Raw genomic sequence first — 72089 nt, 5'->3', positions numbered from 1 at the left:
TATCTCGAATGCCTGCAGACAAGTAGAATCAAAATTAAACTCAACATCTTTCATCAATAGAGAGGACAAGGGCTTAGCGATTTTAGAAAAATCTTTAATGAAACGCCTATAAAAACCAGCATGCCCCAAGAAACTGCGGACTCCCTTGATTGATGACGGAGGTGGTAGATTTTTGATTACTTCCACCTTGGCTTTGTCGACCTCCATTCCATTTTCTGACACCTTGTGCCCTAACACAATCCCCTCTTGCACCATGAAATGACACTTCTCCCAATTTAACACCAAATTGCTCTCTTCACATCTAATAAGCACCAAGTTCAAATTTTCTAGACATTCATTAAACGAAGAGCCAAAAATGGAGAAGTCATCCATAAAAACTTCAAGAAAATTCTCAATCATGTCATGAAAAATAGCGGTCATGCATCTTTGAAATGTAGCAGGTGCATTGCATAGACCAAAGGGCATACGTCTAAACGCAAAAGTACCATAAGGGCAAGTGAAAGTAGTTTTCTCTTGGTCCTCAGGTGCAATTGTGATTTGATTGTATCCCGAATATCCATCCAAAAAACAGTAAAATTCATGACCGGCTAATCGTTCAATCATTTGATCAATAAATGGCAGGGGGAAGTGATCTTTACGGGTTGCATCATTTAATTTCCTATAATCCATGCACACACGCCAACCCGTAACAGTTCTAGTGGGAATCAACTCATTTTTTTCATTGGTAATAACAGTAATCCCACCCTTTTTAGGCACACATTGCACAGGACTTACCCACGCACTATCAGAGATAGGATAGATAATACCTGCATCCAGAAGTTTGATCGTTTCAGCTTTTACTACCTCCTGCATCTTTGGATTGAGTCTCCTTTGAGGTTGTGCTAGAGGTGAGTATTTATCCTCCATCAGAATTTTGTGCATGCAGATCGAAGGACTTATCCCCTTGATGTCCGCAACTTTCCAAGCGAATGCTCCTCTATGCTCCTTAAGGACTTCTAAGAGCTTACTCTCCATATCATCTGTCAAAGAAGAAGAAATAATAACAGGCAGTTTATTATTTTCTCCTAGATATACGTACTTGAGATGTGGAGGTAGTGGTTTGAGCTCCAAAGTAGGTGGCTCCTCTAGGCTCGACTTTTGAGGCATTAAATCTTTTCTGTCTCCCAATTCCTCTAGTCGAAGCCTCACTTGCTTTCTCCAAGGTGGAATGGCATTCAAGTGAGCTACCATCTCCATCTTTTCCTCGTCTAACTCGTCCTCCTGCTTTTCCGTAGTGAGAGTGGCCTCCAATGGTTCTTGCAATCCATCCTGCACAAAATCACAAACGAGAGAATCTAAGACATCAACACGAAAACAACTATCATTGTGCATTGTGTGCTTGAGAGTATTAAAGACATCAAAAATAATTTCTTCTTCTCCAACTCTCAGTCTCAATTTTCCCTCGTCAACATCAATCAGTGCTTTCCCTGTAGCCAGAAATGGTCTCCCTAGGATTAAAGGCATCTCTAAATCTTCCTCCATGTCAAGTACTACAAAATCTGCAGGAAAAATAAACTTATCCACTTTCACCAAAACATCTTCGATAATCCCACGTGGATACTTGACAGATCTGTCAGCCAGCTGCAATGACATCCTAGTTGGCTTGGGTTCACCCAATCCCAGTCTCCTAAACACAGAATAGGGCATCAAATTAATACTCGCACCAAGATCACATAGAGCTTTATGAAAATTAATATCACCAATAATGCAAGGTATAGAGAAACTCCCTGGATCTTTTTGCTTTGGAGGCATCTTGTTTTGAACTAAAACGGAGCAATTTTCAGTCAAGTTCACAGTCATATGATCTTCTAGCTTCCGCTTATTCGCCAAGATATCTTTCAAGAATTTTGCATAACTTGGCATATTCAATAAGGCATCAGCAAAAGGAATGTTAATATGCAGTTTTTTGAATACCTCAAGAAATTTACCAAATTGTGCATCTAACTTAGCTTTCTTCATTGCTGCGGGGAAAGGTGGAGGGATAACAATTTTATTCGGTGCAGTAGGTGTAAATGTAGAGTTAGAAGACTTACCTCCATGATGTTCCACCTCATCCTCACCATGCTTGGTCCTTTCCTCATTAGACTCGAGTGCTCTTCCACTACGCAATTCCACAGCTTTCACCTGCTCTCTCGGGTTAGTCTCCGTGTTGCTTGGCAAAGTTCCTTGCTCCCTATTAGCAATTAACTTAGCCAACTGCCCAATTTGATTCTCTAACCCCTTTATGGATGCATCCTGATTCTGAAATCTCGTCTCGGTTGCTGAAATAAATTTAGTCATCATTTGCTCTAAATTTGACTTCTCCTCCCTAGGCGGTTCTGGCTTGAATCCTTGGTGCATCCCATGTGGTGGACCTCTTTGTTGGCGGTTTTGGTTGTTTTGACCTCCCCACGAAAAGTTTGGGTGATTCCTCCATCCCGGATTGTAAGAGTTTGAATAAGGGTCATTTCTAGGACGGTTCTGGAATCCCACGTGTTTTGCTCCCTCAGGCACATAGAATGGATTGCCATCTTGGCAATCCTGCACGTCATGCTCACCTCCACACTTATCACAGAAAATCTCTTGCAGACGCATAGCCGATCCACTCGCACTCATCCCATCAATCTTTCTGTTCAAAGCCTCTAACTGTGCTGACACCGCAGACAAATCAGTAACTTGATTAACTCCAGCACCTCGTTTCTGCCTATCAGAATGAGGATGATAGCTACTAGCAGCCATCTCCTCCAATAATTCATATCCTTCCTCAGCCGTTTTTCTCAGCAAGTTACCACAGGCAGCAGCATCTATCATGGTACGGTTAGGAGTAAGCAGACCGTAGTAAAAAGTTTGAACAACTAACCCAAGAGGTAGCTCATGGTGTGGACATCTCCTCAATAAATCCTTGTATCGCTCCCACGCCTCGTAAAGTGACTCAAGCTCATATTGAGCAAAAGTAGTAATGTCGGCTCTCAGCTTCATAGTCTTCGACGGAGGAAAGTACTTGATCAGGAATGCCTTCGCCATATCCTCCCGTGTAGTGATAGACCCTACAGGCAAACAGTTTAACCACGCCTTAGCTTTATCTCTTAGTGAAAATGGAAATAAACGCAAACGAACAGCATCATCAGACACATCATTAAACTTAAATGTATCGCAAATTTCAAGAAAATCAGCTATATGAGAATTAGGGTCGTCAAGTGCATTTCCCCCAAATTGAACAGTGTTTTGAATCATCTGAATGATAGCTGGCTTGATCTCAAACTGGTTAGCTCGGATGACTGGTCTCACGATGCTTGGACGTGCTCCATCAAGAGACGGTTGTGCATAATCCATCATCGGTATACGGCGTGGCATCTCAATCCGTCTCTCATTTTGGCGGTCCGCCTCCTGCTCTTGTTCGTGCCTCTCCATTTGTTCCTTGAGTCTTTGCTGTTGTCTTCGGCGTCTAGCAGTGCGTTCGATCTCAGGGTCAAAGGGCTCAAGCTTAACTTCGAGTGATCTTCGCATGCACCACAAGAAAAATCTGCAACAGAATAGGAGTATCAACTAACAATAAAATAAATAATACTAAAGAATTTAAATGAAAAATAGAAAAATTGTGAATCAACAGTCCCCGGCAACGGCGCCAAAAACTTGATCGAGCAAAACTTGCACAGTGAATAGTCCCAAAATTTGTTTTATAAATGAAAGCTCGATTTAAAATATCGCAAGTGCACGATAGTCAAGTTATAATAAACGTAAGTGAATACGAGTATCGATCCACAAGGACTGCGTTACAATATTCTTATTTTCACTTCAATTTCTTTAGCAACGATAGATTGAGTTGGTGATTAAACTAAAGTGAATTTAATAACTAAAATGATTAAAATGCAAGAACAAATAATCAAGAAGTCAATGATTAAATTGGATGTAAATCAAATGAGAAGCGAATTTGTTGGGAATTATCAGTTCACCTACCGCTCGTGTTCAAATAATTATACTCGACTTTTACTCGTGCATTCGACGGAATTCCCTAAACTAATTAATATACTCTGTCGAGCTATATTAATACTAATCATAAACATGCAGTAATCAAGTATCCTCAATTATTTAACAGTTCACGATTGCATTACGCTCTATGGAATCTGCTAGCTTTCATCCGGGTGAATTATCACTATCGACACGTACCCAATTCCGTATATCTACTAAAATTGTAAATCCGTGGTCTATGCTATTCGATCCTATTGTCAATTATTCTATCGAAATCATTAACAACATGAAATAATCAAAGGAAGTTAGCTAGACTTCAATTGAAATAAGAAAACACAAAAGCATAAACAAATCACTCATAAAAATGTCGATAAATAATGTTAAACAACGAGTACGGGGTAGGATCCCCTCAAATCCCAACAAATATAGAGTTTAGCCAACAAAATTCATAATAAAAATCACCAATCTATGCAAGAAATAAAAACTGAATAATTAAAATACTAAGGTTGACGATGGATGACGGCTGCGACGCTTGGAATTCTCGAGTTCTTCGAAAGTCTCTCTTGCTACTAGCCTTCCTCCCAAGAAAAATGATGGAAAATATCAGAATAGTCTCCAAATCGGCGCCTCTCTCGTGTATTAGGTTATGGTGTAAGATAGAGTCCACAAAACTTGGAAACAAATCTTCCCGGATTGCGTCGCTCGCTAGGGCGGTCAAGATTGTCCGCTGGGGCGAGTGATTCTCGAATTAAAATTCCTGGCCGTGTCTTTGGTCTCGCTGGCCGCCCAACTAGCGAGAGCTTCGCGCAAAATATTCTCGTTCACTTCGATGGATTCGCTGGGGCGGTCATTTTTGACCGCCCTAGCGAAGGACTCGCGCAGAAACTCCTCGGCTGGGCCAATATGCTCGCTGGGGCGGTCACTTTTGACCGCCCTAGCGAGACCTCTTCGATGCTATGCAAATAAAATCCCACTTTTTGGTCCACTTCCTACAAAACCACCACAAAATACACGAGATCAGCCAAATGCTAAATAATGCTAAGTGAATGCTAAATTAAACTAAACAAACTAATATGATGCATGAATCCGACTCAAAACCAACACTAAAAACACGTAAAAACGAGTCCTATCAGAGGCCGATCCAAATTTCCGTGTTGGTGGCTCGGTTTTGGAGAGTTTGGGTGGTTCGCGTAAATTGAGTGTGTGGGGTTGAGGGTCATGGCTAGGGCAGTTCAGTAAGGGTCAGTGCTGTCTAGGAGGGGCTGGTTCGAACCTGGTCTGGGCCGATTGGACACGGGGTAGAGTTTGGCTTCAAAGTTGATTTGGGGTATTTGGTCGCAGGGGTGGTGCTGTGGCACTGCTCACTTGGCGCCACAGAGCTCGAGCTTCAGCCCTTGTAGCGCCGCAACGCTGATGCAAGAACCTAGGCGCTACACAGCTAGTGCCTAGGCGCTAGTCCCGCACTTAAGGGTTAACGATTTTGATGAGCATGGTTTGTTTTGGGTGTTGAAATGTCAATGTGTCCAAGGTTATTGAGGGTTTAATTGGGTCATATGGGGTTTGGATAGGAGTCTCTGAACTATGGTTAAGATTCGGGTTAAATCCGAGACTCCAGTCTAAGTTTTAATTGGATTTTAGAAGTTAAAGTATGGGCTCGGGTTTATGTCTAAGAAATTATTACATTTATGTTTTTAAGGTGTTCGATAAGTTTGATTGAGGATTGGTCAGTTTTGCAACTGAGTTATGTTAGCAGCCCTGGTAGTGCCCTGACAACTGTTAATGCATTTTTAAAATGTAAATGTTGATTATGAACAAGGATTTGTACATTAATGTTGGAAAACATGTTGCGTGCTTAATTTTAAGAAGAAAAAAAAATATGTATATGCATGAGTTTTACAAGTGATGAATATGTTGACATATTTTGAAGGAGGTGAGTTGGTTGTGACTAATACGAACATGAACACGAACAGGAACATATAAGGCCAAGGCTCAGTGTACGGGTAAAACTGTTGTTGATGTACCCGTCGTCAGGTACCGCGGTTATACGTAGATGGGTGCATCGACTTAGAGCTGATACGAAAGGCACAACTAAAGATTTGAATTCAATAAAGGAAAATGAATACATATATTATAATATGATGGGACATGGTTTGAATATTTTTATGCTATGTTTAAGTTCATGTTTTCAATGATCATGAAACTTATTTTAATTACAGTACTTTTCATTGTTGCATGATATATATGTATATGTACTTGTTATCACGGTTCAGGTGTGTTGAGTCTTTAGAATCAAAAGTGTTATTGATGCATGTGATTCTGAGGATGTGGAGACTGGAGACGCTGAGGACTGAGTAGGCAAAGCTGGAGGTGCACTTGATAACGCGAGGACCTTGCATTTCTTCCGCATAATATGATTAGGAGTCAGGGGTTTTAAACAGTAGTTTCAAATGTTTATGATTTTTATGCTTTGGTGATTGTCAGAATTCTAGATATTCGATGGTGTTCATTTTTAAACAGTAACTCCTTGATGATGTCCCATTAAGATTTTATTTGATTGAAATTATCTTTATCCAGCGATTGGATGACTTTTAAAGCGCATGATTAACTTATTTATATGTTTAGGAGTGTTTATATTTCAGCCATAGATTTTAAAAAAATTCAGTAGTATTTTAAGTAGCAGACTTTCAAGAATTACCTCAGATTGTTGGATGATATTTCTCTAAACGAATCTTAATCTTATATAAAGGGATTAAGATGATAGAAATATTAATTAGAGGTGTCATATAAACACCTTGGTACGAGGTAAAAGCACCACCGATTTACTTTCGTGATACAGGAGCTGAAATCCTATTAGAAAACAATTTTCTACAAATGTTTAAATCCTATACACAAGAAAATGAGATTAGAAGATTAGTGTTCACAACACCATGTGATCATAGAGTCTTAGTCCAGAGACTAAGAGATGAATTTTACATAAAGTTTTCAATCTAGATTCGCAACAAGGGTGGTAATGTAGGACAACTTTTGAACCCAAAAATGAAGGATTATACGGTTTGGAGAAACAATGCTCCAATTAAGAACAAATAAATACCTCTTATCTGAATAAATAGAATTCCTTAAGATAACTATACACCCAAATAATGTACAATTTGAATTGAAGTATTCCTAGCAGATGTCAAGAAAAAGATTGAAGAAAATTACAATGAAGATCTTCTGGCATGGTGGGATAAAAATCAACTCAAAGCTAACCTTAAAATCAAGGAAAGCAAAGAGTGTGAATTTTTCAGATGCAAGCATATCCCGATGAACATATTTATCAAAAGGATATGCAGATTATTATCAAGAAACATCTGGACCTTGGACTAACAAGCAGTATTATCACCATAAATCACTCTAGGTTTTCTCGTAAGAAATCATGGTGAGGTCAAAAGAAACAAACTCAGGTTGGTAATTAATTATCATAAAGTTTGTAAAATCTTTCAGTTTGATGGATATTTTATACATATCAAAGAACATTTGATTATTTGTATACGCAACGCTAAAATATTCTCAAAATTTTATTGTAAGTCCAAATTTGGAAGAAAGCAAGAAATTCACAGCTTTCTCCACACCACAAGGACATTATATTTGGGAAGTCTTATCAACAGGAATGGTTAATTCACTCCATATATTTCAAAAAAAGATGGGTAATTTATTCAATAATTATTTCAAATTTATATTCGTCTATATTGATGATATTTTAATAGCATTTAAGAATATGAAATAATATATCAAACAGTTATAGATTTTCTCTAAAGTTTGTAACAAAGAAAGGCTGGTCTTATCTGAAAAGAAAATCAGTCATTGCTACAAGAAAGATTGAATTCCTCTTAATAGAAATCGATGAGTCCAGAATAAATCTACAAGAATACATATTGAAAAAAGTATAAAATTTTCAAGATAAACTGAAAGAAAAAAACAAATATAAAGTTAATTAGGAGTTGTTAATTTTATTGAAATGTTTATTAAGAACCTAGCAAAACACAGAAAAATATTTAGTCCATTATTTAAAAAAGATTTAAAATTTATATGGACAAGAGAACACACAAAAGGGTTTAGCCAACTAAAGGAAATTTGTAAAAGTCTTCCAAAAATTGTTATTCCTCAAGATGAAGATGATCTAATATTATACACAAATTTCAATGATCATTGTTGGGCAGCGGTTTTAACAAAGCTCACCCTAGAAAGAGAACAACCGTGCAGGTACCGTAGTGATATATTCTCAAACGTAGAAGCCATACGATTGCATATCAATGAAAATGAATTTTATGCATTAAAAATGACTTTTTAAAATGATCATTATTTTTATTTTCAAAGAAATTTACTTTAAAAATTGATAACACACATGTAAAAGCTTTCTTGGAAAATAGAATACAATATAAACCCGAGAAGGGTACATTATTAAGGTTATAAGCTTTATAACAAAATTATATTTTTGATATTGTGTTTATTAAATATCATGAAAATATTCTTGCAGATTTCTTAACAAGATATGGACATCGATAATATCGATGTCATCATAAAAATGCAGATGCATTTGAGAGAACACCTTGAAATGCTTCAAAAAGAGTTTAACAAGCTTTTCCTAAATGCAAAAATTGCAGATAAGCTATAAAAAGCCGATAAGAAAATTGTCTCTGATCGAATAACAGGTTGTATACATGCTTGTACTGAGTTATGGTCTATAATACAAAGGTCTATCCTCTAAAGTATTGAGAAGTCATTGGTTTGTAAAATGGAAAATTTTCTAGTACATGACTCTATACATGTAGTAGGGGATTTGAGTACCCCTAGCACAAATGTTAAATCAGGATCATCTCTAGATGAGTCAGCCAAAACAAAAATTGAAACTTTGGATCTTTATCTCGAGTCTTCAAGTCAAACCTTCACTTCGGGAATTGAAGAGCGAGAGATCAACCTTAGACCTCCTACATATAATGGTAAATCTAGGTTTGATACTAATGAACCTACAGTTTCTCAATTTCTTATATATCAACAAAACTATGATAAATTGAAAACGAGAATAGGACTAACCCAGCCACAATCTGGGTTGATGTAGCAGGAAAATATATTAGGGTATGGATGAAATTGAATTCATATCCTAATGAGGTAAAGGCATGATATGAATTTGGGCCTCTTACTCCGGTTTATACTACATCACTCATCTTCCCAAAAATTTCAGGATTACAATAGTGGATACAGAAAGCAGTGCATGATACATGGACAAACAATTATTATTTGTCCAAATGAGATATTCTAGAACTATATTTTTTTAGTACAGCGACGTTGGGAAAGATTCACACAAAGTCTTTTATTTCATCAAGCGTAGGAGACCGGATAAGAATATCCAGAAGTTCATAAAGGATTCATCGAAAAATGAACACACCATGTCTCTTCATTTACTGAAGACGACATTTCCACTAGAATAGCATGAATGTTATGGGTCTGTCTAACCGAGATGGACAAATTCAAGCTTCTATTTAAGTTTTATCATAATTTTGTAAATGGATCTTTTCTGTTAAACACTATGACAGGAAAGCCAACAAGATTTGTAGAATACCTATTTGAAAAAAAAAATCTTATGTGTAATAGCAAGCTGCCGAAGAGCAAAGAAATTTAACAAAACTTTTTGTGACATGGCTCATGTAGGAAGATAGTCAGAAAGCATCTGCAAAATGCATGAACCAATATAATCCAGAATTTGGTAAAGGCTTTCGACCCAGAATGGATGGAAAGCATCTTGCAGAGAGACATGAGCAAGTGGCGAAGAACCACATAAGAAACAATTTCCTCGGGGATTATACAAAATCAGATATTACCCAAAATATATAAAACAAGTGTGTGATCCAACCACTCCATTATGGAGGATTGACCACCAATAAAAGACGGTTGCACTGACTAATGGAATATGGACTACTCAACCACTCATAAAGACAAGCCACTAACTAGTGGTGGAAACACTCATAAGATGTTTTTGACCACAACTGGCAAAATAATTTATCAGATTTGAAATCCAAATTTCGAATCCACCAAGGCTTCTGTAAATACCAAGCAGAAGGAAGATGAATGAATCATTCAACTTTTTCATTTTTCTCTCAAAATAAACTTGTAAATATTTTATTTATTGTATGTGTGTTGTAATTCCGGCTACTATAAGTAGCTAAGCAAGTTCGTCCTCCTCTACAAGAGGTTAGTATATAATAATCGTTTGTATATTTGAGTCAAAAGACCAAGGCTTACTGCGCCTCTCATGTATTATTTTCAAATTTAACTATTTTACTATGTAGTCTGAGCTAAGAAACGAAACAAGGTTGTGTCAGGTGTTGTTGAAGGATCTATGTCGTGAACCACCTATTGGGACTGCGTGGTTAGGCTGTGAGTAACAGTTTGTAAAACTTGGTGGATACAACCCGACATCACTCAAGTCCAAAAAGGTAAAATGTTCAATTTATTTTACGAAAACATGATGGACCTATATTTATATATTTATAAATATAGGAAACATTGCGTAGCTATATGTCTTTAGGCTATATACTTTTAAGAACATGTTCGATAGGTATAACAACATCACGTGCCAAGATTGAAAAACTTAATGATGATTTTGCAACATTTTAAATAAAGTAGAAAACTTAAATTAACTTTTAAATAATAATAGAATTAATCAAATAAAATTAAGATTGAGATATTTATTTACAATTTGCTCTTATTTTACAAATGATGAGACTGTTCAGTCCGACCCTAGCCTAATTGAACAAGCTAAAGTCATGCTTTGTTCGTAGGTAATAGAGTAGCACAAAATATCAAATAATCATACTCTTAAATTATTTAGTTATCATAATCATAATATTTAAAGTCGTAGCTTTAATTTTTCTCTGTCCCGATTTCGGCGGTGGGACGGCACATTGACTTACGGGGCCCAACCGGCAACCGGGTACTTATTCAGCTCAGTTTCATTACTTTTGCGCTCTGCAGCAACTTGCATTTCAACAATGGAACTTTTTCTTTTTCTATTGAACCCTTTCTTCAAACAATATTATGGAACAACCCTAAATTATTTATTTTTATTTAGCAAGGATAAATTAGCAACACTGTTTGATACGAAAGATGATGCATGGATTGATTAATGTCTTTGTTTTATTTAATATTTGACTTAAGTTCTAAAAATAACAAAAATTACGAATCGTTATATTATTCAAATATAATTATATATTTATCATACATATATCATTTATCATCTTCACGTCTAACAACTTTATCAAAATTTAAATTAGACCTGCGTCCAAATAAAATATATTAGACAATCATAAACTTTTCACAACCAAAGAGTCATCTGGTCTTCTCGGTTATCCAAGAATCATCAATCAAGACGATTAATAAATTTATAGAAGTCATCTCCCTTTTGTCTTCAATTTTCTGCTTGTAGCACAATGATATATTAAACAATTGGTTAAGACCTTTATTTCTAACTCGACCAACTTTAATTCGTTACATGAAGTTAGAGGTGGTATACTATCGTATCATATTATATCGAAAATTATATAATGTATATCGAAAATTATGGTATAAGAAAATTTAGACCGATAATGTATCGAAATTTTCGGTATACCGAAATAACTAGCATCCCGATTATACCGAAATTGTACAGAATACCGATATTTCGGTACGTTATCGGTATATATCGTTTTTACAAAAAAAAAAAAAAAACCATGTATATTTAAAGTTTTATAATTATAAATTTTATTGTTTAAAAATATTATATATTTTTAAATTTTTATATATTATTTCGATGTTTCGATATTCCGGTATATGCCGAAATTTTCGAATTCCATATTTATCGTACCGAAAAATTTGTTATCATTATCATACCATACCAAAAATTTGGTGTATTCGGTTTTTTCGATACACTAAACTCGTTATACCAAAATCTCCATTTTTTTCTGACTCCTACGTGAGGTTTAGGCTAGGATTGCTGCGAAAATGTTGAGATGATATAATATAGCGTGTTGATTAAGGTACTCATTAAGTTTTGTGGGAAATAGATAGAACAATAATTGTGAAATTAAAAAGAAATATAGGAGTTTAAGGAATTTATGTAAAACAGTCCGATTAATTTGTCCCTACATATTAATTATTGCATGAACAAATAGTTATGACCCATTAATAATTTTACTAGTGTAACTTTTGGTTTTGCCGATTTAAAAATCAGTTTTTTATATACAATTGAGTGTGATTTTTTATCTAGTTTAATTAAACTATTCTTACAAGTAAGATCTAAACTCAAGATCACATTATTTTTGTTGGATCAATTGAATTTCGATGATTTAACAAAATACTATTGATCATAAATGATCATTTATTAAAAGTCTTGTTCAACTGTGTTAACAAGAGAAACTGATTATTCGTGAATTAATATCTCGTAAGCCGAACAGGTCACCAAGCAAAACTGATATTCTAAACCTAAGCAATCTCAAAGTGCAATTGAGCGCAATTGGTGAAAGATAATTGATCAAGGGCCATTGAATCGAGTATCTAATCAATCCATCTTACTGAATGAGGCAGACCTTTCGGCGGACATCTCCGAAGATTTCCATAACATTTTTTTTTAGGATCAGAACTCAGCTGACATATTGGATAAAATCTTATGTATCTTAACATACTGCAAAAAACATCAATTTTGAACAAGTTCATCGCTCTGGAAACAACCGTTCCAGAGACTGTTAAAGCTGTCATAATAGCTCAAGCGCTGGAGAGGAGGACTTATTTCTTTGATCTGATGCATGTCAAGAAGCTAGCTGAAGTCACAGCTCAGCTACGCACGAACTATGATCCTACCAGTCCAACTGCTTACAATGACAGATCAATTTTTCAACAGCTGGACTCAGATTTCTTATCATTGCAAATGAAGATCAAAAATTGGGAAATGGATCAACAGTTGTACATTCCAGTAGACTCCCAAAGATCAACGTCAGAGGAGTAGGCTGAACCTTCGACAAACAGTTAGAGCCATCCAAGGAAGCAGTTGCTGAACAAACTGAGCAAATAACTGTATCTTCTTCTAAGGATGCTCAACCATCCTCTTCTGCTACTCCTCCACCAGGTATTCAACTATACACCGATGCTGAGTTGTCACTGGCAAATGTCGATGAAATAATACAATTAGTTGCCATTGACATCCAGCTGAACGTTTTAACTGATGAACCGGTTGAAGACCAGAACATAATTGATCAATCAACCTCAGAGGCTGTTTTACAAGAACATGAAGAGCTAGTTCAGTCTGCTGTCACGACTGAACAAGTAATGAAAGCGGACCGGTTACGGTGGCCGGAAGCGCAACGGAAGTCAAAAATTAATTTATCTAGCTCAAAAGTTCGGCCACCTTGTTTTCTTGTGCAATATTTACATTTTAACACCAAAACATACATAGGGTGTTAGAAAGTTTATTACCTATCAACCTCACAAGGTTGATGATGGCACCAACTTAGTTGACTAGCAACTAAGCTCTTGAAATGGATGACAATCTACAAGCTCTCCTCCACCTTCAAAATTAGGCCCACCACTAGCAAGGTAAAACCCCTCTTGATTTGCACTAGGAAAAATCAAGAGGATTTTCAATGAGAAGATTTTATTCTCCAAGAAAATGAAGAACAAAAATGGAAGAAAAATGAGAGAGAATCTCCTTCAAATTTTCGGCCAAGTAGAGTGTGAGAGTGAGAGGAGTGAAGTCTAGTCTTGGGTGTGTGAAAAGTTGGGAGACAAAGTTGCATGCCTTTTGAATTTTTTTAATAAAAAGTAATCCACACCTCTTCACCTCCCAAGCATGCAAACCCTAGCATGTCATGTATATAATATGGTTTTTAACACATTAAAAACCATGGACTAAATTTTAATTATCTCAAACATATTTGAGATTAATTAAATACTACTTGAATTTATTCAAGTCCCACTAGTTAAATAATTATTTTAATTGAGCTCTACAAGACTCAATATTATTTAATTAATTCAACACTTGAATTATTTTTAATTATTTGGACTCTACTAGGTCCACTAGTGTTTAATTAATTCAACACTTGAATTAATTTAATTTAGTCCACAATAATGTTTATGAAAATCACAATTTTCAACTACATTATTTACTTGGCCAAATTTTAATCTTAGGAACACTTCCATAAATTAAAATTTATATTTCTCTCTTAGAAGTCATACTTCTATTTTTCTTTACGCTTATAAACACATTTATAAGCCGTTCAACACATTGAACTATTTTACTTCTCATCGGGTTTTACAAAGCCAATACTTGTGTGGCCCTCAATGGTTCAATGATACAACTAGCCGTGGGTTCACATCTCCATGTGATTCGGACTAAACATGTCCTTATACGAGCATACCCCAATTGCCCCATTCTTACTTATCAACACCTTGATAATAAGAACGTCAGAACTCAAGTCTGATAGTACCCAACCAATCACGTTAAACTCCTAGCAGCATCGCTTACGTGATTCCCTAGGTATCACATGATAGTGCCTGCAAGAACCATTCAATTATGGTTAGCGTACAGTACGGTCCCTTCAACTCATATATCCCGACCGATTCGACAACTATTGGTTTATCGAGAGTTGTCAATGAATCGATACTATGTGTCATGTTGTGGTTGCATCGATGGTGTAATCTATGAAACCCCTTTCATAATTACCACCATACTCTGATCAGATATTTCAACCCACACATACATGAAAAACACATAGGATATCCATACCCGTAGGTAAGCGGTGAATCCCCGGCTACAATGCATCGACTCCTATATGTTTCGCCGTAACACCCAACCTTGCCACCTGACGACCCCACAAGAGTCGGTAAACAAGTCAAAGTGAAACGCTAGCACATAGAGTCTCAATGTTGTCCCGGGTCATAAGGACTAATGGTGTACAACCATAAACTAGGACGTTTCCACTCGATAAGTGAGAACCACTTGGAAAGTACTTTATAGAGGGTTGTTTAGTGCACTCTACCAGGAGCACCTATCTGTATGCTCGGACATCACAATGTCCCCTACCAATGAAACATGGTACTCACAACGCAGATACTACTCTCTAACTCGAGCGGCCTATATCCTTCTTAGAGGCGGCTGAATCGACTAGGAACCGTTTAGAATATACAGTATTACAAATATGAGTTTCATGATACTCATCATATGAGCATCTCATATTCTTTCTACTATATGTATATTTAAGAACTTTATCTATGCAACTCGCATGGGTATAAAGATAAAGATGAGCCAAATTAATAAATTCAAATATTATTAAAATAAAAATCGTTTATACAAAGAGTTTCATCGTGAACAGTCGGCCAACACTTGGCTCGACGTGCACCTACTCTAACAATCTCCCACTTGCACTAGAGCCAACTACCCATATATTTTAGACCCATTGATTCGCGATGCTTCTCGAATGATGGTCCTGGTAAAGGCTTAGTTAGTGGATCAGCAACATTATCTGCGGAGCCGAATTTGTCAATCGTGACATCTCCTCTTTCCACGATCTCTCTGAGGATGTGGTACTTTCTCAATACGTGTTTGGACTTCTGATGAGACCTTGGCTCCTTCGCCTGAGCTATGGCTCCCGTGTTGTCGCACATCACCGGGATAGGAGCAACTCCATTTGGAATGACGCCCAACTCTTGGACGAAATTCCTAATCCAAACAGCCTCCTTTGCTGCAGCCGATGCAGCAATGTATTCTGCCTCAGTGGTGGAATCCGCAGTACTGTCTTGCTTGGAACTCTTCCAAGAGACAGCACCACCATTGAGCATGAATATGAATCCGGAGGTTGACTTCGAGTCATCAACATCGCTTTGGAAGCTAGAGTCGGTATAGCCTTCCAATTTCAGTTCTCCACCCCCATAGACCAAGAACAATTTATTGGTCCTTCTCAAATACTTGAGGATGTCCTTCACAGCTTTCCAGTGTGGAAGACCAGGGTTGGATTGATATCTACTCACTACACTTAGTGCATATGCCACGTCAGGACGTGTAGATATCATCCCATACATGATGATACCAATAGCCGAAGCATACGTAATTCGTGTCATCGCTGCTATCTCTGCATCAGTCTTGGGAGACATAGACTTGGATAGGGACACGCCATGACACATTGGTAGATGTCTTCTCTTGGACTCATCCATCGAGAACCGCTTCACGATGGTATCAATGTATGTGGACTGGGTGAGACCAAGCAATCTTTTTGATCTATCTCTATAGATCTGTATTCCCAATACAAAAGATGCTTCACCCAAGTCCTGCATCGAGAACTTACTTGCTAACCATATCTTAGTTGATTGCCTACATCATTCCCAATGAGTAGAATGTCATCAACATAAAGAACAAGGAATGTCACAGCACTCCCACTGACCTTCTTATACACACAGGGTTCCTCAGGATTCTTAGTAAAACCAAACTCTTTGATTGTACTATCGAATCTGAGGTTCCAACTCCTAGATGCCTGCTTAAGACCATAAATAGATATTTGAATTTTGCATACCATATGCTCACTTCCGATAGATGTAAACCCTTCAGGTTGAGACATGTAAATCTCTTCCTTAATATCCCCATTAAGGAAGGCAGTCTTGACATCCATCTGCCATATCTCATAGTCATACCATGCAGCTATGGCTAGCAAAATCCTAATGGACTTGAACATCGCAACTGGAGAAAAGGTTTCCTCATAGTCAACGCCTTGCCTTTGAGTATACCCTTTCGCTACCAATCGCGCCTTGAAGGTCAATACCTTCCCATCCGCCCCAAGTTTCCTCTTGTAAATCCATTTACACCCTATGGGAACAATTCCCTCAGGTGGATCCACGAGATTCCACACTTGGTTCGAATGCATGGAATTCATCTCAGATTCCATTGCTTCAAGCCATTTGGATGAATCGGCATCAGATAACGCTTCCTTGAAGGTCCTTGGATCACATCCAAGGTTAGGCTCATCATGGCCCTCTTCAAGAAGCAGACCATACCTCATAGGTGGTCTCGAGACTCTCTCGGTTCTTCTACGAGCTTATATCTCCTCTCTTGGCTTCTCGGGTGTGGGTTCTACAACTGTGAGTGTCTCTCGAACCTCTTCGAGTTCTATCATCTCGCCTTTTCTATCCAATAGAAATTCCTTTTCCAAAAAGGTTGCGTTCCTAGAAACAAAAACCTTTGTTTCTTGGCGATGATAGAAGTAATATCCAACTGAATTCCTTGGATATCCCACAAAGTAGCATAAAATGGATCGACTATCCAATTTATCTCCCACTGTCTGCTTCACATAAGCAGGACACCCCCATATTCTAAGATAAGAATACTTGGGAGGCTTACCCATCCATATCTTATATGGAGTCTTGTCAACTGCCTTTGTATGGACATTGTTCAACAACAGTGCCGCTGTTTCAAGTGCATATCCCCAAAAGGATGGCGGCAACTCCGTGAACCCCATCATAGACCGAACCATGTCCATCAAAGTTCGGTTACGACGCTCCGAAACACCATTCAACTGCGGTGTAGCGGGCGGAGTCCACTGCGAGAGAATCCCATTCTCCCTAAGATACTCTTGGAACTCGGCACTCAAGTACTCACCACCTCGATCCGATCGAAGTGTCTTGATGCTTCGTCCCAATTGCTTCTCTACTTCACTTCTGAATTCTTTGAACCTTTCAAAGGCTTCAGACTTGTATTTCATCAAATACACATACCCATGCCTCGAAAAGTCATCGGTAAAGGTGATGAAGTAGGCATGTCCATGCTTAGTAGTGATGCTAAGCGGACCGCACACATCGGTATGGATCAGATCCAATAACCCTTTGGCTCGCTTCGCATGGACCTTAAAGGGAATTTTGGTCATCTTTCCTTTTAGACAGGATTCACAAGTCGTGAGAGCATTAATATCGGACATATCAAACATGCCAACTCCCACTAGCTTGTTCATCCTTCTTGAGGAAATATGTCCTAATCGAGCATGCCATAATTGTGCCGAATTAAGAGTATCTTGTTTGCGCTTATTTGTTGTTGTTATTGCTTGGACATTGTTAAGTGGAATATCTTTCAATTTTAAGGTGTAGAGATTGTTTTCTAGTTCTCCGGTACCAACTAAACATTCATTCTTGTAAATATTGCAAACACCTTTGCCAAATAAACAAGAAAATCCATCAATATCAAGCATAGGAATGGAAATAATGTTTTTGATCAAGTCTGGTACGAACAAAACTGTTACGCCTTAAACGCATACAAATCTCGAGGATGAGATTAATGTTTTTAATGCTGTAACATATCCCAAAGTTTTTGTTTTGATGATACCAAAACTTGGCTTAAAAATGTACTAATGTTTTATATTGAGGCATGCAGGAAACTAAGAACAAAGTTAAGTTCGGAAGATCCGAAGTTGGTTCGGACGTTCCGAAAAGGTGCCGATCAGAAGCAAAGTGGAAGCTGTTCGGAAGCTGCGAGGAGCCAGTTCGGACGGTCCGAAGACGTGATCGGACGTTCCGAACACAAGCAATCAAATCACTTGAATGCGGAGACAAATTGATCTGACTGTTGATTGAGTAAGATTTCGGACGCTACGAAGGACATGATCGGACGCTACGAAGTGTTGAAGATTTCAAATCTCTGGAAACGCGGGAATGTTCGGACGGTACGAACTTGAGTTCGGACCTTCCGAAGCTGGTCATACACTGTCTGAAAGAACCGTTCGGAAGAAACGAAGCTGGATCGGTCCCTCCGAAGCATATGTTCGGACCCTACGAAGTCAAGAACGGACGATCCGAAGTCATCCCAGAATTACGCAAATTGATTTCAATCACATCGGACGTTCCGAATCATAAACAGAAGATCCGAACCTTGGCGTCCAAGACTAGTATAAATAGGCCTTTGAGGATGCATTTTCAATTATCCCACTCCACTCTCTCTTGTCTCTTACAAAGCTTTCTACTATCTCTTGTGTGCGTTGATTAAAAGAGTTGTAATATCAAAAGAGTTGTAGAAAAAGAGTGAAAGTAATACTCTCGAGTGGGTTGTAAAGTTCGTGGCTATCCTTGGAGCCCTCAAGGCCAAGTAGACGCATCGAGGCGTGGTTGTAAAAGCTAGCTTGGAGCTCCTAAAGCCAAGTCGATATAGTGATACCTCGATCCTCATCGAGAAGGGGAGACGTAGACGATTCTTCGTCGAACTTCCATAAACATCTCTATCCCTCTTTACTTTACGCATTTACTTTACTACGCATTTATTTTACGTACTTACTTTACGCATTCATTTGTGATTGTCCCTCAAGTCTTCCGCTTGCAATTTCTGCAAACTCGTTTTAAAAACGCTAAAGGGCCTAAAAGAACCTATTCACCCCCCCTTTAGGTTCTTCAAGTGGTATCAGAGCAAGGTTTTTCAAAATCTTTTAAATGGCCAATCTAGCAAGCGAGTATGCCCAAGGACAATCCACAAATCGTCCCCCTCTTTTCAATGGTACTAATTACGGATATTGGAAAAATAGAATATCTCTATACATCCAATCCGTCGATTACGACCTTTGGAAAATAACGGTGAAAGGTCCCTATATCCCCATGAAAACGGTGGATAATAAGGAAATTCCTAAGGGAATGGATGACTTCACCAAGGACGATATGAAACTTATCTCTCAAAATGCTAAAGCTATGAATATTCTTCATTGTTCTCTAGATATGAATGAATACAACCGAATCTCGGCTTGTACCTCCGCCAAAGAGATTTGGGACAAATTGGAGATTTGCCACGAGGGAACCAATCAAGTCAAAGAAACGAAGATAGACCTTCTCCAACTCAAGTACGAGACCTTTGAGATGGAACCCAAGGAGGATATCGACACCATGTTCCGGCGGCTCACCCAAATCATCAATGAGCTTGCCCAACTTGGTGAGAACTACCCAACTAAACAAGTGTGGAGGAGAGCCCTTCGAGCATTACCGGCGGAATGGGATGCAAAGCGCACGGCTATCATTGAATCCAACAAGGGAGATGCGGCATCCTACGACCTTGATCAACTTCATGGGACCCTAAAGACCCATGAACTTGAAGTATCTACCCGGAAGGAGACAAAGAAAGATGACGATAAAATAAAGGCGAAAGGGATCGCCTTGACCAGTCAACTTGAAGATAGCGACGATGAAGAAATGGCACTCCTCACTAGAAAGTTCAAAAGATTCATGCGGAGTTCCAACTTCAACAAGAAAGACAAAAAGTTTGAGAAGGAAGTGACCTGCTACAACTGTCAACAAAAGGGTCACTATGCAAACGAGTGTCCCTCCAAGAAGAAGGCCGGCAAAGACAAGAAAAAGGCCCTTCTAGCCACGTGGAGCGACAGCGACAACGAAGAGGAGTCTACCCTATGCTTCATGGCGAAGGAAGATCATCTGACCGACTCGGATGACGACGAGGTACCCTCTTACGATGAATTACTCTCCGCTTACACTAGTATGTACAATAAGGCTAAGTCACTTAGAAATGAGAATAAGCAACTTAAAACTGAACTAGAAGCTAGGATGCATGACAACACTAAGCTCAAGACAAACCTAAGAGACTTAGAGAAAGCCTTCAACAAGTTCAATGTGAGTAGCGGTAAACTAGAAAACCTCTTGAGCATGCAAAGGTGTAACTTCGACAAAGGAGGTCTAGGATATGAAAAGAAATCAGTCAACTTCGCTAGTCTTATCGCAAAGGCAAAACCAAGAACACCACCAACATGCACTTACTGTTGTAAGATAGGCCACATAAGACCTAAATGCAAGAAACTTAGACACCAACACAACAAGAATAGTTATTGGAAATGGATCCCCAAATCCCCAACTACTACTAACCCCAAAGGACCCAAAGAAACGGGTACCAACTATCAAACTGTATCTCAACCTTGTAGGGACAAAGGGGAGACAAGTCATCGAGCACTTGGTATCTTGACAGTGGATGCTCTCGACACATGACGGGAGAAAAGAAGCTGCTACAATCCATTCGACCAAAAGAAAAGGGATCGGTGACCTTCGGAGACAACAGCAAAGGGATCATAGAAGGCATCGGCTCAATAGGTATATCTAACTCCACTATCATTGATGATGTACTTCTTGTGAAAGGACTTAAACATAACCTCCTAAGCATTAGTCAATTGTGCGATAGGGGTTATGAAGTCAAATTCACACCACACGATTGCACTGTATCACTCACAACTGACAAAACCATTAGTTTCAAAGGTTATAGAAGTGAAAATGTTTACAAGGTCGATTTAAAGATTTCATCTTTTTCAAAAATAAAAAGCCTTGTAACATTAAATGTTGATGACAACATTCTTTGGCATAGACGACTTGGTCATGTTGGGATGAGCACCATAGAAAAACTTTTAAAACTTGACCTAGTTTCCGGAATGCCAAAGCTGAATTTAAAATTAGATTCTTTTTGTGATGCTTGTCAACTTGGTAAACACACAAAGGAATCTTTCAAAAATAAAAATTTTGTATCCACTTCTATGCCCCTTGAATTACTTCACCTAGATTTATGTGGTCCCTCGAGGACAACTAGTCTAGGAGGAAAATCTTATGCTTTTGTCATTGTAGATGATTTTTCACGTTTTACTTGGACATTGTTTTTAGCCCACAAAAATGATGCCTTTGATCATTTCAAAATTTTTGTCAAAAAGGTTGAAAATGAGAAAAATCTTTTGATCAAACAAATCCGTAGTGACCACGGAACGGAATTTCAAAATGAAAATTTTTCAATTTTTTGTCAAAGCAAAGGCATTGGTCACAACTTTTCTTGTCCTAGAACTCCTCAACAAAACGGTGTCGTTGAGAGGAAGAATAGGACCCTAGTAGAGATTGCAAGGACCATGCTATGTGAGCATTCTCTACCAAAATATTTTTGGGCTGAAGCAATGAGTTCTGCTTGTTACATCATCAATCGCGTATCAATAAGGCCAATTCTCAAGAAAACTCCATACGAACTATGGAGAGGGAGAAAGCCTAACATTTCTTACTTCCGCGCTTTTGGATCAAAATGCTTCATCCACAACAATGGTAAGGACAACCTGGGTAAGTTCGATGCTAGATCGGACAAAGGTATCTTTCTTGGTTACTCTACTTCTAGCAAAGCATATAGAGTCTTTAATAAACGCACTTTACTAGTTGAAGAATCTATTCATGTCATATTTGATGAAACTAACCCTTGCTTGCCTAGACCTGTTGTTTCTGATGATGATGATATAGATATCCTTGGCGAAAAGTTGGAGTCCACAAGCCTAGATGATGTTCCTAAAGATCAAGAGGACGCACCTCTTCCAAAGGAGTGGACTACACACAAGGATCATCCCATGGACCTCATCATTGGTAGCCCATCGAAGGGAGTATCTACTCGCTCTTCTAATATGTGCAATTATCTTGCTTTTCTTTCTCACATAGAGCCTAAGAACATAGAAGAAGCTTTACTTGATGATTCTTGGATTATTGCTATGCAAGATGAACTAAATGAATTTAGAAGGAATAAAGTTTGGAATCTTGTACCTAGACCCACTGATAGACCTGTCATAGGAACTAAATGGGTATTTAGGAACAAGTTAGATGAGCATGGTACAATCACTAGAAATAAAGCTAGGCTAGTAGCTAAAGGATATAGTCAAGAAGAGGGAATTGATTATGATGAGACTTATGCCCCTGTTGCTAGACTAGAATCCATTCGCATGCTACTTGCTTTTGCTTGCTCTAGAGACTTTAAATTGTTTCAAATGGATGTTAAAAGTGCTTTTCTTAATGGTGATTTGAAAGAAGAAGTGTATGTTGAGCAACCTGTTGGTTTTGAAGATGTGCACTTATCTGATTATGTGTATAAACTTGATAAGGCTTTGTATGGTTTGAAACAAGCTCCTAGAGCTTGGTATGAGAAATTATCTACTTTTTTGTTGTCTAGTGGTTTTTGTAGGGGTAAAGTTGATATTACCTTATTTACCTTGACTAAAAATAATGATTTGCTGATAGTACAAATATATGTAGATGATATTATTTTTGGTGCTACTAATGAACACTTGTGTAGAGATTTTTCTAAGCTTATCCAGGATCACTTTGAGATGAGCATGATGGGCGAACTCAACTACTTCCTTGGTCTCCAAATCAAGCAATGCAAGGATGGTTTCTTTGTCAACCAAGGGAAGTACATCAAGGATATGCAAAAAAAGTTTGGGATGGAGTCTTCCAAAGCCTCATCCACACCTATGAGCACGACAGTCAGACTCGACAAAGATGAGGGAGGTAAACCTGTTGACCAAAAGTTATTTCGTAGCATGATTGGCTCCCTACTCTATGCGACTGCTAGTAGACCTGACATTATGTTTAGTGTTTGCTTGTGTGCACGATTTCAATCATGTCCAAAGGAATCACACTTATTCGCCTTAAAACGCATTTTCAAATATCTTTCAAATACTCCAAATCTCGGATTATGGTATTCTAAGAACTCATTTTTCGATTTAAAAGCTTACTGTGATGCCGACTTTGGAGGATATAAGGTGGATAGAAAGAGCACTAGTGGAACTTGTTTCTTTTTGGGAAATTGCTTGGTGTCATGGTTTTCTAAAAAGCAAAACTGTGTTGCACTTTCAACGACCGAGGCCGAGTATATGGCTGCCGGTAGTTGTTGTGCACAAATTCTTTGGATGAAGTATCAATTACTCGACTATGGTGTTACTTTTTCAAAAATTCCAATCTTTTGTGATAATACAAGCACCATATGTCTAACAAAGAATCCAGTTCAACATTCTCGTACTAAACATATTGACATTCGACATCATTTTATTCGTGATCACATTGAGCAAAATGATGTTGAACTTCACTATGTTGACACCAAGAATCAAATTGCTGATATTTTTACAAAACCACTAGATGAATCTACTTTTACTCGTTTGCGTGGTGAACTTGGCATGATTGAGTTGTAAACACTAGTCGAATACTCTCGTACATATTTGTTAAATTGAGGGGGAGTATTATTAATGTGAGCATTATAATGTCGGATAATACAAATTAATTGTATTTATCCATAATTATGGCTCAACATTCATTTATGTGCTAAATATTTTAAATTTTAGGTGTTCCTCATCTTGGCTACTTCGGAATCCACCGAACGTGTTCGGATCGTCCGAACCGAGCCATAGAGAGTCGCGGGATGCGGATTCTTAGATTATGTTTTTGTTATTTTTGTTTATTTTATCTTTATGCATCATTGTATAAAAGACTTGCATTTATTAGTGGATATTTTACCTGTTTATTTGTCTCTCTTTATGCTTATGTCTTTTTGCTTATCACAAAAAGGGGGAGAATTTATTTGGTTAAAATTGCTATTAAATGGTTATTAAATAAATTCGCCTTAATTCAACCTCTTAGACTTGTTATTTGATTAAGGGGGAGTTATTTAATAATAATTTAGATTATGTTGATTATTGTTTCTCAATTTTTAACCAAGTTTTGTGATCATCAAAAAGGGGGAGATTGTTACACCTTAAACGCATACAAATCTCGAGGATGAGATTAATGTTTTTAATGCTGTAACATATCCCAAAGTTTTTGTTTTGATGATACCAAAACTTGGCTTAAAAATGTACTAATGTTTTATATTGAGGCATGCAGGAAACTAAGAACAAAGTTAAGTTCGGAAGATCCGAAGTTGGTTCGGACGTTCCGAAAAGGTGCCGATCAGAAGCAAAGTGGAAGCTGTTCGGAAGCTGCGAGGAGCCAGTTCGGACGGTCCGAAGACGTGATCGGACGTTCCGAACACAAGCAATCAAATCACTTGAATGCGGAGACAAATTGATCTGACTGTTGATTGAGTAAGATTTCGGACGCTACGAAGGACATGATCGGACGCTACGAAGTGTTGAAGATTTCAAATCTCTGGAAACGCGGGAATGTTCGGACGGTACGAACTTGAGTTCGGACCTTCCGAAGCTGGTCATACACTGTCTGAAAGAACCGTTCGGAAGAAACGAAGCTGGATCGGTCCCTCCGAAGCATATGTTCGGACCCTACGAAGTCAAGAACGGACGATCCGAAGTCATCCCAGAATTACGCAAATTGATTTCAATCACATCGGACGTTCCGAATCATAAACAGAAGATCCGAACCTTGGCGTCCAAGACTAGTATAAATAGGCCTTTGAGGATGCATTTTCAATTATCCCACTCCACTCTCTCTTGTCTCTTACAAAGCTTTCTACTATCTCTTGTGTGCGTTGATTAAAAGAGTTGTAATATCAAAAGAGTTGTAGAAAAAGAGTGAAAGTAATACTCTCGAGTGGGTTGTAAAGTTCGTGGCTATCCTTGGAGCCCTCAAGGCCAAGTAGACGCATCGAGGCGTGGTTGTAAAAGCTAGCTTGGAGCTCCTAAAGCCAAGTCGATATAGTGATACCTCGATCCTCATCGAGAAGGGGAGACGTAGACGATTCTTCGTCGAACTTCCATAAACATCTCTATCCCTCTTTACTTTACGCATTTACTTTACTACGCATTTATTTTACGTACTTACTTTACGCATTCATTTGTGATTGTCCCTCAAGTCTTCCGCTTGCAATTTCTGCAAACTCGTTTTAAAAACGCTAAAGGGCCTAAAAGAACCTATTCACCCCCCCCTTTAGGTTCTTCAAAAACATCTCTTAATACAAACTTAAAATCATTGTTCAAAATTAAACAAACATCTCCTATGGCTTTGGCAGCAACTCTTGCTCCATTGCCCATTCTCAAGAAGGTCTCACCCTCTCGGAGCCTTCTACTTCTTCCCATCACCTGCAAATCATTACAGAGATGTGAGCCACAGCCGGTATCCAATACCCAAGAAGTAGAGTTAATCGAGATATTTACTTCAATAAAGAACATACCTTTGCCAGAACCCTTCTGCGCAAGATATTCCCTGCAGTTACGCCTCCAATGTCCAGGCTTCTTGCAGTGATGACAGATGTCAACTGTCTTCTCAGCCTTGGCTGGCGCGGCTGCCACTACTGGACTCGGAGTCTGCCTCTTCAAGGGCACGCTCTTCTTGGGGCGCTGGAAAGAACGCTTCTTTCCCTTCCCAGGTGGACCGGTCTTCGTGCCAGATGAAGAGCCCACATAAAGAACCGACTTCTCCTTTTTGATTGTGGACTCAAAGGTCACAAGCATGTTCACCAACTCTTCAAGGCTTGGCTCAAGCTTGTTCATATTGAAATTCACCACAAAAGGATCGAATGAGCTCGGCAGTGACAACAGCAGCACGTCGGTGGTCAACTCCGAAGGCAAGATCAAATCCATGCCAACGAGTTTATCCACGAACCCAATCAACTTTAGGTCATGCTCATGGACCGAAGCCCCATCTCGCATGCGTAAAGTGATGAGCTCCTTGACTGTGGCATGCCTTAGAGGCCGAGTCTGCTCACCAAAGAGCTCCTTGAGGTGCATATGAATGTCAGCAGCATTCTTAGCATCCTCGAATCGCCTCTGCAGCTCATCGTTCATCAAAGCCTGCATATAACACCTCGCCTTCAAGTCATGGTCACACCAATCCTTGTAGGTCTGCAATTCCTCAGGAGTGCAGCTAGTCGGAGCCTCAGCAGGGGGCGACTCAGTCAGTGTATATGCAATTTTCTCCGAGTTCAAGACAATCTTTAGATTTCTTAGCCAAGTGATATAGTTAGGTCCGGTTAGAATGTGTTTTTCGAGAATAACGGAAAACGGGTTGCGAATTGATGACATTGTCAAAGATTTGAACTGAAAAGTAAAACAGATAAATGTTAATGACTATTTTAAAATATTTAATAACATATAAAGTTTGGACTTTTACTTTATAAATTATCGCTCCCACTGTTTTGACATTTTCACTACCCTCTAGTGAAAACGGGAAACATTTTCCTCAGTAGGTACGTAAGGTCCAATTAACGAACTGTGATCCCGAATAATATCGGCCAATCACAATTCCTAAAAGGTAGTTTCCAATTGCATCGCCATGCAACCCTCTACGTAAACTTTTGTCTCACGTTTGATTAGGACCCAATAATATGACGTCGTTCATCTTTACGTGTCAAGCCTAACCCATCGATATTGAACCTTAATGGACGGTCGCCATGAGTTCCCTCAATAATATGAGCCGAAATCATGGGAGTTCCACGTAGTTCACATCACTATGTCAATGGATGTCACAGCTTTCCGGTACCCAAGGCTCCCCCAATAATATGAGCCGAGCCCCGAGTACGGGTAGCGTTCAACATGCACCCATTGTCGATGGAAGACAAGGAAATTATAAACAAATTTATAATTCCCCTTTTCGGACTTGATATTAATTTTGAATCTTATTCAAAATGAGGGTTTTTAATTTTGAAAGGTCTCATCATTAATTTTATTTTAAAAGCTCGCCATATTTGATCGTATGTTTGCCGGATTCATGCAATTTTGTTATTATAATAATAATAACGCACATACTCATTATTTATAACATATCATGCATATATTATAAATAGAAAACAATACAAGGATGATCAATCGCCCCAAAACTAATGGCCCGTGTGAGCTAAACACGGGCCTAGGTCCAATCCTAGGGTAAATGCACGGGATGCAAATGCAACTAAATTATTACATTAGCATCCAATATTACATGTCTTCGATCTTCATAATCACCAAGGCCACTATCTTCCAATCTTGATCTTCCACTATTCTAATATTTACAATTAAATTTTCATGGCACATAGGGATACATCTCATGGGGGTGGGAACGGGCCATAAACCAAGCCCACTTGAAATTGATAATTATTACAATCATACAACACAAATATCCTAGCATACACCTAGCAAATTGGGCTTGGGCTTTTGATCATCCTTCATGCATAATATCACATATCATACACCATCAATTAATTATCACAATAATTAATTGATCCAATATTATATATCTTGATCCAATCACTAACCGCCACAATTATAAATTAAATTAACAAAGTATACAAACTCCTTTGTCTACTTTCAAATTAATTTATTTATAATCGAATTTTTTGTAAATCACAATTTACTATAAATAATTAAAGTCTTACTTCAATTATTTATTTTATGAGAGAATATGTGCAACAAATGTAAATTTAAACTTAAGGGCCCAAAAACCATTTTTCACCAAAAATATTTTGGCCCATTTAAATTTCACAAATTATGTTGGCCATCCAATGGCCCAACATCTCAAGGCCCATGACACTAAGATTGTCCAAAACATTTTTGAAAACCCTAGCCGTCATCGCCGTCGCCGGAGCTCCGTCGCCGGATTCCGGCCACAAATTTTTTTTTTTTATTTTAAATTTAAAAACTGCAATTTTCGGGCAGCCCCTCGGGCTGCCCTTTGCTGCCCGAAAAATCAAGGGCAGCTCGGGCAGCCCTCGGGCAGCAAAATGCTGCCCGAAAAATGTTTTTTTTTTTGTTTTTGATTCAAAATGTCGGCCTTGATGATTCCTTGCACCAAAAATTTCTCAAGCGGTTAGAAATCGATCTCAACATAATATTATGCAAATATTACACAAAAACCGTAACCATAGCTCGGATACCACTTGAAAGCGGACCGGTTACGGTGGCCGGAAGCGCAACGGAAGTCAAAAATTAATTTATCTAGCTCAAAAGTTCGGCCACCTTGTTTTCTTGTGCAATATTTACATTTTAACACCAAAACATACATAGGGTGTTAGAAAGTTTATTACCTATCAACCTCACAAGGTTGATGATGGCACCAACTTAGTTGACTAGCAACTAAGCTCTTGAAATGGATGACAATCTACAAGCTCTCCTCCACCTTCAAAATTAGGCCCACCACTAGCAAGGTAAAACCCCTCTTGATTTGCACTAGGAAAAATCAAGAGGATTTTCAATGAGAAGATTTTATTCTCCAAGAAAATGAAGAACAAAAATGGAAGAAAAATGAGAGAGAATCTCCTTCAAATTTTCGGCCAAGTAGAGTGTGAGAGTGAGAGGAGTGAAGTCTAGTCTTGGGTGTGTGAAAAGTTGGGAGACAAAGTTGCATGCCTTTTGAATTTTTTTAATAAAAAGTAATCCACACCTCTTCACCTCCCAAGCATGCAAACCCTAGCATGTCATGTATATAATATGGTTTTTAACACATTAAAAACCATGGACTAAATTTTAATTATCTCAAACATATTTAAGATTAATTAAATACTACTTGAATTTATTCAAGTCCCACTAGTTAAATAATTATTTTAATTGAGCTCTACAAGACTCAATATTATTTAATTAATTCAACACATGAATTATTTTTAATTATTTGGACTCTACTAGGTCCACTAGTGTTTAATTAATTCAACACTTGAATTAATTTAATTTAGTCCACAATAATGTTTATGAAAATCACAATTTTCAACTACATTATTTACTTGGCCAAATTTTAATCTTAGGAACACTTCCATAAATTAAAATTTATATTTCTCTCTTAGAAGTCATACTTCTATTTTTCTTTACGCTTATAAACACATTTATAAGCCGTTCAACACATTGAACTATTTTACTTCTCATCGGGGTTTACAAAGCCAATACTTGTGTGGCCCTCAATGGTTCATTGATACAACTAGCCGTGGGTTCACATCTCCATGTGATTCGGACTAAACATGTCCTTATACGAGCATACCCCAATTGCCCCATTCTTACTTATCAACACCTTGATAATAAGAACGTCAGAACTCAAGTCTGATTGTACCCAACCAATCACGTTAAACTCCTAGCAGCATCGCTTACGTGATTCCCTAGGTATCACATGATAGTGCCTGCAAGAACCATTCAATTATGGTTAGCGTACAGTACGGTCCCTTCAACTCATATATCCCGACCGATTCGACAACTATTGGTTTATCGAGAGTTGTCAATGAATCGATACTATGTGTCATGTTGTGGTTGCATCGATGGTGTAATCTATGAAACCCCTTTAATAATTACCACCATATTCTGATCAGAGATTTCAACCCACACATACATGAAAAACACATAGGATATCCATACCCGTAGGTAAGCGGTGAATCCCCGGCTACAATGCATCGACTCCTATATGTTTCGCCGTAACACCCAACCTTGCCACCTGACGACCCCACAAGAGTCGGTAAACAAGTCAAAGTGAAACGCTAGCACATAGAGTCTCAATGTTGTCCCGGGTCATAAGGACTAATGGTGTACAACCATAAACTAGGACGTTTCCACTCGATAAGTGAGAACCACTTGGAAAGTCCTTTATAGAGGGTTGTTCAGTGCACTCTACCAGGAGCACCTATCTGCATGCTCGGACATCACAATGTCCCCTACCAATGAAACATGGTACTCACATCGCAGATACTACTCTCTAACGCGAGCGGCCTATATCCTTCTTAGAGGCGGCTGAATCGACTAGGAACCGTTTAGAATATACAGTATTACAAATATGAGTTTCATGATACTCATCATATGAGCATCTCATATTCTTTCTACTATATGTATATTCAAGGACTTTATCTATGCAACTCGCATGGGTATAAAGATAAAGATGAGCCAAATTAATAAATTCAAATATTATTAAAATAAAGATCGTTTATACAAAGAGTTTCATCGTGAACAGTCGGCCAACACTTGGCTCGACGTGCACCTACTCTAACAAGTAAATCAAGCTGACATGGGTCAGTTACACTCAGACAAAACAAAATATGTGTCAGTTCCAACTGAAGAGCCAACTAAAGTGTCAGCTGTTAAACCAACTGAAGAGGCTCAGTTGCACTCTAAACAGACTGAAGAAGTGCAAGTGCAAACTGAAAGGCCAACTGCTGCTCAATCTTCCACCTTTGCTGAAGACACACATCAGGAACCAGTTGAAGAAATTATTACTGAACAAGCTCAAGCCGAAACTGAAGCACCAGAGTTGTACATGATTGTTTTCAATGAAGAGTACACAGATGAACAACAAGATATACCTAAAGCCATGTCTCCTCATATACCCATGGCAGCTGATATTATTCTTGAAGAAATTCAGTCAGGTTTGATTAATCTTATTTCAACGGTCTCTGATATCAAGTCAACCCAACTATTGCATACTTTGAAGATTGATTTTATGAAGGAGAACACTATGAAGAACCTTCAACAGGTTACCAAAGAAATCGCGTTCTTATTTATCCAAATAGATCAATTAAAGAAGGACATAGTGACAGTTGCAGCCCTTTTTCCAGACTCAGGACATGTTGATCAACCGAATGGATTTTATACAAACGGGCATGACAAAGAGAATGGATTTGATGCAGGAACAAATAATTAATGCCATATTTATAGTCATCTCTGAAGTCCGTAATCTATCCAAGCAAGTTGGTGGTGTTGACAAAAAGGGGGAAGAAGAACAGCAGTAGTAGCAGCAATCTAAGAAGAGACCAAGTCAACTGACTGATCAAGGACCTGCTGTTAAAAGAACCAAGAAATGCAGAACAATTCAGATCAGTTAGAAGATAGTCTCTATATTCAGTTATTAGTTTTGGCAGATTTTCAGTCAAAAGAATATTCTTTTATTCTGAGATTCTTTTATTCTTTCATTCTTTGTACGAATCTGTACAATGAAAGATTTTTAAATAAAAGATTATTTTATCTACAAAAATTCAGTTTGATCAGTTCATAAATTCTAAGTTTTGTCAAACACGAAAAATGGAGAAATGTTTGGAATCATAATTTCGGAATTTGACAAGTCGATCGTGAAAAGATTAAAGAACTGATCAAGACAACTGAAGATAACTGAACTGAAAATGTGTAACTGATAGTTGCCCGAACTGAAGATTAATGCGCAATTTATTAAAGGCAACTGAAGTGTTCAAAGCTAACTGAAGCTGTGTAGTCAACTGTACGATCAGTTAAGACTGATCAGTTACACATCAATCAGTTATTCCTATCGGCTATAAAGAGTTAACTGATAAATCAGCTTGACACATCATCAGTTAAGGAACGTAGCTATCAATCGACAATTTGTACATAAGCAGACTGCAAATTGTAGTGGGAACACCTCATTTCATAAAAGCTACAGTGTACGATTGTCAGAAGAATATTGACGTGTCTAAAAGATATAAAGATTCAAACGCATTCAATGTTACCATCGAAAACAAAGCCTACAAATAACCGAGAAGATCAGCTGAGAAAGAGTTACGAAGTTACACAGTTACCGAGTTATCCATAAGCTGTCAAAGAACAAACAACAAACTATTATCATTTACAAGAAGCTATCGCTTATTAGATTTATTTATAGTTTTAGGCTATATTTGAGCTTAAGTACAAAAACTCATTGTTGTAATATTCGATCTTTTAGAGATCGATTGTGCTGAAAATTTACATCAACTGAGTACTGATAAAATTATAGTGATACTAAGAGTTTCAGTTTTGGCAGTGTTAAGTCCAAACTGAAGTGAGTTTGTACAAAGTGTTGTATAAATCAAAGTATTTTAGTAAATATTCTATCATCGAGATAGAAGAGATGACGTAGGAGTGTTTGAAGTTTCCGAACATCCACAAATCTTACATCTTTATTCTCAGTTTTATTATATCTATTTTTCAGTTTATTTTAGCACTTTCATTAGTTAATTGATTGACATTGACAATAAGTGTAAGGTCCAAATTTAAGGCGACGTAATCCAACTGCATGCAAATCTAGAAATTATGAAAAATGAGTAATTATTCTAATTGCTATTAAATTATGTGACATACATGCTTATTATGATTTTTATTGTCACTATTGCATGAAAATACATTTTTAAAAGTTTATTCAGGTGACGATCGAGGAACGGAGATCGGGGGCTGAAAAATGTGAAAAAGGTGTTAATTAAATAATTAATTTTAATTATTTAATTTAGGGGAGTTGTTTTCTTATTCTTTTGAAATCAAGAATTTTTTTAAAGTGATTTTATACGCCGGGACTAATTTTTATCGGTGTTGGAATTTTTTTAACAAAAACTCGATCTTTTAGAAGTCCGGCTATTTAATTCACTAATTAATTTTTTTATGAAAACTTTTTAACTTTTATTTAAGTCTAGCTTGCACTAGTGGGCTTAATTAAATTTATCTAGCCTTAAGCCTTTTTATCATTTAGTTAGCATATTAAAGTGAGATTAACCTAAACCTAACACTCACTCTCACGCCTCACACATCAGACACGCCACACAGAATTTAAAAAAAAAGAAGCGCAGCTCTTCCCTCGGCCAGCTTCACCTCTCGGCCGTGAGGAAATCACTTTGTTCTTCAAGGTTTTTAGCGGTTCTAGCCTCGGTTCTTCCCGTTCTTCGTCGTCGTCGGTATATCGTGCGTTTATTACGCAAAGGCATGCCAATATCTTCCTTTTTCTCTTCCAATACATCATATATCGATTGTTGAATGCATGTGTAAAGAATATGAAGTTTTGTTACGGTTTGTACGTATTCGTGTTACGATTTAACGTTTTCATATGTTGTTTCATGATATACATGTTCTAGGGGACTGCCATGACGTCGTGTAAAGTTTAAGTAAAGTTTTTAAGGAATATCGAAGCCACTATCAATCACCATACTCGGCAGAAGCCATCGCATAGCAGGAAAACTTTAGTGCAGGCTGCTGTCTTGGTGGGGAAGCGATCGGGTCTCACGTTTCGGGGTGGGGCTCGGGCGCGGCTTGGACCAGGACACCGCCAAGGGTCTTCGTGAGACGGGGTGAGAGTCCTAGCCAGGCTAGGACTCGAAACAAGGACTCGGGAAGAGTCCTAGCGCTGCTAGGACTCCACCCGAGGGGCCCTGCACAGATGTGTGCAGGGTTCGCGCCCTCTCCAGGCGCTGGGGGCTCGTGTTTGGGGCACGGGCTGATGCTAGGAAGGTTCTCTAGGGTCCTTAGTGAGTGTCCCTGGGTTGGGTTCGGTTGGAAGGGCACCGGCTGGTCACACACGATCACAATTTAAGAGACCACACCACATGCAACTCTCGGCCACTTTTTGCAGTGGGTTGGGCGGTCTCGTTTTTGGGGTTTTGGGTTTCCTCTTGGCAATTTTAGTGACCAGTAGGCTAAATGAACATGTTTGGCACCTTTTGGCTCGATATGGTTCGGGGGTAACTCGATAAAATTAGGAGATGGCTCGGGGTTGAAGTTCGAGGGTCAAATTGGGTTTTAAAAGTAAAGAGAATTGGAAAACGGCTCACGAGGGTCGGGTCGTGGTCCATAAAAGCTAAAATAATATAAAACGACTAAATTTAGAATTTAGGAATTTTATATTTAAGTTTGGTATTTTTTCGGGATTAAAACACCATTAAAATAACTAATAAAAGATAAATTGAAAAGTCTAAGTTTTAAGCCAAATAAAATTACGAGAAAATTCTTATAAGCTTAAATATTTATTTGGGACATGTTAGAGTCATGAAATCAAGAAAATAGTCGATTTTGTAAAAAGTCGAGTCCAGTGGTAAAACGGTCTTTTTACACCAAAAATTAGTAACGGTCATGGCAGTGCCCTAAATGTAGTTTTTATGATATTATGTGCATTTTTAAATGCTTATGAATTGTTCATGATTTATTTATGATTTATTTTAAATGTCCATGAAATTTTATAATTAAAATTGACATTTAAAATACATGGTGCATGCTTGGTTTCAAAAGAAAATATATTCATGCATAATTTTATAAGGTGATGAAAACATGAAAATATTGATGAAAGTGAAGTAATTGTGACTATGAGGAATTCAGGAATTGAGGTTATGATCAAGATTAGGCCAAGGCTCAGTTGACGATTTTGTGTCGCTGATGTCCCCGCCGCCCAGTACTGTGGTTTCACGTAGATGGTACCATCGTTATGTCATGTCATGTCATGTCACGTCAGGAAAGTCACAATTAACGATCTGAATTCAATCAAGAAAATATAATATTACGATCATTAAAGGAATCATGTCATGTTATCACGTCATGTTATTATATCATGTTATCATGTCACGTTATGATCAAGGAAAAGGTAAGGGTTCAGGTCATGTCATGCATATCACGAAAATGTTATTTTAAGTACAAATAATTTCACTGCTCCATGTGATTTTATACCTGTTACTCGTTACAAAGATTTGGTGTGTTGAGTCTTTAGACTCACTAGGTGTGTTGGATGCAGGTGAGGTTGAGGGAGGCCTTGACGTATGAGATGACTGGACTGAAGGTGCACACAACCTGAGGACCAGCGCTTCTACTGTTTTTCCGCACTCATGATTATGATTATGATTTTACGTTAAAAGATTTTTAAAACCATTTATTTATGCTTCAGAGTGGTTTTGGAGAGGAAAATACGTTTCACGATTATTGCTTTCTAGGTTTGGTAACTCATGCGATTATTTTATTTTATGACGATTGCAATTGATTTTTAAATCCTAGCTAGCGAATGTTCTAGATCATGGACAAAAATATTTTATTAAAATATTTTTACAAGGACCGAAATTTAAAAAAAAAAAATTTCTAGTACATTTTAAACACAAGAACATGGGACGTTTCAGTTGGTATCAGAGCCGTGGTTCCTGTATAGGGTTGTGCCACCATCAGCGCCGGAAAGATCAGTCGTCAAGCCTCCAGTTTGTAAGTTTTTTACATGCTTTACATGATTCATTATGATGTTACCTGCATGATTACGTGAATGATATGCTTACACCCCATGTTTACGAGTTTTATGATTATTATGCCTTATATGCTTATAATTGCTAAATAAATCACGATATGTCACATGATTAGAAAACATAGATTTAATTGCATGTTGGTTACGTTAGATTTTGGAAAAATGTTCAGATAAAATGCCTCCACGTCGTGCCCCTGCCAGTGGAAACCAAGAGGAAAACAGCGTTAACCATCAAGGAAATAACCAAGGGAATGGACCACCACCACCACCAGATGCTGCTACTCGAGCTCTTGAGGGAATGGCTCGTTTATTTGAGCAACAATTACAGCAGCAGCAGCAGCTGCAGTTGCAGTTACAGCAGTTACAGCAGCAGCAGGTCCAGCAGGCTCCCAGGCCAGCGCAGGATATTTATGATCAGTTCCGGAGGCTAGGGCCAAAGGAATTTTCTGGCACCACTGATCCATTTGCTGCTGAGAGCTGGATACGTTCTTTGGAGATACATTTTCGCTATCTGAATATGGGTGATGCCGACCGTGTGAGGTGCACCACCTACTTGTTAAGGGATGATGCTTCACTGTGGTGGGAAGGGGTCGAGCATGGTATTAACCTTGCTACTATTACTTGGCCTCAATTCAAAGACATTTTCTATGAGAAGTATTTTACGGCGGATGCTAGAGGCCGACTGAAGAGAGAGTTTATGAGCCTCCGTCAGGGAGACTTGTCTGTTGCAGATTATGTGAAGAAATTCGATCGGGGTTGTCACTTTGTACCCCTTATTGCTAGAGACCCAGCAGAAAAGCTTAGGCACTTTATGGATGGTCTCCGCCCTACTCTGCGTAACAATGTTATGATGATGAATCCAGTGGATTATGCTGCTGCCACTGCATATGCCTTCAGGTCTGAGCAATCTTTGAGGGAGATTGATTTTGAAATTCAGCGTAAAAGACAATAGCACAATAATAACAGTCAGCCAAACAAGAGGCAGAATTCAGGTCCATCTAGACCTCAAGGGCCTCAAAAGCCCCAGGGTCAAAACAGGAATCGAGGACAGCAGAGGCCACAAAATCAAGGAGCACCACCGCCTGCTGAGAGGCCACTATGCAAGGAATGTAACCGACCGCATGCGGGCAAGTGTGAATGGGGTTCCTACAAGTGTTTCTATTGCAAAGAGAGTGGGCACAAGGCTATTGATTGCCCAAAGAAGAAGGCACCTACAGCAGGACGAGTTTATGTTATGAATGCTGAAGAAGCTGAGGAGGAAGCAGACACTACTCTTATCACAGGTAACCTAGTCATTTAACATTTATATATTGCCTATTCTTGCATGAAATGTTAAATTGGTTACTAGAATTGATTTGGGAAGCAAGACTTGACTTAGTGGAACTTATGTTGCATGTTCTATTTAGATGGATTTAAGTTATAATTTTTATGCAATTTCCGATTTTAGAGGGTTGATTGTGCAAATTCGAAAACTTAAGGACTAGGATGTGAATTCCAAGAATTTTTAGGGACTAAATCGAAAGGTTGCGAAACTATTTGGGCCAAATTGCAATAATCCAAAATTGGGGGACTAGAATTCAAGAAAGTCGAAAATGTAAGGGCTAAAATACAATTTTCATGAAATGCTTAAGCTCAACATGCAATCTTCTTATGATTTTGGGAAATTAATGATAGTAAAATCCTTAAGCCTCAACTCGAAAAGATTTAAAAGACATCTTTCATCACAGGGAGGATCATCATTCTAGGTGTAGCTACCTATGCATTGCTAGATTCAGGAGTTACGCATTCCTTCATATCTGAAACCTTCGTCAAAAGACTGAATATTACTCCTCAATATATGGGTTTGGGTTTCAAAGTTTCGATTCCATCCGGTGAACAGATGCTCACGTCAAAAATTGTCAAGGGTCTGGAGCTTCGTTTATTCAAAGATGTAGTTCGGGCAGATCTCATTGTGCTCCCTATGCCCGAATTCGATATTATACTTGGGATGGATTGGTTATCAGTGAATGGAGCTTCGATTGATTTCAGGCAGCGATCAGTGTCTATCCGACCGCCTAGTGGTAAACCTTTTGTGTTTGAGGCAGCGAGGAACAAGCAAATGCCGCACATCATCTCTTGTCTTTGTGCGAGGAAGCTTATTAAGCGTGGATGCTCAGCTTATCTAGCATGCGTCACTACTGCTCACGAGCCTATCAGTCAGAAGCTAGAGGATGTGGACATTGTGAGAGATTTTCCTAGCGTCTTCCCCGAGGACGTTTCTGGCGTTCCGCCCGATCGTGAGGTGGAATTCTGTATTGATCTAGTGTCGGGCACGGTTCCTATATCAAAAGCACCCTATCGTCTAGCACCTGCAGAAATGAAAGAATTGAAAGATCAGATACAGGACTTGTTAGACAAGGGTTTCATTCGCCCTAGTTACTCTCCATGGGGCGCACCGGTATTGTTTGTGAAAAAGAAAGATGGTAGTATGCGTCTGTGCATCGATTATCGAGAGCTCAATAGGGTCACTATCAAAAACAAGTATCCACTGCCAAGAATCGAGGATTTATTTGACCAGCTGCAAGGAGCATCGATTTTCTCTAAGATTGATCTGCGTTCGGGATACCATCAGTTGAAAGTGAAAGAAGCAGATGTCCATAAGACAGCATTCAGAACTAGATATGGGCACTATGAGTTTATGATCATGCCATTCGGGTTGACCAATGCGCCAGCGATCTTCATGGATCTCATGAATCGCGTATTTCAGCCGTATCTGGATCAGTTTATTATTGTCTTCATCGACGACATATTGATCTATTCCAAGAGCAGAGAGGAGCATAGCCGCCATCTGAGAACCGCACTGCAAGTACTGTTAGACAGGAAGCTTTTTGCAAAATTCAGCAAGTGCGAGTTTTGGCTTGATAGAGTGGCATTTTTAGGCCACATCATTTCCAGCAGTGGAGTGGAAGTTGATCCGAGTAAGGTAGAGGCAGTGAAAGAGTGGCCAGTGCCGAAGAGTGTCACCGAGATCCGCAGTTTCTTGGGACTAGCTGGCTATTACCGCAAGTTTATTCAGGGGTTCTCATCTATAGCGGTACCCATGACCGCCTTGACAAAGAAGAATGCAAAGTTTTTATGGGGACCCGAGTGTCAAGACAGTTTTGACAAGTTGAAGCAAGCCTTGATATCCGCGCCAGTGTTATCTATGCTATCGGGGCAAGGGGAGTATGTTCTTTACACCGACGCTTCTAAGCTTGGTTTGAGTGCAGTTCTGATGCAAAACGACCGAGTTATTGCCTATGCATCGCGACAGTTGAAGATTCATGAAAAGAACTACCCTACGCATGATCTTGAGCTTGCAGCAGTAGTCTTCGCACTGAAAATTTGGAGACACTACCTTTATGGGGAGAAGTGCAAGATATTCACTGATCATAAGAGTTTGAAGTACGTCTTCACCCAAAAGGAGTTGAACATGAGACAGCGCAGATGGCTCGAGTTAGTGAAGGATTATGACTGTGAAATTAGCTACCATCCGGGAAAAGGTAATGTTGTGGCAGATGCGTTGAGTAGAAAAGCTGCAGTTATTACTCAATTATCTCTTCAGAGACCGTTGCAGTCCGAGATACAGCGGTTTGAGCTTACAGTCTATGCCAGGGGCGAGGCCCCTAATCATGCCACACTCTCAGTACAGTCGACTTTGAGGGATAGAATCCGATTGAGTCAGTCCACTGATGAACAGTTGCAAAAGTGGAGAGCTAGAGATGAGGCCAAGGGCCGGAACTTGTATTCAGTGGTGGATGGTTTAGTTCGCTATCGAGATCGTCTATGGGTCCCTAGCGACAATTCTTTGCGAGAGCTAATTATGAAGGAAGCCCATGACTCGCCATACTCCATTCATCCGGGAACTACGAAAATGTTCAAGGACTTGCAGTTGTTATATTGGTGGCCAGGGATGAAGAGGGATATCTTGAGGTTTGTATCCGAGTGTTTGACTTGTCAGCAAGTCAAGGCAGAGCATCAGCGACCGGCAGGGAAATTGAAGTCACTCCATATTCCCGAGTGGAAATGGGAAAACATCACTATGGACTTTGTAGTGGGACTGCCGAAGACGGTTAAGGGTTTGAATGCCATTTGGGTGATAGTTGATCGTCTTACGAAATCAGCTCATTTTCTGCCTATTAAGACGACATTCACCATGGTTCAGTTTACAGAGTTGTATATTCGAGAGGTAGTTCGCCTGCATGGGATTCCAGTTTCTATTGTTTCTGACAGGGATCCGAGATTCACGTCCTCTTTCTGGAAAAGTCTGCATGCAACGATGGGGACCAAGCTACTGTTCAGTACAGCGTTCCACCCTCAAACCGATGGTCAGTCGGAGAGAGTTATTCAGACTTTGGAGGACCTTCTGCGAGCTTGTGTTATCGATTTCCAAGGCAGTTGGGAACCGAGGTTACCTCTAGTGGAGTTCGCATACAATAACAGCTTCCAATCATCAATTGGGATGGCTCCTTTTTGAGGCACTCTATGGAAGGAGATGTAGATCTCCTATTCATTGGGACGAGGTTGGAGAAAGAAGGGTTCTTGGTCCGGATGTTATTGAGGAGACAGCGGAGTTGGTAGTCAAAATTCGTGAGAGGATGAAGACTGCACAAAGCCGACAGAAGAGTTATGCGGACAAAAGGCGAAGGGACTTAGAGTTTGCAGTGGGCGACCACGTATTCGTGAAAATAGCACCTATGAAGGGTGTTATGCGCTTTGGCAGGAAAGGCAAGCTTAGTCCAAGGTTTATAGGTCCGTTTGAGGTATTGGAGAGGATTGGGACACTAGCCTATAGAGTGGCGTTGCCACCAGCACTTTCAGGAGTTCACAACGTGTTCCATGTTTCTATGCTTCGAAAGTACATGTCTAACCCATCACATGTACTTAATTATGAGCCTCTTCAATTAACTCCTCATATGGCATACGAGGAAAGACCTGTCCAGATTTTAGCGCGGCAAGAGAGAAGACTGCGTAATAAAGTCATTCCAATGGTCAAGGTCAAGTGGCTGAATCACTCGGAAGAGGAAGCTACTTGGGAAACCGAGAGGGACTTGTTGAGTCGCTATCCAGAGTTGTTCGGTAAGTTATAATTTCGAGGACGAAATTTTATTTAAGGGGGGAGGAATTGTAAGGTCCAAATTTAAGGCGACGTAATCCAACTGCATGCAAATCTAGAAATTATGAAAAATGAGTAATTATTCTAATTGCTATTAAATTATGTGACATACATGCTTATTATGATTTTTATTGTCACTATTGCATGAAAATACATTTTTAAAAGTTTATTCAGGTGACGATCGAGGAACGGAGATCGGGGGCTGAAAAATGTGAAAAAGGTGTTAATTAAATAATTAATTTTAATTATTTAATTTAGGGGAGTTGTTTTCTTATTCTTTTGAAATCAAGAATTTTTTTAAAGTGATTTTATACGCCGGGACTAATTTTTATCGGTGTTGGAATTTTTTTAACAAAAACTCGATCTTTTAGAAGTCCGGCTATTTAATTCACTAATTAATTTTTTTTATGAAAACTTTTTAACTTTTATTTAAGTCTAGCTTGCACTAGTGGGCTTAATTAAATTTATCTAGCCTTAAGCCTTTTTATCATTTAGTTAGCATATTAAAGTGAGATTAACCTAAACCTAACACTCACTCTCACGCCTCACACATCAGACACGCCGCACAGAATTTAAAAAAAAAAAGAAGCGCAGCTCTTCCCTCGGCCAGCTTCACCTCTCGGCCGTGAGGAAATCACTTTTTTCTTCAAGGTTTTTAGCGGTTCTAGCCTCGGTTCTTCCCGTTCTTCGTCGTCGTCGGTATATCGTGCGTTTATTACGCAAAGGCATGCCAATATCTTCCTTTCTCTCTTCCAATACATCATATATCGATTATTGAATGCATGTGTAAAGAATATGAAGTTTTGTTACGGTTTGTACGTATTCGTGTTACGATTTAACGTTTTCATATGTTGTTTCATGATCTACATGTTCTAGGGGACTGCCATGACGTCGTGTAAAGTTTAAGTAAAGTTTTTAAGGAATATCGAAGCCACTATCAATCACCATACTCGGCAGAAGCCATCGCATAGCAGGAAAACTTTAGTGCAGGCTGCTGTCTTGGTGGGGAAGCGATCGGGTCTCACGTTTCAGGGTGGGGCTCGGGCGCAGCTTGGACCAGGACACCGCCAAGGGTCTTCGTGAGTCGGGGTGAGAGTCCTAGCCAGGCTAGGACTCGAACCAAGGACTCGGGAAGAGTCCTAGCGCTGCTAGGACTCCACCCGAGGGGCCCTGCACAGATGTGTGCAGGGTTCGCGCCCTCTCCAGGCACTGGGGGCTCGTGTTTGGGGCACGGGCTGATGCTAGGAAGGTTCTCTAGGGTCCTTAGTGAGTGTCCCTGTGTTGGGTTCGGTTGGAAGGGCATCGGCTGGTCACACACGATCACAATTTAAGAGACCACACCACATGCAACTCTCGGCCACTTTGTGCAGTGGGTTGGGCGGTCTCGTTTTTGGGGTTTTGTGTTTCCTCTTGGCAATTTTAGTGACCAGTAGGCTAAATGAACATGTTTGGCACCTTTTGGCTCGATATGGTTTGGGGGTAACTCGATAAAATTAGGAGATGGCTCGGGGTTGAAGTTCGAGGGTCAAATTGGGTTTTAAAAGTAAAGAGAATTGGAAAACAGTTCACGAGGGTCGGGTCGTGGTCCATAAAAGCTAAAATAATATAAAACGACTAAATTTAGAATTTAGGAATTTTATATTTAAGTTTGGTATTTTTTCGGGATTAAAACACCGTTAAAATAACTAATAAAAGATAAATTGAAAAGTCTAAGTTTTAAGCCAAATAAAATTACGAGAAAATTCTTATAAGCTTAAATATTTATTTGGGACATGTTAGAGTCATGAAATCAAGAAAATAGTCGATTTTGTAAAAAGTCGAGTCCAGGGGTAAAACGGTCTTTTTACACCAAAAATTAGTAACGGTCATGGCAGTGCCCTAAATGTAGTTTTTATGATATTATGTGCATTTTTAAATGCTTATGAATTGTTCATGATTTATTTATGATTTATTTTAAATGTCCATTAAATTTTATAATTAAAATTGACATTTAAAATACATGGTGCATGCTTGGTTTCAAAAGAAAATATATTCATGCATAATTTTATAAGGTGATGAAAACATGAAAATATTGATGAAAGTGAAGTAATTGTGACTATGAGGAATTCAGGAATTGAGGTTATGATCAAGATTAGGCCAAGGCTCAGTTGACGATTTTGTGTCGCTGATGTCCCCGCCGCCCAGTACTGTGGTTTCACGTAGATGGTACCATCGTTATGTCATGTCATGTCATGTCACGTCAGGAAAGTCACAATTAACGATCTGAATTCAATCAAGAAAATATAATATTACGATCATTAAAGGAATCATGTCATGTTATCACGTCATGTTATTATATCATGTTATCATGTCACGTTATGATCAAGGAAAAGGTAAGGGTTCAGGTCATGTCATGCATATCACGAAAATGTTATTTTAAGTACAAATAATTTCACTGCTCCATGTGATTTTATACCTGTTACTCGTTACAAAGATTTGGTGTGTTGAGTCTTTAGACTCACTAGGTGTGTTGGATGCAGGTGAGGTTGAGGGAGGCCTTGACGTATGAGATGACTGGACTGAAGGTGCACACAACCCGAGGACCAGCGCTTCTACTGTTTTTCCGCACTCATGATTATGATTATGATTTTACGTTAAAAGATTTTTAAAACCATTTATTTATGCTTTAGAGTGGTTTTGGAGAGGAAAATACGTTTCACGATTATTGCTTTCTAGGTTTGGTAACTCATGCGATTATTTTATTTTATGACGATTGCAATTGATTTTTAAATGCTAGCTAGCGAATGTTCTAGATCATGGACAAAAATATTTTATTAAAATATTTTTACAAGGACCGAAATTTAAAAAAAAAAAAAAATTCTAGTACATTTTAAACACAAGAACATGGGACGTTTTAATAAGATTGTCGAATTCAGTTTATCACTAAACTGATTCATCCTTCGAAATGTTGTGAAAATTGTCAATTGTTTATTCAACCCCCCTTCTAGAAACTTTATTACACTCAACCGATCCTAACAGTAGTTAAGGAAGACTTTCGAAGTTGGGCCTTGGTGGGATATTTTTACTCGCCAGCTCATATTTTAAATCGGTATGCAAATTTTAGCGAGTCGGGGGACTTTTCGAAAGTTCGGGCAATATTTTCAAAACTTACCTAAACAAAATATTTTTCGTGAGTGTTACTGGACTTATGGGGGTTATTTTATTACTTAATGGGCCCAAAATCATTTTAATCATTTTATTTATAATTAAGGGCCCATTAACACCTTATATCATGACTTAAACACCACAAAAAAAACCCTAAACCTACTTCATCACTCGGCCGCCCCACCCACCCTCCTCTCATTTCCAGCAGCCTTTTCGAAAAACTTCAGCAGCCACTTCGAAAATCCTCTAGGTTTTGCAAAGAAATCCTTCCCCATCTCTCCGGTGCACGTTCTACGCGAGTATCTCCAGGTTTTATAGTGCCCAAAATCTCGTTTTTCTCATCATTCACCTCACTATATGCTGATTTGTGTGTTTATGCACGAGATCGGATTTTGCATAACTTTGACATGAAATATGCCTACTCGTCTTATGTCGCACACGTTTTTGTTGTTCTTGTGTAAGGGGCTGCCGATTTGAGATGTGAGGGATCTTTACATTTCAAGAGTGAAGCTGTCAAAGTGCTGGAGTCGAGACTTGGTCGGCTTGGGTGGGGGCCGATCGGTTTTGTTTTGAGAGTCTAAGGTTTTCGTGGCTAGATCAGGAGAAAGTAGGTGCAGCCGTGCATGGCCTAATTCCAGTCATGGACCGACCCTACTGGGTCCTGGCTGAGAAGGAGCCGTGAGCAGCTGGACGTGAGGGTAGAGGTGTCGGGAAGGGAGCAAGGCTAGTCAGGTCACACCTTGGCAAGATCGATCATTGCGTGTGCATGGAGCTGAAGGCGTGGTTAGGATTGGTCCAGTAGGGTGTCCCGGGCTGATCTTGGTCCTTGGTGACATTGTTTCACGGCTTGTAAGAGTTGGTTAGGTCTAGGATTGAAATATTGAGGGCTTGGTGCATTGGGTTTGTAGGAATCAAGGTGCCGAAAATTCCAGCAGGTAGCAGCGGGTTTTAAGAGGTTCAAAATGGCTGGCATCATTTTGCTTATGGGCTAGTATGGTGTGAATAAGTCGTGGTTAAAACTTAGGAAAGTTTGGTTAAGTTTCAGGTTGATTCGGGTTAAAATCGGAACTTTGGTCAAAGTTTTAAAAAAAATCGTAGAAATTACGGGACAAGCTCGACATTATGTCTAGGAAATGATTATAAATATGTTTTGAAGTGTTCTATTAAGTTCGGTTGGCTTCGGGTAGAAATTTCGAGGTCCAGGGGTAAAATAGTCAATTAGGGTTTCCAGGGGAAAAATGATCATTTTGCATCTGGGTCGAGTTAGCATTCCTGACAGCGCCTTGATCATTAAAATTGCATGTTTAAAATGTATATGATATTATGAACATGATTTTTTTTTATGAAAATACAAAAATACGTTGCATGCTTGACTTTAAGAAAATTCACGTATATGCATGATTTTTATAAGTGATTAATATGATGATATGTTTTGAAGGATGAGAGTTGGTTGTAACTAATACGAACACGAATATGTAAGGCCAATGCTCAGTTGATGGGTAAAACTGTCGCTGATGTAACTGTCGTCAGGTACCACGATTATACGTAGATGGATCTATCGATTAGAGTTGATACGAAAATCATAACTAATAATCTGAATTCAAATAAAGGAAATGAACACGTGTATTTTGATATGATAAGACATGTTTGGACACGATATGCTTTGACACAATATTTTTAAGTTCTAGCTTTTAAGATCATGAAATGTATGTTAATTACTGTAATCAAGTTCATAATCGTCATTGGGACAATTTAATCGATTATAATAAGCAGAGGCTAATTTTTTTAAAAAAAATGCGGAACGTAGTGGAAATCATACTAGTATACATATCAGTATAAAATAAGGTACAAGTCCTGTACATCATACATTCAATATAGACTAAGGTTTAACAACTAGCTATCAAGTGATCCAACCCTATTTACAGCAACATCAAAGTCTGTGGTCTCCACTCTAATCATGATCTCTCGTCATCTCCTCGACCCTGATCCTGTCCCACCTGTTGTCCTGCACACATACAAACACGACAACAGCCGGATAATTCCGGTGAGAATATAATCCCAGTATAAATCAACGAACATGCAATCAAATAATCAATATAAAGCATGAAGCAGATATCAGATATATATCAAAGTTTGAAGCATAATTAATATAAAACTATCAATCATACTCGTGACTCCACGACTCAGACTAGACTCAATCCTAGTCTAGGGATCCCGGTTTCCAGATGTTGGCATTCTTATATAGACCAACAGTAATAGAAGAAATTCTAATTCTATCCACGTCGATATAACCAAACATCCAGTGTCTTGACCTATCCGTCACAGACTGTGGCACTATCGCCAATACACTATCTTGTGACATCGTGCAATGTGCCTGTGGCGATCCCACCACTATCAGACACTTCTGTCACAAGATCACTCGTCTCATACTCGTCTAATACATGCTTCTTATAAATCAATTAAACAGCATATAAAATCAAATCAATGCATATAACAACAATAAGTATGTGATTTAGGGAAACTCAAGTATATCATACTCGACTCTATCTTTTAATATCACATTGACTTGTACTTTTCGCTTGTAGTCTCGGTCTGAAGCAATATCAGTTCTGAACTCAAGGTTGTCTCTGTAAATCTGAAACGACATATTGAGAATCATAATATCAATGTTCTATTCTCAATTCAACACTGAATCTGATTAATCTGGATTTAAGTCAAATCAACGGCATAACGGCACAATCTCAGTATCTCCGTCAATACCAAATCAACAGAAATCAATTACAAATCATAACTCATATCCGATACAATCTGTAATTCATTCATAATCCAAATCTGTCCGATTTCAAATCAATATAATCAAAAAATCATAACAATTCCATAATCAGTCTGTTTTTCAATCTGACTTCGATTCTACGATGTTTAACATATCCAGAACACCATATATGAATCATATCAAATTCCTACAACATCATATTTTCAAATGATACCGAAATTCCATAAAACTTACGTCCAGTTGTAGCCTGCGTCGATAGGAATACAATACCAAAGTCAGATTTTCACCAAAATCCAAATCTAGAATCAAGAATTTGAAGTTGGCCTCGTTTCTCCTTTTCTTCCGTTTCTTACTGTCTGAATACTAAGCTTCCTAATATATATATATATATATATATATATATATATATATATATATATATATATATATATATATATATATATATATATATATAGATTGCATGTGAAAGTACGGGTGGCTTCATCTTTGTCAAACACGTCTCGCGCATATGCGCGACATCACTTGGCGCATATGCGCGAGACCATATGTCTCGGCGCGTCATCTGCACAGCATCTCGCGCATATGCGCGCCCCTGCTCGGCGCATATGCGTGAGGTTCTCTGGAATTGCACTTGGTTCATCGCCCAACTCGCGCATATGCGCGAGGTCTTCTGCCCGTTTTGCGCATGTGCGTGCATCACGTCGCGCATATGCGCGAAAGGCACTGTCCTCGCACATACATCTTCTCATGCTGAGTCAAATCGTGTCCCGATTAATCCCCTCGTAATCATATAAAATCATAAATCAATAATTATAGATCACCAGGATAAAAATTCTCGGGCATTACATTTCTCCCCGCCTAAGATATGATTTCGTCCCCGAAATCACAGGCAATCAATCATATCAGTAAGAAGGAATGTATAATAGAAGCTGAATAGAAACTTACATCAATGTAATAATGCTGGAAATTCCTGTCTCATGTTTGATTCAGTCTCCCAAGTAGCTTCTTCAGTGCCATGACGAGTCCATTGAACTTTTTCAAGAGGAATAGTCTTCGTTCTAAGTTGTTTTTCCTTGCGATCGATAATCTGGATCGGTTTTTCGATGTAACTCAGAGATTCATCAAGTTTTGCCTCATCTGGCTAAATAATGAGAGAATCATCGGGGAGATACTTCCGCAACATAGATATATGAAAGACATCATGTATCCCTGATAATGAAGGCGGTAATGCGAGTCGATAGGCACGATCTCCTATCTTCTCGAGAATCTCGTATGGACCAACGTATCGTGGAGACAACTTTCTTTTCTTGTCAAATCTGACAACTCCTTGGAAAGATGAAATCTTCAAAAATACTCGATCTCCAGTCTCAAATACCAACGGTCGTTGTCTAATGTTGGCATATTTGGCATGTCGGTCCTGAGCTGCCTTCATTTTTTTCTGAATCAGCTTCACTTTTCAGTCATATCTCTGATCATATCAGGTCCAATCTCAGGAACCTCATAGATATCATCCCAATATAAAGGGGATCTGCATTTTTTTTCCATACAACGCTTAGAATGGATCATCTCAATACTCGTCTGATAGCTATTGTTGTACGAAAACTCGCAAAGAGGCAATACATCTTGCCAATTAGTGCTAAAATCAAGCACTACAGCTCTCAGCATATCTTCCAATGCCTGGATCGTCCGCTCTGACTGTCCGTCAGTCTGGGGATGTTATGCGGTGCTCAGATTTAATTTTGTACCTAGAGCCTGTCGCAAACTCTGCCAGAAGTGCGAAGTAAACCGAGGATCACGGTCCTGAAACAATCGACTTTGGTACTCCGTGCAATCTGACCACCTCTCTGACATGAATATCGGCCATCTGATCATATCGGTACGTCATTTTGTATGTAATAAAACTTGCAGATTTGGTCAATCTATCAACCACAACCCAAATCGCACACAACCTTTGGAGGATCTCGGTAATTGCATCACAAAATCCATGGAAATGTGATCCCATTTCCATTCAGGAATGGAAAAACTCTGCAACAATCCTCCTGGTTTCTTTCTTTCTGCTTTCACCTGTTGGCAATTCAGACACTTTGCTACAAATTAAGTAGCATCAGATTTCATCTGTTTCCACCAATACTGTGTCTTCAAATCATTGTACATTTTTCTGCCACCAGGATGAATGCTAAAACGACTGTTGTGCGCTTCTGCTAATATCCGCTGTCTCAAATCTGGAACATTCGGCACAACAAAGCGATTATTCACATACAGTACACTGTCACGTACCTGATACTCTGATCGATGTCCTGCTCTGACCATCGCAATCGAGTTCTGAACATTCTGATCAACTTTCTGAGCCGCTTTAATTTTAAAAATCAGCTCTGGTTCAGCCCGAATAGCACATAATCTCAAAGGCTGACGATCCGCTTCAAAAGCTAATCCAAACAAACAACTGTCTTCTATCAAATTCGACACACCAATAGTCGATAGGGACAAGGAACATACCTTTTGACTCAGTGCATCAGCTGCTGCATTGGATTTCTCTGGATAATAATTGATCTCACAATCAAATTCTTTCAATAAATCCAGTCATCTTCGCTGTCTCATATTCAGCTCTGACTGTGAAAAGAGGTATTTCAAGCTTTTGTGATCAGAATAAATCTCGAATTTCTCACTGTACAGGTAGTGTCGTTATATCTTCAATGAAAAGACTATGACTGCCAATTCAAGATCATGAATTGGATAACGAAATTCATGGGGCTTCAGCTGTCTTGAGGCATAGGCAATGCCATGCCCTCGCTGCATCAAAACACAACTCAATCCACGGTGAGATGCATCACAGTAAACCACAAAATCACCAGTACCCGATGGAATCGTCAACACCGGAGCACTGATCAATCTCTTCTTCAAATCCAGAAAACTGGATTCACAGTCTTCTGACCAAACAAACGGTGCATTCTTCTGAGTCAACTGTGTAATTGGCTTGGCAATGCTGGAAAAATCTTTGATAAAACATCGATAATATCCTGCCAAACCCATAAAACTGCAAATCTCTGGCACATATGTCGGTCTCGGCCAACTGATCACGGCCTCGACTTTGCTTGGATCAACAGAAATCCCATCACCAGATATGATGTGACCCAGAAATACAACCTGTTTCAACCAAAATTCATATTTGGATAGTTAGGCATACAATTTCTCAGCCCTCAGAGTTCTCAAAACAATTCTCAGATGTTCCGCATGATCAATCATATTCTTCGAATATATCAAAATATCATAAATGAATATGATAACGAAATCATCAAGATATCTCTGAAAGACACGGTTCATCAACCCCATAAATACATCCGGTGCATTCGTCAAACCAAATGGCATGACAATAAATTCATAGTGTCTATACCTGGTTCTAAATGCCGTCTTCGAGATATCGGAATCCCCGACTCTCAACTGATGATATCCAGATCTCAGGTCGATCTTGGAGTATACAGATGAACCCTGCAACTGATCAAACAAATCATCAATACGAGGCAAGGGATATTTATTCTTTATCGTTGCCTTGTTCAGTTGCCGGTAATCGATACAAAGTCTCATAGAACCGTCTTTCTTTCTTACAAACAGTACTGGAGCACCCCAAGGAGATACACTCGGTCTGACATACCCCTTGGCTATTAAGTCCTCAAATTGTTCTTTCAGCTCTTTCAGTTCTATCGGTGCCATTCTGTACGGAGCCCTCGAAATCGGAACTGTACCTGGCATCAACTCAATGCTGAAGTCTATCTCTCGAATCGGAGGCAATCCAGGAATCTCATCTGGGAAGACATCAGCAAACTCACATATCACTGGCAAATCCGTCAATGATGGACTCGATTTCAGTAAATCAACTGAATAAACAAGGAATCCATCCGCTCCTTTCTGCAATAATCGAGTCATATTCATAGAAGATATCAAAGGAATTCTGGCTCGAGAACCCTTACCATAAAATTTCCACTCATCAGCCATCTCAGGTCTGAATCTTACAATTTTGTGGAAACAATCGACTGTAGCCTTGTACTTGGTCAACATATCGATACCGATAATACAATCAAAGTCAGATATTCCAAGCACAATACAGTCTAACTCAATTTCATGCCCATCATACTGCAGTATACATGATCTAACAGACTTCACTGATATCAGACCTGTCCCCAACGGAGAAGAGACAGACACTACCGCAGAAAATGATTCAATAGGCAATGCATGACTCAATGCAAATCGCTTATATATAAATGTATGTGATGTACCAGTATCTATTAATACATATGCAGGATAACCAGAAATAAAGCAGTTACCTGCAACAACATCATCAGGTGCATCTTGTGCCTGCTCCTCAGTCAAAGAGAACACTCTGGCTTGCTGTCTCGGAGCTAGCTCATTGTCTGGCTTCCTCTTGGCCTCTACTGTGACTGAGTAGACGGTGCTGGCTGGAAAGAATGAACAACAGATGGTCGTCTCCCAATCTGAGCCACTGATCCAGATGACTCTGCTACCTGGGATCCCTGGGCACCTCTCTGTGGACATACTCGGGAAAAATGTCCCTGCTGTCTACAAATACGACAGCTGCCAAACACTCCTCGGCACTGCTCTGTGGAATGCTTCCCTCCACAGGTGCTGCAATAAGGTCCAGTATAGCTCCGGCTCTGTCGAGGACTCCCAGAGCTAGAAGAACTGCTTCCTGACTTCTGAATTGATTCCCTCTAGCTTTCAAGAAATCCTTCTTTCCGCCACTGCTGTTGCCACCCTCAAATCGGGGAGGTGGTGAAGGCATCTGTGGTCTCGGTGCTGGTGGAACAAATGAAGCTCCTCTCTGTCTCATCAAACCGGCTTCGGCTCCCTTAGCTCGGTTCAAGGCATCAGTGAAATTGTTTGGCCTCCCGGTATTTACCAAGGTAAAGATCTCAGGATTTAGGCCATTAATAAACTGATCAGCAACGACCTCATCATTTTCAGCCACATGTGGAGCAAACCGCAACAAGGTCGAGAACTTGGCCACATATTCCTCAATGTTTATCTGGCACTGTCTCAAATTAGCAAACTCAGCCCCCTTGTCCTTCCTGTACGACACTGGAAAGAATCTCTGATAAAATTCGGTTCTAAACACATTCCAGCTAATAGTCGTACCTCGATGCTCTAATGCCTTCTTCGTGGTAATCCACCAGTTCTTTGCAATATCGTGCAACTGGTGTCCAATTAGTTTCACCTTTCGCTCATCAGTATAGTCCAGGGACTCAAACAACATCTCGATATCGTCTAGCCAACTCTCGCAATCCACTGAAGTCTCGGTACCCTTCAAAGTCGGGGGATGGAATGACTGAAACCTCTTTAACAATGTTTCCATTGGAGTTGTTGTTACATCCATTGGAAGATTCGAAGTGCTACCCTGTTCTGGTATTCTTCTCGGAGGCACATCTGATAATCAAATGGATTAGTAACCCAAACACAACAACCGATTTCCGTCCTCCTCTGATCATCTTACTGCTGATCCAGAATCGGCTCTGATTCTTCTCAATAACACATGTTTTCAAATCAAATCAGATAAACAAATAAACATGCATTATAAAGCAGTAAATCATGCTAGCAATCAAAAGCAGGAAATAAAACTCAATCTACCCCGCTCACTAGCTCCTATCTCAGTCTAAAGGATTTATCGCTCTGATACCACCTGTTGTGGGGACCCGGACGCTAATCAAGTTCATAATCGTCATTGGGACAATTTAATCAATTATAATAAACAGGGTCTAATTTTATTTTATTTTTTAAATGCGGAACGAAATGGAAATCATACTAGTATACATATCAGTATAAAATAAGGTACAAGTCCTGTACAGCATACATTCAATATAGACTAAGGTTTAACAACTACCTATAAAGTGGTCCAACCCTATTTATAGCAGCATCAAAGTCTGTGGTCTCCACTCTAATCATGATCTCTCGTCATCTCCTCAACCCTGATCCTGTCCCACCTGTTGTCCTGCACACATACAAACACGACAACAGTCGGATAATTCCGGTGAGAATATAATCCCAGTATAAATCAACAAACATGTAATCATATAATCAATATAAAGCATGAAGCAGATATCAGATATATATCAAAGTCTGAAACATAATTAATATAAAACTATCAATCATACTCGTGACTCCACGACTCAGACTAGACTCAATCCTAGTCTAGGGATCCCGGTTTCCAGATGTTGGCATTCCTATATCGACCAACAGTAATAGAAGAAACTCCGATTCTATCCACGTCGATATAACCAGACATCCAGTGTCTTGACCTATCCGTCACAGACTGTGGCACTATCGCCAATACACTATCTTGTGACATCGTGCAATGTGCCTGTGGCGATACCACCATTATCAGGCACTTCTGTCAAAAAATCACTCGTCTAATACATACTTCCTATAAATCAACAGAACAACATATAAAATCAAATCAATGCATATAAAAACAATAAGTATGTGATTTAGGGAAACTCCAGTATATCATACTCGAGTCGATCTCCCAATATCACATTGACTTGTACCTTTCGTTTGTAGTCTCGGTCTGAAGCAATATCAATTCTGAACTCAAGGCTATCTCTGTAAATCTGAAACGACATATTGAGAATCATAATATCAATGTTCTATTCTCAATTCAACACTGAATCTGATTAATCTGGATTTAAGTCAAATCAACAGCATAACGGCACAATCTCAGTATCCCCGTCAATACCAAATCAACATACATCAATTACGAATCATAACTCATATCCGATACAATTTGTAATTCATTCATAATCCAAATCTGTCCGATTTCAAATCAATATAATCAAAAAATCATAACAATTCCATAATCAGTCTGTTTTTCAATCTGACTTCGATTCTACGATGTTTAACATATCCAAAACACCATATATGAATCATATCAAATTCCTACAACATCATATTTTCAATTGATACCAAAATTCAATAAAACTTACGTCCAGTTGTAGCCTGCGTCGATAGGAATACAATATCGAAGTCGGATTTAAAATCGAACGGACGGATTTTCACCAAAATCCAAATCTAGAATCAAGAATTTGAAGTTGTCCTTGTTTCTCCTTTTCTTCCGTTTCTTACTGTCTGAATACTAAGCTTCCTAATATATATATATAGATTGCATGTGAAAGTACGGGTGGCTTCATCTTTGTCAAACAAGTCTCGCGCATATGCGACATCACTCGGCACATATGCGCGAGACCATATGTCTCGGCGCTCATCTGCACAGCACCTCGCGCATATGCGCGCCCCTGCTCGGCGCATATGCGCGAGGTTCTCTGGAATTGCACTTGGTTCATCGCCCAACTCGCGCAGATGCGCGAGGTCTTCTGCCCGTTTTGCGCATGTGCGCGCATCACGTCGCGCATGTGCGCGAAAGGCACTGTCCTCGCACATACATCTTCTCATGCTGAGTCAAATCTTGTCCCGATTAATCCCCTCGTAATCATATCAAATCATAAATCAATAATTACAGATTACCAGGACAAAAATTCTCGGGCATTACAATTACAGTACTTTTCACAGTTGCATGTTATGTATATGTACTTGTTATGAAAATTTCAGGTGTGTTGAGTTTTTAGACTCACTAGGTGTGAATGATGTACGTGAGCATATTGATGAGGAGATTGAAGGTACCGAAGACTGAGTAGGCAGAGCTGGATGTACGCACGCTAACCCGATGACCATACTTTTCCGCATTATACGTTTATGGGTTAGGAGTAAAACATGGACATTTTTATACATTTTTATCTTTTATATGTTGATGGCTTGACAGGTTTGCATGTTATCAATTTGAATTATTTTAAACTGGAATATTTTTACCTAGTTGTTGATTACTTTTTAAAATGTGTGATTATCGGCAGTTATTGCATGCATGCATATAAATGTATTTTTCGAAATTAAGTTACAATTTTTTTTTTCTAGTAGTGTTATAGAAGTAGACGTTTCATACTCAATTATCCAAACATCCTAAACCAATTCCGTGTATTTTTACTTTTCCAATTTTAGTTTATTAGCCTAACTGCTATATCACTTCATTTTCCGTGTTTAAATCGTTTTAGTAAGCTTTTTTCCCTGCAATACCCAAATGGTATATTGAAGTCCAACTAACGAGAATTAAAATTTAGTTTTGTTAATTCAACCGAATTAATTTTTAATTTTTTTTTGAGATTGTTTATTAATCATATTAAAATCAATATATCGATCGTAACAGATTTTAACCTTTAAATCTCACTCTCGTTGCCAGGCCAATGAATCATTGACTTTAAACATCGGTTTCAAGCACACTGGTGTGGATGTTAAATTGATCGATAATATGTTGCATTGTTTTTAAATTTAAAAAAAATACTTCCTAATCGAGAATTCACGATATAATTAAAAAAATAACAAACTTATAAAAATAAAATATATCAAATTGATAATTCATGACACAATCAAACGTTCAAACTTATGAACATACGCATTCATGTGGTGTATACGTAGAAATTAAATTGCTTTTTATTAATTAACTCGTGTAAAAAGAATATATTGAAGCATATATAATTATATATATATATGATTAGAAATGCAAACAAATTGATTGCGTTTGGCTACCATTTACACTTTCAAGTACATTCGATGCTGAATTTTATTTTATTGAACCGGTCGATCCTACAAACTCCGTAAAAAGAGTCTTCGCAACAGTTTTATTCTGAAAACCCAAATTATCAATTTTTGCAACAATTTTTTTCCCCAAATTGGCTTCGATTAATTTGATTCTACAAATAAATACTAAATAAATTATGTTTTAAACCATAAAAAGTTTATATAATTGGTTTTAATTTGTCTATAAAAATATATTTAATTATACTACAATAAAATTAGTGGAGTCAAGCTCATAAAGAAATGTCAACCCATTATTTTATTTTATATCATTTCTTTAATCCAAGGTAAAAGAATTTTATTTACAAAATAAGACATTGAATCAAATCAAATATATATGGTATTGAATGAAAATAGAAATAAATTTGGATTACCCACAATAATTGATTATAAGTGTTTTTTGAATTAGATTTGTCTAATAAAAAAATTCAATATCTTATTCTTCAAATGGAAAAATCTTTTGTTTTTCAAACTTTATATTTTACATCTCGAAGAATGCCTTGATGTATTTTTTCTCCTATTTTTAACATAAGAAATATTGTTACTGCATTTTACGTAATTTTATTTGACTTGAAATTAATTTAAAGAGTTATTATATTAGTAAATGAGAGATTTATATTAATTATCCATAATCTCGCATTAAATTTTATTATTCAGATTATTTCCCCCCACAACAGTTGTGGGGACCCGGACGCTAATCAAGTTCTTAATCATCATTGTGACTAATTAATCAATTATAAAACAGGGTCTAATTTTTTTTTCTTTTAATATACAAAACGGAAACGTAATGTAATTAAATTCAAATTACATATTAAACATAAACATACACATCATGTATTATCTACAAGGATTCAACTAGGTTCAACTACATATCAGTGCTGAATCCTAAGTTGCTTCGAAGCCCGGATCTCCACGCTATCTAGTCCAGCCTCTTTCTTTTCTTGACCCTGAACCTGCCCCACCTGTTGTCATGCACACATACAAAACAAGACAACAGCCGGATAACTCCGGTGAGATATAAATATCCCAGTATAAACAATGTAAACGTGCAATCATATAAAAACATATATAAAAGCATATAAGCAATAATCATAACATGTATCAAATCAGAACATGAAGCAATATCAAGAATAACTCTTATTCTAAACATGTACCATCATCAGGAACATAATCAACATCAAATAATATAAATCAATATCAAGCAATGACTCACACTCAGACTCAAACTCAACTCAAACAACGCGTCGTCTCAGACTCGACTCAACTCTAACCTAGGGATCCCGATGTCTGGGCGAAACAGCCACAGAATTGACGACTCAGTCAAGATTTAAGCGAATCAGCCAATAGCTAGGCGAAACAGCCGATAGCTAGACGAATCAGTCAATAGATAGACGAATCAGTCAATAAATAGACGAATCAGTCAATAAATAAGCGAATCAGCCAATAGCTAGGCGAAACAGCCAATAGCTAGACGAATCAGTCGGTGACTAGGCGACTCAGCCAATGACTAAACAATTCAGCAGTCCATACATGCAGTTGCTATAAATCAATAGACTACAAATAGCAATCCTCAACAATTACAAATATCAATGTAATAACTAAGTATGTGATTTAGGGAGACTCGAGTCAAACCTTACTCGAGTTGTGCAATCCCAACTCAACATTAATTTATACCTTTCACTCTGATACTCTGACTCTGTCGAAGTCTCGAACCCAAGCCTGTCAATACTCAATCTGACAATACGATATCGAGGGTACAATATCAATACACCAACCAAACAATACTGGATATAATCAGAATTCTACCAAATTCTGTTTCAACAACGTAACGCCATAATTTCAATATATCCAGTACTACCATATCAGTCAGATATCAATCCCAACCTCTCATAATCAATAACCACTCAATTCTGATATCATATCAATTCTGAAAATCATAACAAATCCATATGGTATCTATTCTTCAGTCCGGTTTCGATTATACGATGTCTAACATGACAAGAACATCATATATGAATCATATCAGATTCTGATAATACCATAATTTCAAATCATATTCAAACGTAGCAAAACTTACGTCCAGTTGTAGCCTACGTCGATAGGAACACAACACTGAAGTCGGATTCAAAATCGGACGGGCGGATTTCTCGTAAATCGAATTATAAAATCAAGAAGTAAAACTTCCCCTCAATTCTCGATTTCTGCTGATTAACGTTTGTATGCATATATATATATATATATGTATATATATATATATATATATATATATATATATATATATATATATATATATACATAACTCGTGCATATCATAAACGTGGCATGTTTTGGTTCTGCATGACTCGCGCTCGGGCGGTAAGAAAGTACCGCTCGAGCGCGGCACTTTCTGCCCGGAAGCTTGGCTTATTACACATTGGCGCTCGGGCGGTAATATTATACCGCTCGGGCGCCAAACATTCTGCCCGAGACATATTGCTAATGAACATTGGCGCCCGGGCGGTCAAAAACTACCGCTCGGGCGCCACTAGTTCTGTCCAATTTTGTATAAGTCATATACTTGGCCCCGTTCGGTCTCGGCATAATGCATCTATAATCATATCAGTTCGTCATCAATAAATCATCTCAAATTACGTTAATCATCTCAGATTACGGTAACCAAATTCTTGGGCATTACAACAGTACTCTTGTCATTACGAGAGAAAAACTTTATAATAATAAAACTCGAGTATAACATCAGATACAACTACATAATTATAATTTATTGCTATAATTTATTGCTTATAAAATAGAGAAAAATTCATTTTGTTACATGAATGGTACGACCGAGAGTTTGTCGTTTTACTAAAAGTTATAGCTTGTGGTAATTGTGCAATTCAAATATTTTAAACAGTATAACAGCTCAAACGCCACATTTTGGTGTAATAAGCCGAGACAATTATTGCACCTCAATGATTTCTCTACCAATAATTGTGCTTCTTGCACTGTGATATTGGCTCTGATATCATTTATAAGATCGAGTGTTTGCCGCTTTTGTCAAAATCTATAACTGGTGATTCAACTAAAATATTTAAAACCATACACAAAAGCTCTAACGCCAATTTTCAATTGCTCTAACAAGTGTAGACAATTATTGTACATCAACACAAACTATTGATAAATTAACAAATGAGTAAATGAACTATTATAAATCACTTAATTGATATTTATAAATTAATAAATTGATAGAAAAATTTGTAATTGCGCAACTCAAATATTTTAAACAGTATAGCAGCTAAAACGCCACGTTTTGGTGTAATAAGCTGAGAAAATTATTACACATCAATGATTTCTCTACCAATAATTGCGCTTCTTGCAATCAATGAGAATCAAAACCTTGATATTGGCTCTGATCTCATTTGTAAGATCGAACGTTTTTCGTTTTGTCAAAATCTATAACTCGTGATAATGATACAACTCAAATATTTGAAATCATACAACAGTTTAAACGTCAAATTCCGATTACTCTAACAAGCATGTATAATTATTGTACCCTAACACGAACTATTGATAAATTAACAAATGAGTACATGAACTATTATAATAGTGTTGTGAGCAGGGGCGGAGGCACTAAGGGGGCTGGGTTGGGCTCCAGCCCCCACTAAATTTTTTTTTTTAAAAATAAATATGTTTTATTTTAAAAAATTTGTTGATGAGACCCCAATCTGTATTTTTTTCTTCTTTAGCTTCTCTATTCTTCTCTCTCAAATCATCACAATTTTAATTACTTCAAATTGCCGTAACTTCATAATCGGTCGCCAATTTTAAAAATCGATTGTAGATTCGGAAATCCCACGGAAAAAGTTTTTTTTTAATACCAAATTTTCAAAGTTTCTTTGTCGTCTTGAAATCAGCCGTCGCCCATTGGTCACCGTTTTCACCGAAAATATGAGAAAATCTTAACGTTAGACTTTCTACCGCTCGTTCTTGTTGTTCTTCGTTAGATTTCGAATTTTAAAGGTAATTTCAGATTTTAGTTCAAAATTTGGGTATTTTGGTTTTTTTTTTTAATTCCGATAATTGATATATGTTAAATTTTTTATTGTAGTTACTATTTTGAGCCGATTGATGATATTGATAATTTTTGAGAATTTATTTGAGCATTATTTCGAATTTCCAGATTTTATATTGAGTATTGCGATTTTTAGTGTTGATTATTTATTATTTGGATGTTTAGATGCTATAGAAAATATAAATGCGAATTTATGGAATCTTGTAGGAATTTTGGAAAAATTCAGAATTATGTAAATGGGATTTTCGAATTTATATTCAGTAGTGTTTTAGCTCCATGTTTTTGAAGGTATTAAATATTAAATACTCTTGTTCTATGTTTTCATGAAGTCAATTGTTACATATTTTTATTTTAATTTTTTTAATTAATTATTTATTTTATTAAATACAGCATGGGACGGAGTCAACCCCAAGTAATTTTAAATCCTGGCTCCGCCCTTGGTTGTGAGATAAAAAAAAAAAAGAAGAAGAGAAACTAATATTATTATATTAAATTGAATGCTTCATCGGCCGACTTAATCCTTTCACATCCATCCCACTCGCCCAATTGACGTGCATGCATCCTCTTGTGTTTCACGTACGTAATCTAATTAATGTTAGTTGCTTAATTATTATCATATTGTAAAATAAAACGTCTTCTTTCTCTTAAATGGAAATTTTTTGCCAACTCTTTTTCTCAATTTATTTTCCTAAATTCAAAATTACTCTACGATACACCATTAAATAATATCTTTAGCAACAATTTAATAAATTTTATTTTTAGTATCATATTAAAAGTTTATTATTAGAATTACTTATTTATCTAACGTAATTATATTCTTTGCATTATTTGATTTTTTTAAGGAAAAGTTGGTGAAAAATCCTCAGTCAAAACATTTCTTTGAGTTCACTTCCTACCCACAAAATTGTGGTACTATGTCATACAATATGTGGTACACTTCATGTGGAAATGTAGTACTAAAAAGTATCCAGGGACTGAACACAAAAAAAATCGATAACTGGGGACTGAAGACCAGTTTACCGTTTTTTTAATTATTTGAGCTCAAATGAGTCGAAAGTTACTCGGAACAAAATATCATGATTTCTTCTATTTATCGAGCCTAGGCTTATATTTTATTAACAACGTATTTTTTTTTTCAATTTAAGTGGGCCAATAATAATAATAATAATAGACCTCCAAACTCCTATAATATCCAATAATTCGATTTCAATGAGTGGAGTAAACGAATCAGATCGAGTCGAATATTAGTAAAAAATAATAATTAATGTTTGAATTTAACTCAAATTAAGTATATTCGAGTTCTAACTCGATTCAAAACTCGAATTATTTTTTTATTTTTTGACTCGCGTTTGGTTCGAAAAGAATTTTGAGTTCCGCTCGAAATCTTAGAACTCATTTGCGAACTTTTTTTAAACTATTGTTCGGATACTCACTCTCAACAATGAACGTCGGAAAATTCGAAATGTATATATATTTGGTATATAATAATATTTTATTAATAAAATATTAAGATTATCAAGTGGTCCGTAAATCATCAAATAAAATAATATTTTCTTAAAAAAATTCGAACATATTAAAATTCGAGATGAATTCGATGAATAACTCGATTTCGATAATTTAAATATACGAATCGAATCAATTTATGAAACGACTCAGAAATTCGAGAAGAGACTCGATTGTTCGCCCTTGTTTCAACTAGTTCAAAAAACCAGAAAGAAAGGACTGGCGTTAATTGCGATTGTCGTGTAGCGGTGGGAGCGTTTTACAGTGGCTGTAAATTGTCGAAAAGGACGAGGCCAAAACCGACAAGTGAGCAACACATACGTGATGGCAGAGAAAATATCAAGAATTAAAAACAAGTACCACTTTGTGTTGCGATTTCAATTCTATTAAATTATATATATACATGGAAAATACTCTCTGGGGGCAGGTGTAGGCGTAGGATACAACAGCTTTGCGGAGAGTAACTTTTTTTTTTATTTCTTTTCTAAAACACAATTTTTTCACACTCCCTCCCATTAAACAATTCTTTGAATATTTGGTTGCTTCTTTATTTTCTCTCTCACGCATATTCACTGCTTTTTGGAGGAGAGAAAAAGAACCTGATGCCCCTTTTGATGTGTGAGTGGGTGGTGCTGTTTTCTCTTCTTACTCACACGCATATACATACATACGTACGTACATACAATCACTTCTCTCTATTATCTCCCTTTCTCTCTCTCTTTTTTTTTTCTTGGCTCTCACATTCATTGTTTTGGTTTTCTATCTGCTCTATAATTGTTTGAGAATAACCCCGTTTTTTCTTTCTTCTTGGGTAATTCAGCCTCTATCTAAGATAACAGGTCTGTGGAAATTGGAATCGTTTTTTTTTCCATGGGTACGAGGTGATTTGTTGAAATCACTTTGCTTTTTCTTGCTGGGTTTTTCCTTTATTTGTGATCTTTCCTCAAATTTTTTTGGCGTTTCTCTCTTCTTCTTGGCTGTTTGGCGGTGAATAAACAAATTTTCACCTGGGTTCCGTGCTCTTTTTTGATTGTAGTCTGTGTTATTGTGATGTGCTACGATCTATAGTTCTGGGTGATTCGTGGTGTGGTTCGGTTGTCTTTGAGGAAGGATTTGCTCCACCATTAGTTTCTCTGCAACCAAAGCAAAAGCAAATCTGGTCCCTGTGCATTCTAAAATTTTCTTTTTTTATGCTTACTGTTCACTCAGACTGACCAAAGATTTGGATTTGGGACCTAAGTGTTTTTTCTTTTTCCATTTTAATCCGAGTCTTTTTTCCCCATCATAGTGTATCTTCAACGGGCGACTTTGATTTCGAGCTGGGTTTATGCTATATTTCATGTGAACAAGCATAAAATTTTCTTGGGTCATCTCGAGAATCTTTCGTCCCCGGTCATCATTTCTACTTGACTTTGCCTTCTAGGATTTGGTATTTTAATTGCGTGAATGCTCAGTTGTTTCCCATATTGAAAAGCTTCAGCTAAATTCACGAAATTTGTCTTGGTTCTGCCCACATAAAATAACACTCGATGAGGGTTTGATCATTGCTTGTATCTTTCTTTATCTGCCAAAATTTGCTTCTTTTCTTGCTAAATCAGGCTGTCTCAAAGAGCTTAGATGGCTTAATATATCGAATCTCTTCAAAATCACTCTCTCTGACCACATAAAATAACACTGTTGAAGGGTCCATAATCTGCTTTACTTGTAGTCCAAACTGCGTGTTTTCCGCCATCAAACTTCTTGATCTTATGCTATATCGATTCTTTGCAGGACGTATGAATGGATAGTTGAATAAAAGACACTACAGCTGGACTTGTTTAGCTTTTCGTTGGCGGAGGCGGCAGTGGTGGAACTTGTCGAGAGAGGCCTTTTAGGCTACTGTTATGCTGAAGGCTAAGTATAAGAAGATAAGGCTTTGCTTTGGAGGAGGAGGAGAAATAACAAAATCTTGTGTCTGTTGGCTACACAGCATAAGAAGAAAGAAAAGGGTATCAGCAGATGTTATCCACTGAAGCTCCTCCACCAGATCTCCCATGTCCTTGTGTTATCTCACAACAGAATAGTGGTGGCAGTAATATTTTTAGTATTGATGAGAGGGATTCTGATAATAATCAGCAACAGCTTGAGGTAGATCTGTTCAAGTCAGACCTTGATGATAACAACAACAACCCCCTTCCCAAGTTCTCCATAAGGTAATAACTTTACCTTAATTATCCATTATAATTTTTACTTTTGATTGTTTTGTCTTGATTCAAGTAATTTAATTATTAATTTTTTTTTCTTGATTTTTGGGGTTCATCTCTTCATGTGTTTTCCTCGATCCATAAATATCTCTTCACCTTGTTTTTAATCTTATATTTTATTTGAGATTTTGTCTAATCTTGGATTAATGACCTTCTGTATTAGCAGGTCTTGGTGTTGGTGATCTTCCATGTGTAAATAAAGCTGTGATCTTTCTAATCTTGGATGACCTCCATGGGATAATCAATTTTGACTACCTATTTTTAGGAAATAAGTTTCTTTGGTCATTTTATGCTCAGTGGAATAATAAGAAATCGATCAGCTTGAGTTCTTTCTTGAAGCGCCTTCACATTTGTTGAAATTTCTTTTCTTTTCTTTTCTTTTTGGGTTTTTTTCCCAAGATATGTGAGTTTTTTTTCCTAGGCACATTCTCATTGATCTTGAGATACACTTTCTAAAATATGTTTTTCTACTGCATTGAAATAATGGCATAAATTTATTTTAATTTGGTATGTATTTGTATGTTAAGTTACTTACGGAAACCACTTGTCTTTCTTGCAGGGATTATGTTTCCAGTGCACGGGGAAAAGATATCAAGAATAATTGGCCATTTTCTCAGAAGAATTTGCAACTTTGCCTTAAGCATGGCGTGACTGATGTGTTGCCACCTTTTCAGCCTCTTGATACTGTGAGAAATCCATCACGCATGAAATGTGTTGATGTGAAGCTACCCGCGTTGAGCGATAGGATTTTGTCAAGTGGATTTTGGGAAGGAAAAGAATTCGAGCCTACCACTCTTCCTTCTTGCTCGAATATAAATTCTGTCCCACTGATTAAAGCTCCTTGTTCAAAACCTGAAGCGGTGAGTTTTCCGAGATCTTCTGTTGAAAAGATTGAATCTTCGGCTCCGGCATCCAGAAAGGTTGAAAAAAGTACTCAAAACTCCGCTAAGAATTGTAAACTGATGGTGAAGTGGAGCAAAATTGCTGAGCCACTGTCAACCGAACATTCCGAGCCTATGGCTTCAAAAGTGTGCCCGGTGTGCAAGACTTTTTCGTCTTCATCTAACACCACTCTGAATGCCCACATTGATCAGTGTCTTTCAGGGGTCTCAACAATGGATTGGACATCAAATTCTAAAGTGAGTAAGCATAGAATAAAGCCAAGAAAAACAAGATTGATGGTGGACATCTATGAAACAGCACTACACTGTACGTTAGAGGATCTTGATAGAAGAAATGGAACAAATTGGGCATTAAACATGATTTCTTCAACCCAGGATTTGGAGGCGGATACTAAAGAGGAGAAGAAGAAGAAGATAGATTCGTCTATCGATGTGGAAGGCAACGAGGAAGGTGCTGTATATGTTGACTCAAGTGGCGCAAAGTTTCTTAGTTTATCAAAGTGTAGTGATCTTCCGTCTAATTCAAATGCCAAAGATGATTGTGGAACAAGGAAGTTTGTCGTGCTGAATAAAGAAAGCAAAATTCCTTTAAGGAAGAAGAGAAGAGTTCTTGTCAAGAGACACAAATCACTGAAGCATTCTCATTATGGACGAGCAAGCTCCTCTTCGGGGCCTAGTCATTGTCCTGAGGTGGGATACATAATTTCCTCTTGCATTTTAATTTTGTTTTATCATACGCAATGAATAAAATTCCGAAGATTAATTTTATATGCTGCTAACGAATTTATTAATTCCGTTCAGATTTTAAAAAAATTTGTTAGACCTTAGGGCTTTCTTGAAGTATTAAAATATTTTCTCCCCATAAAATACTTTAAATGATTGAATATGCATCTTATGAAAACATGAAATGGGTTTATTTACAGGTTAAAAATGTTAAACAAAAGAAGCTGTTTCATGAAGATGGTTATGAGGAAGAATATACAACACAGCCTGTCAAAGCCTATGATCAGATAAAATCTGGTGAGACGGAAATGGTGAAGCAGTGGGTGGTAGGCTCAAAGCGTACTGGTTTCAGAAAAATCAGTCAAGAACATGAACATCAACATCCAGATAAAAGTGTAAAGAACGTGATAGTGAAAGATAGCCATTCATCACGTGGAGATTCATACATAAAAGGAACACGTGACTCAAATTCCCCGGTTTTCTATGATGAAAATCCTCTTTTACCATCTCAGTGCCGGAAAAGGAAGGAAAACTTACAGTATGCTTCTCATGATGAACACATCAAGCAGCTTTATCTACGAAAGAGGGCTGGAGTTTCTGTGATGACATCTCAAGACTGTCATGGTAAGAGAAATCGTCTTGCGCTGCTTAAGTGCATAAAGAAACATTCAAGAAAAGATAGGCCCTTACTTCACAAACGCCATATAGACCCTCTGAGTGGTGCAGAAAATCTCGGCTTTTCTGGAAGTAACAAGAGAAATGAGATAAATACGAGTACGGGTTTAAATGCTGAATGTTCTTTTAGAGATTCAAGAATGTCCCACCATCACGCGTTCTCATATGAAGGCAAGGATTTGGCATATTCGAGGCAACCACCCTTCGACCATGTAATTTCACCTGGACATAATAAGAAGTCATCTATGAGGAAGAAGTCGTTTGCCAGTCAAGCATCTGCTCCTGAATTAAAGGATAATTCAAGGCATTTCAACTTGAAGAAGCCTAGGCTACATTACACGTCGGACTCAGATGATGAGGCAGTAGTGCCACGATCTGCAATTTGTAGACGAGATAATCGCGTAGAAAAACTGAGTGTAAATGCAGCTCAAATGGAAATAACTTCTGTTAGGTCATCCATGGAGCCAGCAAGGGTTTTGAAAATTCGAAAGAAGGAGATATTCTTGAATTCTAGTAAAGAGGTGGACATGGCTTCAAAGGGCTCTGAGATATCACCTGAATTGGATAGTCATGGTGTTAGAAAAAATATTGATTCTTTTATGGGTGGCGATGTTCCTGCAAGTACATCGAATGTCTTAGACACTGTGAAAGAGGCTGAAATTCAAGATGAATTTGTTTGTGATTTGATTTCTCAAAGAGCCGATGGAGCAGCATTTTTAGCCTTGAGGAAATCTTTGGAGTCTTCATTCTATGAGATTGCTGGTCCATCAAACGTGAAGAGTGTTTTACAAGGTTATGTAGAAACCTACAACAAGCATTGTCCGGCTGAACTATTATTGGGTGGTGAATCTGAGATGTTTTACACAGACAAAGTTGCCAAAAGTATGACTAGTTCCGATACTGGGACGGTCGGTGAAATGGATGTTAATGAAGGACAAGGAAATTACTTTGTTGATGTGGATCCAATACCCATACCCGGACCTCCAGGCTCGTTTTTGCCGAGTCCGGGGCGTATGAGCTCAGAAGAACTTCAAGGAAATTCATCATTAACCACCTGCAGGATTCAATCTTCTGAAGACAAACATGAATTGATGGATGTGGATTCGTCAGATTCTCCTATTTCTTCTGCCTCATTGGTATCTGAATCCGCTGCTGGAAGATCTGATTCTGTATCTGCCAAAAACTTGTCGGAGCTTTCAGATGGTATTCAAGACCAGAGTCGATGTAACATCTCCGAGGATAGGGTTGTTGAAAGTTCCAAACTCTCTGAACTGGCCAGTCCTGTGGAAGGAGAGCCCGATCTCGACGAGTCAAGGGCCGATTTGTTGTTAACTGAAACGAATACTCACATATTGAAGAACAGTCAACCTTGTTGTTGCTCTAGGAAAGGAGTTTTTCTAAAGGATTCTTTTAATTGTCAAGGGTCGCAAATTGTATGGCGAAGGAGTATTGCTTCTCTTGCAGTTCGTTCCCAGGAAAAGCGTACTGGTGGTGATCAGAGTGAAACGGCCCTCAATTCCATCGTGATGTCACAAACACCACCTCGGAAAGTGCAAACTCCCGGAGCTGAAAACCGTACATCAAATTCACAGATGGGGTATGCTCCTAGACTAGTCTCTCAGGATTCTGAGACCAAGTTTCCAACTTGTGGTGATTGCAAGTCTACTAGTCCATCAACTACTAATCCTGTACTCAGACTGATGGGAAAGAACTTGATGGTGGTGAACAAGGAGGAAACATTGTCTCCTCAAATGTCGCAAACCCATTTAAGTATGGCCAGAGACAGACATCCTAGCATGCTATCAATTGTTGATAATGAGATCACAACTGTCAGGTTTCCGAATGAGTGCTATTCCATTCATCAAAATTTGTCCCAAGTTCCTTCCAGATATGACCATATGCAACCCAGCATGCTGGCACAACATTTAGATGCAAGTCCCCCAAATTGTTTCGAAAACACTCCTAAGATAAGGATTCAAGGATCGACCCTACACCCATCAGCATTTTTGCTCTCAAGTAAGAGTTTTGGTGGAAGTCTTGCATCCTCTTTGGAACATCACGATTTTGCTAGCGGGAGCAATATGACTTCTGAATTTGGATTCAGTATTGGACCAGAAACTCCCATAACATATGGTGTTGAGAAAGTTCAAACTCATGGGCACCAACTAATACGGTCTACAGACTTTTCTGGTTCCAGAAACAAGGAAACACTTGTTATCAATGAATCACTGAAAAGCAAGCCTGGGCTATCTGTTAGAGCAACACATGACGGGGAGAAAATAGAAATGAGGAGATCTCCGGTTGGGATTTCTGCGCCAGTGGTATTTGGACATGATTCGAGACTTGTGAATCCCGCTTTCTATAATAATCAGACGCAGGGATATCCTGTCTGCAATGGCTCTCAAGCTTTTTACGCCACCAATATACAAGTGCCATCTTCTATGGGAATCTTTAAAGCAAATTCGGTTCAATGGAATTGCACACGAGAAGGTTCAGCCATATTGCATCCAAATTCCGTAACAGTTTCATCTCCAGCTGCTAGTCATCCAAGGTCTTCACTGTATTTTTCTCCTGGCTTTTCATAGTCAGTTATCTTTACTTGACAGGACCATTTACTCACAGCACATGCATGGCATGCACGTTAATATCTGGTTGACTTCTTACACATCAATGGCAATAGTTTACTCAAACGACGTGAACACAATCTAGTGAAGGAGAACCAGCATATATATATATGTAATGAAACAGATGAGTTTTAGCTCTGATATTTATTAGCTTTGCTTGTTTATAGCATCTGAAAAGTCTGGTACTTTTAAAGCAGTTTAGAAGCTAAAAGCTTCCCGGAGGCTTACATATATGTAAAACATCTCTTTGAACAATGAGTCACCATGAGAAAACTTGTTTGTTCTTTCTACATCTTTTTTATTCCGCGTTGCATCCTCGACAAACGCGATTGTACATCGGTTCATTTAAATCCCGGAAACACCAACAATCAGCTCCGAGTTGGAAAGGAAGTTTGTTTAAATCGATACTTTGTTGAGCTTAAATTATCAAGTCAATAATTCGATTAACCATAGCTAGTAAAAATGGCTTAAATCAGTTTTACTGAGGGCATATACTCAGAAGCAGATAGAAACCCATTATTTCATGTAAGAAGAACACTAGTGTATATTGAAATGTTATCAACAACATCAATCCACATGTTTCTTTTTTCCCTCTTACATTATTGAAGACAAGATTCTGTCTTTTTAATGCAAGGATGTATGTACATATGTATATGTATACGTTTACATGCGTGTGCGTGTTTCGAGCATGTATGCAGTCAACCAGATCTGCAAAGTATAAGAGATTCGAGGGTTTTGATTCACGGATGAAAAGGAAAGGATCACTGCATGAAATATAGCCGTTGTGTGCTGTAAATTACCGATCATGTGATGCATTTGTGCGTGTGTAGAGCGTGTGAAGGGGCATAAAAAGACAATACAGGCAATATGCCCGTTTTGGTCACCACTAGTTTTTGTCGTCATAAAATCAGTACTGAGGATTCAGTCATTTTCTCTCTTTTATCTTACATAATGCAAGATGTTTGGTGGCTATTTTGCATTTATCTCACCAAACTTTTTTATTTTTAAGAAAAAAACTTTAATTTCATTAATTGACACAACTTTGGTACGTCATGAACAAAATTTTAATTTATCTATTTTTTTAATAATATAATTTATCTATCTTGCAATGAATATTTGTGTCGATTAATCACACGGGTGGCAAAAAAATAGGACATGATTAGTAGCGAATGAAATATAAATATCATTACATTTTCATCTTCATTCTATTCCAAGATTGATTCCATTCATATCTTATTTTAATGAGTGAGTCTCGCTCATATGAGACCGTCTCACGGATCATAATCTGTGAGATGGGTCAACCTTATCCATATTCACAATAAAAAGTAATACTCTTAGCATAAAAAGTAATACTTTTTCATGGGTGACCCAAATAATTGAAATAGGCAAAAACTTATGTGAGACGGTCTCACGGGTCGTATTTGTGAGACGTGTCTCTTATTTGGATCACCCATGAAAAAATATTACTTTTTATGCTAAGATTATTACTTTTTATTGTGAATATGAGTAGGATTCATCCGTCTCACAGATTATGATCCGTGAGACGAATAGAATGATAATGAGAATGTAATGATATTTATATTTCATTCCAGTTATTGGTACCGAAAAAAGTGAAAAATGAATAGAATGAAATTATTTTTAACAATCAAAAAATTTTTAATTTAAAATTCAAAATAACAGCTTGCTCAAGAAATATTATTATTGTCAAAATAAAAAATAATAATTATTGATGCTCTATTATTATCAAATATTATTAGGAAGAAATAGTCCTATAGATTTAAATTAGTAAACTAAGTAAGGTAATTCTTTTTGTAAAATAGATAAGAATTGAGGGTAAGAATGATCGATCATTCCCATGAATATGAGATGAGAATAACTATTCTTATTGAAGTCTACCAAGCATGAGTACTATAGGGAATGCGATAAGAACCCTCATCCCTCCCTACCAAACACATCTTTAAAGTTTAAAGCGATAAATTTATGGAACGGATAATATTTAAAAACTCCATATTGATTAAATTAATGTGCTATTTCGTTATTTAGAAATAATTAATTAATTTGACTGATGCAGAGAGTTCAATTTGATATATCATTCATTTATTTCCGTTGCCAATTATTTTATTAATTAAAACCATTTGGTTAACGTATTCCAAAACGAGTGAGTCTTATGTGAGACCGTCTCACAGATCATAATCTGTGAGACGGGTCAACCCTACCCATATTCACAATAAAAAGTAATACTCTTAGCATAAAAAATAATATTTTTTTATGGGTGACCCAAATAAAATATCCGTCTCACAAATACGACCCGTGAGATCGTCTCACACAAGTTTTTGCTTTCCAAAACTCCACTCACCTACCTATATATATTCTGATAAGCCATGTAATAAATAAATAAATTATAACGTTCTTGCATGCCAATTGATATCCACCATGCCTACATTATCATCCAACCACATAGTCAATTCAGTGAACGTAGGAATCAAGGCACTACAAATCAAATTATTTTTGATATATATATATATATATACACATAATCAATTCATTTTGTTCACAATTCAGTAAAATCTAATTTCTGGCTTTCTACTTGGACCAGCGTACCTTAAAAATATTTTTAGTATTTTATAATACGTTAAAAAAGTTTAGATAAGATTTTTGTAAATATTTTTTTTAAATTTTTTTTCCAAGTATAATCTATTTTTATAAAATTCACATACATCTATAAGTGTTAGAGCCTCCAAATAAATATTTTTAATACCACAAGACAAGAGAGTTTTAAGTTATAAAAATTGTAAAAAGTTCCAGTTTCTATACCATATGATATTTTTATATTACAAAATGTAAATTATTATATTATTATTTTTGTGGCTGCTAAATTAAAGGGGCCATGCACTGTTTTGGTTTAATATTGATTGTGACTCTTTCTAGATTGGTCCTTAGCTTGACTATTTGAACTCTCTTATTTTTGTTTTTTGTTTTTTTGTTTTTTAAAAATAGTTCATACGTAACGTAACTACATGTAATATAATTCATCTAATGATATTATTGTGTTTGGCAACTTGCATGCGCGTGCGTCGCATAATTTTGACTTGTAGTTAAAAGGAAAAGATTTCGACATTTTAAGATTTAAAGTTAATATTTTTAATTAAAGTATCATAGTAAAGCTTAAGATATATTTTAAAATTAAACTATCACAATATTTTAGAAATGATAAAAATATGTTTACACTAAAATTATAATTAAATAATAATTTTTAAATTTACTATGATATTCTTTACTACAAAATTGAAAAGTGTACTATTACATATTTTTTTTTATAGTTTATTTAATATTTTAGAAAATATGAATAACTAAATATATAGAAGTAACGCAAAATCCAAAACCGTAACTGAGATTAAATGAAGTGATACGATCAATACAAACATTTAAAAGAATGATATTTACGTTATAATTTTTTAAAAATACATTTCATATTTATTTATTTACTCTAAAATACTTAATATGTTCTCACATGATTTTTTAAAATATTGATATTGAAACATCTAATATTCATTTTTCTTAGAAAGTACTAGAAATTTTTTTTCTTTCTAATTCATTCGGTCGAAACACTAAGTATTTAAAATATTAATATTTTGTACTATTTAAAAATAAACCAACTAACTATTATTTGAAAATACAAAAGAAAGTAATTCAAACCACAAAATCGTAAAACATCAACCAACCTAAACAAACATTATTTTAAAAATAAACTTAACACTAACATCCTCTCATAAACCTCTCCAAAACATCATAAGTCATAAAATCTTTAAAATAACTTAAATCTTAAACATAATTTTGCGGAAACAAGCGACAATTCTCGAGTTGTGTGCACCTTCAGTCCAACAAGATCAAACATCAAGAACTCCATTAACATCAATCTCATACTCACCTGCATCGATCACACCTAGTGAATCTATTGACTCAGCAAATCTTAACCATGGTAGAAA

The 72089-nt window shown here is 37.7% G+C and overlaps 1 protein-coding gene and 1 non-coding gene across 7 annotated transcripts; both read left to right on the top strand.

Annotated features, from left to right (window-relative positions):
- The first annotated feature begins 2887 nt into the window (after window positions 1-2887).
- LOC140840341 (small nucleolar RNA R71) lies at window positions 2888-2994 on the top strand. The gene has a single exon (XR_012119927.1). It is a non-coding gene; the product is annotated as a small nucleolar RNA R71 (small nucleolar RNA).
- Window positions 2995-61446: 58452 nt separating this feature from the next.
- On the top strand, window positions 61447-68393 carry LOC140838903 (uncharacterized). Of its 6 annotated transcripts, none has more exons than XM_073205526.1 (4): window positions 61447-61554; window positions 62707-63128; window positions 63739-64771; window positions 65005-68393. In XM_073205526.1, exons 2-4 carry the CDS (start codon window positions 62935-62937, stop codon window positions 68062-68064), a joined length of 4287 nt encoding a protein of 1428 aa, XP_073061627.1. In that variant the 5' UTR covers window positions 61447-61554; window positions 62707-62934; the 3' UTR covers window positions 68065-68393. The 6 variants fall into 6 exon arrangements, with proteins under 6 accessions (XP_073061627.1, XP_073061626.1, XP_073061625.1 ...); XM_073205525.1 differs by having other exon boundaries at window positions 61483-61607; XM_073205524.1 differs by lacking the exon at window positions 61447-61554 and adding an exon at window positions 61627-61775.
- Window positions 68394-72089: the final 3696 nt, after the last annotated feature.

The sequence above is a fragment of the Primulina eburnea genome, chromosome 8 (genome assembly GCF_022965805.1).
Source record: "Primulina eburnea isolate SZY01 chromosome 8, ASM2296580v1, whole genome shotgun sequence".
Classification (NCBI taxonomy): Eukaryota; Viridiplantae; Streptophyta; class Magnoliopsida; order Lamiales; family Gesneriaceae; genus Primulina; species Primulina eburnea.
Note: the sequence above shows the minus strand (reverse complement) of the source record. Positions and strands in the feature narration are given on the sequence as shown.

Coding starts and splice junctions, on each gene's coding strand:
- LOC140838903 (XM_073205526.1), top strand. CDS start 62,935: ATGTTATCCACTGAAGCTCCTCCACCAGATCTCCCATGTCCTTGTGTT. Junction 63,129..63,738: donor CTTCCCAAGTTCTCCATAAG/GTAATAACTTTA, acceptor TCTTTCTTGCAG/GGATTATGTTTCCAGTGCAC. Junction 64,772..65,004: donor GGCCTAGTCATTGTCCTGAG/GTGGGATACATA, acceptor GTTTATTTACAG/GTTAAAAATGTTAAACAAAA.